This window comes from Aegilops tauschii, chromosome 7, assembly GCF_002575655.3.
Source record: "Aegilops tauschii subsp. strangulata cultivar AL8/78 chromosome 7, Aet v6.0, whole genome shotgun sequence".
Taxonomy (NCBI): Eukaryota; Viridiplantae; Streptophyta; class Magnoliopsida; order Poales; family Poaceae; genus Aegilops; species Aegilops tauschii.
The window spans coordinates 462,139,770-462,211,858 of NC_053041.3; the positions used below are offsets into that span (position 1 = coordinate 462,139,770).

At 45.1% G+C, this 72,089-nt stretch overlaps 2 long non-coding RNA genes across 2 annotated transcripts; both read left to right on the top strand.

The window, feature by feature from the left end:
• Window positions 1–15,857: 15,857 nt before the first annotated feature.
• On the top strand, window positions 15,858–23,555 carry LOC141027628 (uncharacterized). Its single transcript, XR_012189265.1, has 3 exons — window positions 15,858–16,150; window positions 21,825–21,899; window positions 23,286–23,555. It is a non-coding gene; the product is annotated as an uncharacterized lncRNA (long non-coding RNA).
• A 14,355-nt stretch (window positions 23,556–37,910) lies between these two features.
• LOC141027629 (uncharacterized) lies at window positions 37,911–43,718 on the top strand. Its single transcript, XR_012189266.1, has 2 exons — window positions 37,911–40,824; window positions 41,970–43,718. It is a non-coding gene; the product is annotated as an uncharacterized lncRNA (long non-coding RNA).
• Window positions 43,719–72,089: the final 28,371 nt, after the last annotated feature.

A 72,089-nucleotide genomic window follows, 5' to 3' on the forward strand; every position in this document is an offset into this window, starting at 1 on the left:
AACTCGATACTAGAACAAAAATATGACTTTATATGAATGCCTCCGGCGGTGTACCGGGATGTGCAATGATCTAGCGTAGCAATGACATAAAAAAACGGACAAGCCATGAAAACATCATGCTAGCTATCTTACGATCATTCAAAGCAATATGACAATAAATGCTCAAGTCATGTATATGACGATGATGGAAGTTGCATGACAATATATCTCGGAATGGCTATGGAAATGCCATAATAGGTAGGTATGGTGGCTGTTTTGAGGAAGATATAAGGAGGCTTACGTGTGATAGAGCGTATCGTATCACGGGGTTTGGATGCACCGGCGAAGTTTGCACCAACTCTCGAGGTGAGAAAGGGCAATGCACGGTACCGAAGAGGCTAGCAATGATGGAAGGGTGAGAGTGCGTATAATCCATGGACTCAACATTAGTCATAAAGAACTCACATACTTATTGCAAATGTCTAGAAGCTATCGAAACAAAGCATTATACGCATGCTCCTAGGGGGATAGATTGGTAGGAAAAGACCATCGCTCGTCCCCGACCGCCACTCATAAGGAAGACAAATAATAAATAAATCATGCTCCGACTTCATCACATAACGGTTCACCATACATGCATGCTACGGGAATCACAAACTTCAACACAAGTATTTCTTCAATCCACAATTACCCACTAGCATGACTCTAATATCACCATCTTTATATCGCAAAACTATTGCAAGGAATCAAACATATCATATTCAGTGATCTACAAGTTTTATGTAGGATTTTATGACTAACTATGTGAATGACCAATTCCTGTCATCTCTCTAAATAGATATAAGTGAGGCAAGAGAGTTTAATTCTTTCTAAAAAAGATATGCCCACGCTTTAAAAAATATAGGTGAAGCAAAAGAGCATTCTATAAATGACGGTTTTCTATGTGTAGGGAAACATGCAATCCAAACTTCAAATGATATAAGTGAAACACATGAAGCATTCTATAAAGCCATACTCAAAAGATATAAGTGAAGTGCAAAGAGAATTCTATAAAGCCATACTCAAAAGATATAAGTGAAGTGCAAAGAGAATTCTATAAATCAACCATGGAGTATCTCATACCAGCATGGTGCATCAAAGAAAAGTGAAAACTAAATGCAAAATACGCTCCAAGATTTGCACATATCACATGAACGAAACAAAACCAAAAACATACCGATTCTGGTTGAAGAAAGATGGGATGCCTTCCGGGGCATCCCCAAGCTTAGACGCTTGAGTCTCCTTGAATATTTACTTGGGGTGCCTTGGGAATCCCCAAGCTTGAGCTCTTGCCTCTCCTCCTTCTCCTCATATCGAGACCTCCTCGATCTTTGATCACTTCATCCACACAAAACTCAACAGAAAGCTCGGTAAGATCCGTTAGTATAATAAAGCAAATCACTACTCTAAGTACTGTTGCAAACCAATTCATATTTTGTTTTTTCATTGCAGCTACTGTAATATAACTTTTCCATGGCTTAATCCACTGATAGAAATCGATAGTTTCATCAAAACAAGCAAACTATGCATCAAAAACAGAATCTGTCTTAAAAAGGACAGTCTGTAGTAATCTGAACATTCACCATACTTCTGGTACTCCAAAAATTCTGAAAAAATAGGAAAAATAAAGAATTTGTATAGAAAGACAGCGCAAAAATTTTCAGAACCGTTTGACGTTACAGTAAAAAAAATGTAAAATCGCGCACTACAGCCAAAGTTTCTGTTTTGCACCACACAAACCAACAAGCAATGTAAACATCCTAAAGGCAAATCTTGGCACATTATTTTGTTTTTAAACTTTATAAAAGCACACAATCAGAAATAAATGACTCTCTAAAACTTCCGGGTTGTCTCCCTGGCAGCGCTTTCTTTAAAGCCATTAAGCTAGGCATATGGTGCTCAAGTAATGGATCCACCCGGATCCCAAGGTATATCAAAGTCAATTTTAATTAACAATGATTTGTGATTTAGTAGTGAGCACAAAGTAACATATATCATGCAACAACGAAGTCTAACTCTCTTCCTATCTATCGGCATGTCATAAAAGAACAATTCATGCACGCATAGTAAAGGCCAATGCATAGTATAAACAATTTCTTGCAATTTTATCATATTGGAAACATGGAGAGGTGGAGATATAGTTCCTCTCTCATAACAATTGCAAGTAGGAGTAGCAAGCACATGCATATTATATCTATGAAAATCATCATGTGTAGTAGTAAAACGCAACCCATCAATATAATCCTTAATAAGGGCAAACTTCTCTGATATAGTCTAGTCGGGAGAATTCAAAAAGATAATAGGACTATCATGCGTGGGTGCAATAGCAACAATTTCATGTTTAACATAAGGAACTATAGGAAGTTCATCTCCATAAGCATAATTCATATTGGCATCTTGGCCACAAGCATAGCAAGCATCATCAAAAAGGGATATTTCAAAAGAATCAACGGGATCATAACAATCATCATAGCATTCATCCTTCGGTAAATTCGAAGGGAAATTAAACAATGTATGGGATAAAGAGTTACTCTCATTAGATGGTGGGAACGGGTGATCAATCCACTCTTCCTCCTTTTTTTCTTCGCTCTCCTCCTCATCTTTTTGATCCAATGAGCTCACAATGTCATTAATTTCTTCTTCCATAGACTCCTGCAAAATATTAGTCTCTTCTTGGACAGTGGAGACTTTCTTAGTAAATTCATCAATATCATAATTAACTTTATAATTCTCATAGCAATATTTAAGGATAGCTAAATTTTCAGGTCTATAAACCGAATCATCAAAATCTTCAAACTCTTTAAACAAAGATTCAATTTCACATGCACCCTTAAAAGCAACAAATTCTTCTATCCGTTCCACATCATAGTAATCATATATACCATTAGCATAAGAAGCTAAGGTTTTATTGTCATTAAATTTGCATGAAAAGGGAAGGTGTGGAGCCTTCATCCTAGAGCAACAAGTATAATCATGTCTCAAGCATAGATCCCGAGCATACCAACGCAACATATAAATTTGATCCCATAATAGTTTCCCTTTTTGAGTCAAGCGATAATCCCTAAAGTATTCACGTTGATCCAACGTGTCTCCCATTATATAATTGAATGGGGTTTTCTCAGGATTATTAAAGTAGTGCATAATATTTTTCACACATAATGAGCATCGAGGGTTTTAGGAGATTCCCTATCTCCATGAGTAGCAAGTAAACCTAATTTTTTGGTATTTCATGTTCCATATCCATAACTAAAGATAGAGAACAACTTAGAACAACAAATAAAAACTACTTAGTGATAAAGCAAACAAGCACACACGAGAATATTCACCCCACGCTATAACTCCCCGGCAACGGTGCCAGAAAAAGGTCTTGATAACCCACAAGTATAGGGGATCAATTGTAGCCTCTTTCGATAAGTAGTGTCGAACCCAACGAGGAGCTAAAGGTAGAACAAATATTCCCTCAAGTTTTATCGACCACCGATACAACTCTACGCACGCTTGACGTTCGCTTTACCTAGAACAAGTATAAAACTAGAAGTACTTTGTAGGTGTAACATGATAGGTTTGCAAGAATATAAAGAGCACGTAAATAAAAACTAGGGGCTGTTTAGATAAAGAAGCAATAAAGTTAGTATAGCGAGTGTGGAAAAGTGGTGGTAGGAGTTGCGAAATTGTCCCTAAGCAATTGACTACTTTACTAGACCGATAGCAAGTTTTATGTGGGAAAGGCCACTGCTAGCATCTAATCCCTGACTTGGAATTCTATGCACTTATGATTGGAACTATTAGCAAGCATCCGCAACTACTAACGTTCATTAAGGTAAAACCCAACCATAGCATTAAGATATATTGGTCCCCCTTCAATCCCGTATGCATCAATTACTATGCTATGTTGAAGCTTCTGTCACTCTTGCCCTCCAATACATAGTCCTATCAACAAACAACTAACACTATCGTGTGATCCACGCGCGCACTCATATGATGGGCACCAAAGGACAGTAACATAACCACAAGCAAATTAAACCAATCATAGCAATTCACCAATTACCGATAGGACAACGGAAATCTACTCAGACATCATAGGATGGCAACACATCATTGGATAATAATATGAAGCATAAAGCACCATGTTCAAGTAGAGGGTGCAGCGGGTTGTGGGAGAGTGGACCGCTGTAGATAAATGGGGGAAGGTGATGAAGATGTTGGTGAAGATGATGGAGGTGTTGGTGTAGATTGTGGTGACGATGATGGCCCCGGCGGCGTTCCGGCGCCACCGGGAGAGAGGGGGAGAGGGCCCCCTTCTTCTTCTTCATCTTCCTTGACCTTCTCCCTAGATGGGAGAAGGGTTTCCCCTCTGTTCCTTGGCTTCCATGGTGGCGGAGGGGTGAGAGCCCCTCCGAGATTGGATATGTCTCTCTATCTCTCTCTGTTTCTGCGTTCCCTGATTCTGCCCTTTCACCGTTTCTTATATTCCCGGAGATCCGTAACTCCGATTGGGCTGAAATTTGGACATGATTTTTATCTGGATATTGGCTTTCTTGCGGCGAAAGAAGGGCACCAACCGCCTTACGGGGTGGCCACGAGGGTCAGGGGCGCGCCTCCCTGCCTCGTGGCCCCTCGAGCATCGTCTCGCCTTGATTCTTCTTCTAAAAATCACATATATTCCAAAAAAAAACTCCATAAGTTTTTATCCCGTTTGGACTCCGTTTGATATGGATTTTCTGTGAAACAAAAACATGCTACAAACAGGAACTGGCACTGGGCACTGCATCAATATGTTAGTCCCAAAAATAGTATAAAAGTTGCCAAAAGTATATGAAAGTTGTATAATATTGGCATGGAACAATAAAAAATTATAGATACAACAGAGACGTATTAGGAGGCACTGGCGAGAGGCATGACAATAGACCCAGTTAGGACCCCCCATAAGGCAAGTGTGGTTGCACTGGTCAGCTCGATTTGGTGGCACCATGACTCAGCCAACAGTTGTTCAAGTTAAATTAAAGTCTGGTTAAACTTGAATGCGATAAGCCGAGCCATAATAAAATAACATGATGCAACTATAATGCATGAGGACGATATCAACATGAGCATGGGGTGCAACATAATCGTCAAGCATATCAACAACAATAAATCATATCTCCGAATGGGCATGACATACTGACGAGCATGAATATCACAAGTATAAGACTACTCATAGCATAACATGACGACTAGCATCAACAATAAATACCAAGCAAGAACATATCAATAATACTACCAAGTAAGCATGTAACCAACTAGATGCAACAGAACATGCATAGCAATGGTACTGGATAGCAGACGATAAGCATGCATCAGAGCGAACATCACTACCACCAGCATGTACTACTACTACTACTACCAATCAAGGTATACGAAAGTAATACTAGCAAGAATACATGATAACCAGGTGCATCCGAACACGTCATGAAGATGGACATGAAACTATAAGCATTACCAAAACGCCGATAACAGTTGCAGACAAACAATCACTTATTAAATGTTCAAGTAGAAAACCATGGCTACTGCATGTCAATCATGCAAGTGGTTGTCGTAGCTTGCCTGGGGGTGAAGGGTACACTGGGGAGAAGTGCGGAAAGCTCGCGGAAAGAATCGCCGGAAAGGGTTCTCCCTCAGAGGGAGCTGATTAGGGGCAAGGGTATAAAGGACATTTTCAGAATGTGAACACATCATGAAAATGATATGAACAGAATGGGCTCGACGAGACGAAGATGTGGGCGTTGGAATCACCTCAATCGGAGTTATGAACAAAAAGATACGACCGTTCGTTCGTTAGGCAGAAAACAAATAAAAAAGTATTCTTTTCTACGGCTAACGAGTGAACGTTCACAATTTAAAGAGTTTGACCGGCAGCTGAAAAACAGAAAGCGCATTTCTCAGATTATGTCTTCAGAACAGGGAAAACGTATTTCGGCTAATAGAAGAGGCAGAATACGCTTACTTCACTTGAAAACGCACTCTTGGAAGTATGCTTCCGCTTAAGCGCCTGGGCCCGGGGTGAAGGAAATACGCCCTAGAGGCAATAATAAAGTTGTTTTTTATTTCCTTATATCATGATAAATGTTTATTATTCATACTAGAATTGTATTGATCGGAAACTTAGTACATGTGTGAATACCTAGACAAACAGAGTGTCCCCAGTATGCCTCTACTTGACTAGCTCGTTAATCAAAGATGGTTAAGTTTCCTGACCATAGACATGTGTTGTCATTTGATGAATGGGGTCACGGGAATGATGTGATGGACAAGACCCATCCGTTAGCTTAGCATAAATGATCGTTTTATGCCTCTACTTGACTAGCTCGTTAATCAAAGATGGTTAAGTTTCCTGACCATAGACATGTGTTGTCATTTGATGAACGGGGTCACGGGAATGATGTGATGGACAAGACCCATCCGTTAGCTTAGCATAAATGATCGTTTAGTTTTATTTCTATTGCTTTCATCATGACTTATACATGTTCCTCTGACTATGAGATTATGCAACTCCCGAATACCGGAGGAACACCTTGTGTGCCATCAAACATCACAACGTAACTGGGTGATTATAAATATGCTCTACAGGTGTCTCCGATGGTGTTTGTTGAGTTGGCATAGATCGAGATTAGGATTTGTCACTCTGTGTATCGGAGATGTATCTCTGGGCCCTCTCGGTAATGCACATCACTATAAGCCTTGCAAGCAATGTGACGAATGAGTTAGTTATGGGATGATGCATTACGAAACGAGTAAAGAGACTTGCCGGTAACGAGATTGAACTAGGTATGATGGTACCGACGATCGAATCTCGGGCAAGTAACATACCGATGACAAAGGAAACAACGTATGTTGTTATGCGGTCTGACCGATAAAGATCTTCGTAGAATATGTAGGAGCCAATATGAGCATCCAGGTTCCGCTATTGGTTATTGACCGGATATGTGTCTCGGTCATGTCTACATAGTTCTCGAACCCGTAGGGTCCGCACGCTTAACGTTTGATGACGATTTGTATTATGAGTTATGTGATTTGATGACCGAAGTTTATTCGGAGTCTCGGATGAGATCACGGACATGATGAGGAGTCTCGAAATGGTCGAGAGGTAAAGATCGATATATTGGAAGGTTATATTCGGACACCGAAATGGTTCCGAAGTGTTTCGGGTATTTTTCGAAGTATCGGGAGGCTACCGGAACCCCCGAGGAAGTAGTGGGCCTTAATGGGCTTTAGTGGAAAGGAGAGAAGGGCCTCGAAGGGTGGTCGCGCCCCCCATGGCTGGTCTGAATTGGACTAGGAGGGGGTGGCCCCCCTCTTTCCTTCTCCCCTCTTCCTCCTTCCCTCTCTCTCCCTCTTGGAAAAAGGAAGGGGACTTGAACTAGGATTGGGAATCCTAGTTGGACTCCCCTATGGCGCGCCTCCTCCCTGGCCGCTGGCCTCCTCCTCCCTCCTTTATATATGGGGGCAGGGGGGCACCCCAATACACACCAAGTCTTCTCTTAGCTGTGTGCGGTGCCCCCCTCCACAGTCACACACCTCGGTCATATCGTCGTAGTGCTTAGGCGAAGCCCTGCGCCGGTAACTTCATAATCACCATCGACACGCCGTCGTGCTAACGGAACTCTCCTCATCCTCAACTGGATCAAGAGCTCGAGGGACGTCATCGAGATGAACGTGTGCTGAACACGGAGGTGCCGTACGTTCGGTGCTAGGATCGGTTGGATCGCGAAGACGTTCGACTACATCAACTGCGTTACTAAACTCTTCCACTTTCGGTCTACGAGGGTACATGGACACACTCTCCCCTCTCGTTGCTATGCATCACCTAGATAGATCTTGCGTGACCGTAGGAATTTTTTCGAAATACTACATTCCCTAACAGTGGCATCCGAGCCAGGTCTATGCGTAGATGTTATATGCACGAGTAGAACACAAAGAGTTGTGGGCGATAATAGCCATACTGCTTACCAACAACGTCTTACTTTGATTTGGCGGTATTGTTGGATGAAGCAGCCCGGACTGACATTACATGACCGCGTTCATGAGACTGGTTATACCGACGTGCTTTGCACACATGTGGCTAGCGGGTGTCTGTTTCTCCAACTTTAGTTGAATCGAGTTTGACTACGCCCGGTCCTTGTTGAAGGTTAAAACAACACACTTGACGAAAAATCGTTGTGGTTTTGATGCGTAGGTAAGAACGGTTCTTTCTAGAAGCCCGTACCAGCCACGTAAAACTTGCAACAACAAAGTAGAGGACGTCTAACTTGTTTTTGCAGGGCATGTTGTGATGTGATATGGTCAAGACGTGATGTAAATTATTGTATGAGATGATCATGTTTTGTAAAAGTTATCGGCAACTGGCAGGAGCCTTATGGTTGTCACTTTATTGTATGAAATGCAATCGCCATGTAATTTCTTTACTTTATCACTAAGCGATAGCGATAGTCGTGGAAGCAATAGTTGGCGAGACGACAATGATGCTAGAGGGATGTCTATCTAAGTGGGAGTTCTTAAGTAATATGATTAATTAAACTTTAATTTATCATGAACTTAGTACCTGATAGTATTTTGCATGTCTATGTTGTTGTAGATCAATGGCCCGTGCTACCGTTCCCTTGAATTTTAATGCGTTCCTAGAGAAAGCTAAGTTGAAAGATGATGGTAGCAACTACACGGACTGGGTCCGTAACTTGAGGATTATCCTCATTGCTGCATAGAAGAATTACGTCCTGGAAGCACCGCTAGGTGCAAGACCCGCTGCAGGAGCAACTCCGGACATTGTGAACGTCTGGCAGAGGAAAGTTGATGACTACTCGATAGTTCAGTCCCATGCTTTACGGCTTAGAATCGGGACTTCAAAGACGTTTTGAACGTCAAGGAGCATATGAGGTGTTCCAGGAGTTGAAGTTAATATTTCAAGCAAATGCCCGAATTGAGAGATATGAAGTCTCCAATAAGTTCTACAACTGCAAAATGGAGGAGAATAGTTTTCTCAGTGAACACATACTCAGAATGTCTGGGTACCATAACCACTTGACTCAACTGGGAGTTAATCTCCCTTATGATAGTGTCATTGACAGAGTTCTTCAATCACTGCCACCAAGCTACAAAAGCTTCGTGATGAACTATAATATGCGAGGGATGGATAAGACAATTCCCGAGCTCTTCGCGATGCTAAAGACTGCGGAGGTAGAAATCAAGAAGGAGCATCAAGTGTTGATGGTTAACAAGACCACTAGTTTCAAGAAAAAGGGCAAAGGGAAGAAGGGGAACTTCAAGAAGAACGACAAGCAAGTTGCTGCTCAAGTGAAGAAACCCAAGTCTGGACCTAAGCCTGAGACTGAGTGCTTCTACTGCAAAGGGACTGGTCACTGGAAGCGGAACTGCCCCAAGTATTTGGCGGATAAAAAGGATGGCAAAGTGAAAGGTATATTTGATATACATGTTATATATGTGTACCTTACTAATGCTCGTAGTAGCACCTGGGTATTTGATACTGGTTCTATTGCTCATATTTGCAACTCGAAACAGGGGCTACAGATTAAGCGAAGATTAGCTAAGGACGAGGTGATGATGCGTGTGGGAAATGGTTCCAAAGTCGATGTGATCATCGCCGGCACGCTACCTCTACATCTACCGTCGGGATGTGACGCCCGGATAATTACGCTACAGTAATCCTCTACTAATGATGCCACATCACCTCGGTTACTGTTCAAAACCGATTCAAAAATTCAAATTTAAAATCAAGGCAAACAAGGAAGTTTTCAAACAATAAAACTAAAATGTTCGAGGAGTTGCAAAAAATTCACTAAGTAATTATCATATAGAAACAACATCTTTTGAAATATTTAAATTTCCTTGAAATAATAAAACAAGACCAAACAGTACCATTTTGGCCCATTTAAATGTAAACATGACTTGAATAAATTCAAATAGCCCCCAAACTTTTTGTGGTAGCCCAAGGTATTACCTTGTATTTGTGTGTCACTCTTTACCATTTACAAAAATGATTTGGTGACTCTACTTAATGCCAAACCATAGACAAAATAAGAAACAGAAAAATAAAAGTAAAGGAAAAGTAAAGGGCAAAGCCTAGTGTGCTACTGGGGCCATACGAACCTACAGTGCAGCCCAGCCCATCCCGTAGCGATCCCCTACCTCCTGTTCACGGGAGGGGGATCGTGGCTCAGATCCGCGCCTCCAACGTTAGTTTGAAGCTCTTTTCCCCTCACGTTAGGGTTTTGGTTCCTCTCGGCGGCGGCGATAGATCGCGCCACCGTAGAGTCCCTCGCTCCCCTCTCCTTCCCGCCGACGCTAGGGGCTCTACGGGTCGCCTCGACTGGCGGGGGCGAGGGTGTTAGGGACCATACCGCCCGCGGAAACAAAACCCTCGGGCAAGGGAAGATGGAGAAAGCTGCTTCAGGATCGGGCAACGGCATGACGGATCTAGAAGCAATGATGGACGAGCTGGGTCTGAAGGAGGACGAACTCCAGGATGTGGTGATCGAGGACGACGAGCTGCCAGTTGAGGCGACCCGTTGGATGGCCATCGCTAGGGTTCATACTGAGAAGACCTACAACCAATATTGGTTTTACAGGAATATGCGGGTGGCTTGGGACTTGGCAAAAGAGGTGAAGATCAGGCCGCTTGAAGACAACTTGTAAACAATGCAATTTGAGTGCTTAGGTGACTGGGAGTGCGTAATGGAGGATGGACCATGGAGTTTCAAGGGCAAAGCAGTGGTTCTGGAGGCGTACGACGGGTTCACACAACCGTCGACTATTGAGCTAAACAAGATTGACATGTGGATTCAGATTCACGATTTCCCGGATGGTTTTTTCTCTAAAATTAAGGCCCTGGCGTCAACAGTGGGAGAAGTCATCTATGCTGAGCCTCGATCCCAAGATTTCGAGGGCAACTTTGCATGGGTGCGTGTGAAGGTTGATGTTACAAAGCCTCTCAAGAATGCTGTTTCATTGGTGGTGAAGAAGAAAGATGCTATGCATAGGGAGATATACAGGGTGAAGTATGAACGTCTCCCTGACTGGTGCGCCGTCTGCGGATACATGGGTCACCTGTTCAAGGAGTGTGGAGATGGAGTTCACGATCCAAAGACATTGGTTTTTAAAGACCTGAAAGCGTCATGGTTTAAGGGCCCGGGTAGTGGCCCTGGAGAAGGAAGAGGCAATGGTGACGGCAACGGAAATAGGACTGGCCGAGGAGGTGGATGTGGTGCTGGCCGTGCGGGGAGAGCAAGGGGTTGTGCAACCGACCTTAATATGTCAACCACCAGAGATAAGGATGGTATGCAGGAGAGGGACACAGATATGGAGGAGGGAGATAGAAACAGGAAGAGGGGGGCTGTAGCGGCGGATCCATCTGTTCTGCTGCTGCCAGCACCTTTGGACAACTCAAATAACTTTGTTGCGTCGCCATCCACCGAAATCCCACCGAGTCCGTCGTCCAAGCAGGAGGCAAAGAGGAACAAGACCAACACCATAACCAGTGAGAAAAACAGCGGCAAGAACACGGCTATGAGCAAGAACAATGATGCGCGTTTGTCGGGCCTCCCAGTGGGGTCGCGCCTAGCGCAATGAGTCTACTCTGTTGGAACTGCCGTGGGGCTGGCAAACCCGCGGCAGTTCAAGAGCTTCATGAACTAACGAAGCAATATGCCCCCTCTGTATTATGCATTCTTGAGACTCAGATAGAGGGATCCAAAGTTGAGAACATGGCTGGTTCTTTAGGTTTCAATAAAAGTTACGCTGTTAGTAGTTCGGGAAGGAGTGGTGGTCTAGGAATTTTCTGGAATGATGAAATAAAGCTTGAAGTTGTTGGTTATTCTTAGTATCACATTGATGCAATTATTGATGAACTTGTTGACGTTAAAACGAGGGTGACTTTTGTCTATGGGGAAGCACAGGTCAGTGAAAGATACAAAACCTGGGATATGCTTAGGGGAATTGTTGGCACAAATGATATACCCTGGCTAGTCCTAGGCGACTTCAATGAGGTGTTGCACGCTCACGAACATGATGGAGTAGGGAATAGAAGCCAAGCACAGATGGATGCTTTCAGGGATGCCCTGGACACATGTGGTTTGGCTGACATTGGATATATTGGCACGGACTGGACGTTTGAGAAAAAGGTAGCAGGCGGAACGTACACACGGGTCCGTTTGGACAGAGGGGTTGCCAACCCGGCCTGGACAATAGCTTTCCCGTCAGCGCTTTTGGAGCATGGAACTGCGGCCTCGAGCGACCACACCCCGCTCATTGTGAGCTACGTGCATGGATCATGCAGCCGAGCCCCGCGCTCGTTTAAATATGAAGTGGCTTGGGAACGGGACCCGTCGCTGTCTCCTCTGATCCAACATGCATGGCAGAGCAACGCGGGAGATTCGGTGATGGGAATAAGCGACAAGATGCATTCATTAGCGCAGGATTTGAGCCAGTGGGACCGAAGCCACTTCCGGAATGTGCGACGGGAAATCCAGTGGTTAAAGGCAGAGCTACAGGAGTTACGCGTGATCCCAAACAGATTTGGGCCAAATCATTTGGAGATCAAAATAATTGACATATTAACCGAGCTTTATCACAGAGAAGAGATACTTTGGAGACAATGCGCCCGGCTGGAGTGGTTGATGCACGGCGATAAAAATACATATTTCTTTCATCTCAGGGCAAGTAGAAGAAGGAGAAAAAACCAAATTAAGTCCCTCCAGCGTCCGGATGGCCAGAGTACGGAGAATGTTACAGAGATGGAGAACATGACCACAGCCTTCTATCAAAATCTCTATACATCAGAGGGGGTACACGATATGGAGCATGTATTGAATACGGTCCCAGCAAAAGTAACTCAAGCCATGAACGACATGTTAAATGCCCCATACACAAGTAAGGAGGTGAAAATGGCTCTGTTTCAGATGTACCCAATGAAAGCACCTGGTCCTGACGGATACCCAGCGCATTTTTTCCAACACCATTGGGACATTTGTGGGGATGAGGTTACAAAGGCGGTCCTGAGGATAGTGGAGGGCACGGAGTCGGCTGAGTGTATAAATGACACAATTTTGGTACTCATACCAAAGGTAAAAAATCCCACCCTACTATCTCAGTTTCGCCCAATCAGCTTATGTAATGTATTGTACAAGATTTCTTCCAAGGTTATATCTAACAGACTCAAGGTAGTTCTACCTGAAATAATATCTGAGGAGCAATCAGCTTTTGTTCCCGGCAGGCTGATTACAGACAACATCATCACAGCGTATGAATGTTTACATTTTATGAAGAGGAACAAGGCCAAGAAACATCAGTCGTGTGCACTCAAACTTGATATGATGAAAGCTTATGATAGGGTGGAGTGGCCTTACCTGAGGGCCATAATGTTAAAGCTGGGTTTTACAAACGGTTGGGTTGATATTGTGATGGGCTTGGTCACCACAGTCAAGTTCTCTGTGTTGTTTAATGGGAAGAAGTTACAACAATTTACCCCATCAAGAGGTATCACACAAGGGGACCCGATTTCTCCATATTTGTTCTTGCTGGCAGCAGAGGGCCTTTCGTGCCTGTTAGAATCTAAAAGTGAGTCATCCAATTTGGGTGGACTACAGGTAGCTCCTACGGCGCCACCAGTAAGCCATCTTCTATTCGCTGATGACAGCCTGCTGTTCTCCAAAGCTAACAATGTAGGGGCAACTGAGGTGCACCATGTTCTGGACACTTATTGTCAAGCGACTGGGCAGCGTATCAACTACTCCAAATCATCAATCTATTTCAGTAAGGGGGTTCCTGATTCGGTCAGACAGGAGATCAAAGATACACTTCACGTTCCCAACGAAACTCTAAATGAGAAGTACTTGGGAATGCCGTCAGACATAGGAAGCTCAAAGAACGGTGCCTTCAAATATCTCAAGGACCGTCTCTGGAGCAAGGTGCAAGGTTGGATTGAGCGTACTATGTCCTCGGCTGGCAAGGAAGTTCTTGTCAAATCTGTTGCGCAGGCTGTTCCAGTTTTTTCCATGTCTTGTTTCAAGCTACCTAGAGGCCTATGTGAACATTTGAACATGCTCATCCGTAAGTTTTGGTGGGGTGCAAAGGATGGAAAACGTAAACCACATTGGGTCTCCTGGAAAACGATGACACAACCCAAGGGAATGGGAGGTCTCGGCTTCAAAGATTTTGAACTTTTCAACTTGTCAATGCTCGCCAGGCAGGCGTGGCGCTTGCTGCAAGATCCAGAGTCGCTGAGTGCCCGAGTGTTGAAAAGTGTATACTACCCTTCTTCAGATATACTCCAGGCTGAATTGGGAAGCCATCCGAGCCAGGTATGGCGGGCCATTATAGAGGGAAGGGATGTTCTGAAGCAAGGATTGATAAAGAGAATTGGCAACGGAGCAGACACAAACATATGGACCGAGAACTGGTTACCCAGAGAGGAGATGATGCGTCCCTACGGGAGTATCTCACCAAACCCACCAACACATGTGTCAGAGCTCATAACTACTGTGACAACATCGTGGAACAGACAGCTTGTCCAACAAACTTTTATGCCCATGGATGCTACAGTTATTCTCGGTATGCCGATATGCACTCGAAACATCACAGATTTTTGGGCATGGTTTCATGAGAAAAACGGTACTTTCACTATTAAGTCAGCATATAAGATGCTAGTAGCTACCAGAAATCGGAGAGAAGCGTGGTTGGAAGAGGTCCCGGGTCCTTCCAGCTCTAGGGCCGAAGAAGGTGCCTATAAAACACTGTGGAAAACGGAAGTGCCGGGCAAGGTTCGGATGTTTCTTTGGAGATTATCGAAACACTCGCTTCCGACCAATGACGTCCGTGCTCATCGCCATATGACTGACTCGCCGCAATGCGGGTTATGTGGAGTTCGGGATTCCTGGCGTCACTCGCTGATCGAGTGCACCTCCTCTAGGAGCGTGTGGGCTCTTATTGATGAAGAAATCACGCATAAAATAATAGCTACAACGGAGCCAGAAGCAAAGCAATGGTTGTTTACGCTGATGGAGTTGTTATCACGTGATGATTTTGCGTTCGTATCGGTGACATTACGGTCCATATGGCACGCGAGACGCAAAGCAATACACGAAGCTATTTTTCAGTCCCCCCAGGCGACCCATGATTTCATCACACGGTATATGGCTGAGCTCGGCATAGTGAAGGAAAAGATGCAGCAAACTACTGTAAGGAGGGTTACCACTACACAGGTACACACGCGACCTCGTAAGCCACCGCCAGGACACTTTAAAATTCATGTGGACGGCGGAGTCCTAGGAACCAGGGGAGGTTCGGCAGCAGCAATGTGCAGAGATGAACATGGGAACTATATGGGTAGCTCAGCACTTGTCGTGCAAGGAATTACAGATCCACCAACTCTAGAAGCAATGGCGTGTCGAGAGGCTTTGGCGCTAGCAGAAGACCTGGGAATCCAATGTTTTGTGGTGGCCTCCGACTGTCAACAAGTGGTCTCGGACATCAACGCCGGAGCAAGAGGAACTTATGGAGCAATTATCAGAGAGATAAACATTAGATCATTGCCTTTTCTTTGTAATTTTATTTTAGAGAGTCGTGCAGTTAATGTAGAAGCACACCGTCTAGCCAAGTTTTTTTTTCGAGAGGACCGGGGCGTCATGTTTGGCTTGGTGCACCCCATGACCTCATATGTATCCCACACCATGTGGACTTTCATGAATAAACTTGGCTTTCATCAAAAATAAAAAATAAAAAAACCCGCGCCTCCATGGCGGACGATGGCGCCGTGTCGATCATCCGGCCAGCCCCCGAGTTGTATAAGACTGTCCCCGACGCCGCTGTCGAACCCTAGCCTATCCACTCCTTCCCCCGCTCTCCCTCTCCCGTTACAGAAGCCGCCCGACGCCACCATCGCCACCACCTCGTCTATCCGGTGGCCACCGGCCTCCCCTCGTCGCGCCAAGGCGTCGTCTCCTTCGCCTACGTGCTCTGAATCGAGCCGGGACGCCCGTACGCTCGCCATCGAGCTCATCTCCGTCGCGTACATCGCCGATGTTCGTCGTCGTTGCCGCGGCTCCGGTCCACCTCCGGCCTCCCCGACCTCGCCATCGCGCTTGCGGTGAGCCCCTCCTCCGATTCCCGGCCTTTTGCCCTTCGATCGGTGCCTTTTTACGCCGCCGATGTTGCTGCCGTTACTTGCTTGCTGTTGCTAACCTCGTCCGTGCGCCTCGACCCGCGGCCGCCCGTGCGTGTGCCCGCCGCGGCATGGCCGCGTCCGCCTGCGCTGCTGCCGCTCCTTGCACTGCTGCAGCTTGCTCCTGCTGCTGGCTGCTTCTCCTGCCGCTGCGCCGCCGCCGCTGCCTCTTGCTACAGACGCACCCACCGCAGCCGCTCGTACACACATGCGCACCTGCTCGCCGTCCTCGTGCGTGCCATGGCTAGCAATGGCCGCATGGCCGCATGTGCCCTGTGTGTGCGTGTATGCACAGCCATGGGAACGGCTTGTGCCACCGCACATGGGGCCGGCCAGATTAGTTTAGCACTAATCAGGCTAACTACCTCCCTATGACATGTGGAGCCCTCACCACTAATTAATCTAATATACTAGGATACTTTAGTTACTGACTGTGACATGTGGGACCTTCCCATTAATCAACCAGTTTATTTAGCCTTTAAATAAATATTGAGACAATGACACATGGGACCCACTTACACTGTTCTATACTAGTAAATGTGCCCGTGCGTTGAGAAAAATATCTCAGTTTTATAATTAAGTTTAGTGGCTCAACATCCAAGCTCTAGATCAATACTTAGCATTAATTTCTCTAATCCATATACCTAGACAATCGGCAACATGGACTTAAATATATGTCCGTGCGTTGCAACGGTGATATAAATATTCTAATGACGCTATCAAGACGAATAGCACAGAAGAATTTTGATTTGAAATGTTGCCATGACTACTTCTGTGTTGCAAATTTTCCTTGCCTTATACCCCAGGTCACCCTAAATCATTATACATAAATATATGGATGTGCCAAAAAATAGGTTAAGCTAACTACAATACTTACAATACAATAGTTATGAAATTCTTACACAGGGAGGAAGCATGCAAACAATGGCTATCCTACATCGCAAGTATTTCTTGTAGAATATCCAGCATTTTCCAGACAGAGCTCCTATTGATTTCAGACAAGCCAGATAGCCCTTCTTCTCCTGTTTGAAAAGGCAGCTCTCATAAATATAACAAGACGAATACAACTAACCAGGATGTACTTGTTTGCTTGTGCAAGTGACTGAGAGGAAATACACCTTTTTTTAAGGAGCTATGGGTCTCCCCTATTTCCAACAAACGCCCCACCTATTAGAAGTAACAAGGTTATTCGAAGGTTGTAAGTTAGTCACAGGGTAGAAAACTGGCAACACAGGAATGGAAACCAATATTCTTTTGTCGGTTGTCTGAAGCTAACAAATTAGAATTGTCCACACCTGCACTCCCAAGAACGTCAGGATTCAGACTGCCATGCCGCCGCTTGCAATGCCCAAATGCTGCAGGTTTCACAGGGCACATCCAATTGCTGCAGCCTGAGTGTGAGATGGCCAACAATATGTTCCGGCCATCCAAGACAAGCAGTGTGGTATCCTCGCTCAAGCACACCATCAAACCTCCAAAACTGCTCCCTGGTGCCATAATCACATATTGCAGGCTTTCAGTCATATATGGATTGCAAATTTCTTCCAGCTGGTATAACATGCAATCTTACTATATGTATTATCACTAATGCACACCTTCAACCAAATAACTACAGAGATGTAGAGTGGAACCATATAGTACCTGTGAACGCGACAGCGATTTTTTTGCTGGAACTATTCTTTTTTTTTGCTGGGACCGGCCAAACTTTTTGCTGCGACCCAGCTACGGCGAGTCATTATTTTTGCTGGAACCTACGAGTTTTATTGCTGGAAACATACATTTGTTTTGTTAGAAGAAAATATAAATAGAGCATTAACTAACAGCAAGGCTATTGGATCTTGACACCAAAATAGTCAAGATCTTAGTTAATTAAAAAATAGTAAGATCTTTAGTACATGATACCACTGAACATGCGCAAGATTCTTACAAAGTTTAACCAAGAAAGAATAATATAATAAAAGCACTTGATCAAGACAGTTGCAACTCCTGTACCAAATTTCTGTGAAGCTCTTCTAGCTGGTATAATATGAAAACTTACTATTTATATTAACGCAGCCAACCACTAATGTTCACATTCAGACATGTAAAGTGGAACCATATAGCATTGGTCTCAAGCACTAATGCACACCTTCAGCCAGTTAAGTACAGAGACGTAGAGTGGAACTATATAGCACTGATCTCAAGCACTAATGCGCACCTTCAGCCAATTAAGTACAGAGATGTAGAGTGGAACTATATAGCACTGGTCTCAAGCACTAATGCGCACCTTCAGCTAAGTAAGTACAAAGATGTAGAGTGGAACCATATGGCACTGTTCTTACCAAGATTAACAAAAAAGAGTCTTGTTCTCAGTGGTGGAGCTTGAATGGAAAAGCTGGGCGGGCCAGACTAAAAGGAGAGCACAATTTTTTTTTGAAATTCTGAAAGCTTTTTTATTCTTCGCGCTTCTAAAATCTGTGATGACATTATCGTGGTTGTTGTTTTTTTCAATTCGAGCAATGGCAACATGATCTTTCTCAATTTGAGTTATGTCATTTCTTTTCCTGTTAAAAACCATATCAATTCTTCTCTTGAGTCTGATTTTCTTTGCCCATTACTACCTACGTTGCAATTTGTATAAGATGAGGACTGCATTATGTGCCAAAGATCATGTTGCTTTTTTAATAGCATGTTTAACAACCTGCATCTTATTCCGACTATGCACATAACTCAAATTGTACATGTTGCCAAAGAACATGTTAATTTTTTCAGTTCATTGCATGTCATGCAGATTCAAATCAGGACTGCATTTTGCGCCAACAAACATGCATAAGATGTACTCAACTGAAAAAAAGAACAGGCTAATTTGGGGGAAAGATAGTAGTGTACGTTCTGCTGTGTATGTGCAGCTATGCAGTGGGCACTTGCGCCAGCAGTGGGTTGAGCTGGAGAGAGGACGGGGGGATGAGCTGCCTGCCTGAGAGGAGATGTGTCGCCTGAGAGGAGATGTGTCGCCTGGTTAATAGGCTCTGCAGGTGGGTTGGGTGGGAACATGCATAGGTAAAAAAAAACTGTCATATTCCTGGGCGGGCCATGGCCCGGTCTGGCCCCAACAAAGCTCCGCCCCTGCTTGTTCTGTTCATCAAATTTAATAGGTTTTGAAAACTGAAAAAGGCTTTTCCATTAAGCGAAAACCATAGGTAAATAATTGTTCATGCACCTTGCCAATTAGCACAAATAGAGATGTAAATTATCTCAGACAGTTAGAACACCCAAAATTATTTAACCAATGCCCGTGCATACAATACCATGAACAATGCATTACCTCTCTGCCTTCACCATGATATTAGTTTACCTTTTCTTATATTTTTTCTGTTGTATAGTAGCTATTCTTCCTTGATAAAAATTAAGTACATCCAACCACTATGTACACCTTGAGACAACTCCCAGTGTGCCCTTTTCTTATATTTTTCAATACAAGATAAATATATTTTTATTAAGTTTAGTGTAGAGGCCTTCATGACAGGGGTGACAGTCGGCAATCAGACAATTCCAGTGCCATCCCATCAGTCATGAAAATTGCTTACTAAATTATTGCCAAACCTTGCGTATTTTCTGAAACAATTTTTAACGTTGCAAATTGGACACTTCAGATCCAAGATTTGATGTACTTGTTCCAAATGGTGCTAGCTAACCACCTTCATACTCTGGAAAAGTTGTCCATTTTTTGCATGTTTCAGGAAAATGCGGCACGCACACCAACACATTAGTACAATTAGCAAGCTGCAACTTGAAATTATGCACTGGTTCCCACTAACTCCACTCCAATCTATACACCATACAGACTGGCACATACCAATTACAATATCAATGGAAAGGAACCGTGCAATTACAGTTTTGAAAGTTTTTTGCAATCCTGGTTACTAAACACGAATTTCTTTTTTTTTTTTGACAGAAAGACTGTAAGGAAATTCCCTACAGTATAATTGATGCAACAAACCCAAATTGCAAGTACCATGCCTTGAACCTGGGTGGGTGGGAAGGCATCAACCCCTTCCCACCACTAGGCTATGCCTTAGTCTGCCTAAACACGAATTTCTTGGGCACATTATTAAATTTGCAGGAGAGAACTTCAAGACAACACATAACTATATGATGTACAGAGTATGTACTTATGAAGGAAAAACAGAGCATGTGGATTAAAATTTGATGTTCTGTTTCACATGTACCCCAAAGACCAAATGCTCTGCAGTTAATTACTGAATGTCTATTCTGCAATGAACTACTAACCCGTGCTCAATATTCCGCTGTTAACTTCTAACATGTGACCTGTAATCCAATATTACTGCTCCAGATCCGTAGTAAACTCATGTTCAGTATCAACCTCCAGATCCATAGCAACCATCTATAGGCCGCATCCTCCTCATTCCCATGTTCATCGTCTCTGTTACAAAGAAACATCATCTCGATGTAGAATCATAGTGCTTGAAACTAATTCCTATCTCTAGGAGTACATTACATCTGATGTACTAACTGAAAAATTCAATGCACAGAATCACCTAGCTGAACTAATTCCTATCTCTAGCAGTACATTAACATCCGATGTACTAACTGAAAAATTCAATGCACGGAATCACCCAGCTGAACTGCGCAAGATATAAACCAGAACTTCATTGCAACAGAATAATAATTCTTTGAACGAAAAAAACGAAAAAGAACATTACTGAATTGCAAGTGAACAAACAGAGAACCACGGCCACGTTGTTTGGTGCTCCGGCAACCTGCCTTCTCTCCCCCGAGGCGTCTTCGCGTGCCGTCGTCCTCCCTCCGTGTCGACCGTCGCCGCCAGTGATGATTGGCGGGAGAGCCTGCGTGCCGTCGCTGGTGAGTCGCGGCAAAGGGTCATGAGGCAGATGTGGCGGCGCCCGCGAGCTCACGTTTGCGTTCAAGGAAAAAGCGAGCGGGCAGCCGGCACATCCAATCCTGGAAAAAGATAGGATTTGGAGGCAGGGCGTCGCGGGTGTTTTTTTTTCTCTCAACCGTACCGGTTCGGCTGACTTATTGCGAGGACTGTGGGTTGAATGTCAAAAACAACAGGGATTGTTTTGAAAAATTGCCGCGACAGTGAACCCGCCAGACTCAACCCGTGCTTTATTATTAGGGAAAGATTGGTCAACCCTACCCCTCTGGCCCCACCGTCATATACTTTGGCTAGATCAGCACCATGTGACGAAAGCATTTTACTGTTTTAATTTCGAAATATAATTAAATCCAGAAACTAAAAAATCATTTAAACTTCGGAAAATCATATTAAATAATCCCTAACTTGGATAAAAAAGCTTTATATATGAAAAATTTCAAAAAATATGACGAATCTGAATATGCCTTTCGTTCGTCTGTCACATGTCCCTAGCATAGCGAACATGCAACCGTCCCCCTCCGTTTCACCTTTATGAAAATGGCAAACTCCGGGAATACTTTTCCAGATGTTTTTCCCCTTCGCTGGTATTGCCTAGTACTGTGTTAGGTCACACCTAGCACCGCGTATTGCCTTGTTATATTTTGTGTTGCTTTGTTTGCTCCGTATTTACTGTTTCTTCCCCCTCTTCTTCTTCGGTAGACCCCGAGATCGGTGCTGATGCCACTGAGTACGACTACGTCACCGTCGACCCGTCCTTCTCTGCAGAGCTTCTAGGCAAGCCCCCTGTTCATCCTGATATCGCCTACTCTTTCCCTCTACTGCTTGCATTAGAGTAGTGTAGCTGTTACTGCTTTCAGATGAACCTATTCTGCTGCATAGCCTGTTCTTGTTGCTTCTGTTGTTACCTTTACCTGCAATCATAAATGCTTAGTATAGGATGCTAGTTTATCATCAGCGGCCTTACACTCTTGTCCATCAGCCATGCTATACTACTAGGCCGTGATCACTTCGGGAGGTGATCACGAGTACATATACTTTATACTTTTACATACTTATGTTACTGTTCGGAGATGGGGGCTGAAGGGGCAGGCGGCTCCATGCAGGTAGTGATGGGCCAGGGTTCCTGACAGCCCCCTGATGATTACTTTGTGGCGGAGCGACAAGGTAGGTTGCGACCACCTAGGAGACAGGTGGGTCTGGTCCCTGGTCGGCGTCCGCGGATATTTCTAATAACTCGCTTAACGAGATCTGAATATTTGATCTGAGTCAGGCCACTGGCCTATACACATTAACCAACTACGCAGAAACAGTTATGGGCACTCGACGTCATGGTATCAGCCGAAGCCTTCTTGACGTCAGCGACTGAGCGGCGCGCTGGATTGGACTGGAACGCCTGCTCTTGTATTAGGGAGGCTAGGTCTGCTTACCGCCCGCCTACGCGACGTGCATGTGTGCAATGGGCGATGGGCCCAGACCCCTGCGCGCATAGGATTTAGACCGGCGTGCTGACCTCTCTGTTGTGCCTAGGTAGGGTTGCGATGTGTTGATCTTTCGAGGCCGGGCATGACACAGGAAAGTGTGTCCAGCCAGAGTTATCGAGCGTATTGGGTAATGTGGTGCACCCCTGCAGGGAAGTTTTTCTATTCGAATAGCCGTGTCCCTCGGTAAAAGGACGACCCGGAGTTGTATTCTGACCTTATGACAACTAGAACTTGATACTTAATAAAACACACCTCTTACAAGTTCCAGATACAACGCGGTGATCGCTTTCCCACAGGGCGACAAGGGGAGGATCACCGGGTAGGATTATGCTATGAGTTGCTACTTGATTCTACACTAGCTACTCTCTTCTACATGCTTCAAGATGGAGGCGGTCAGAAGCGTAGTCTTCGATAGGACTAGCTATCCCCCTCTTATTCTGGCATTCTGCAGTTCAGTCCTCAGATACTACCCTTTTCATTGATACCGATCAGTCCTCAGATACTACCCTTTTCATTGATACCGATCAGTCCTCAGATACTACCCTTTTCATTGATACCGATGCATATGTAGTGTAGATCCTTGCTTGCGAGTACTTTGGATGCTTTGGATGAGTACTCACGGTTGCTTTGCTACTTTTTCCCCTTTTACCGGTTATTGCGATCATATGATGGAGTCCAGGAGCCAGAGGATCCCGAGGATGATTCTACGTGGAGTTCGACTTCAAGGTGTAGTTAGGAGGTCCCAGGCAGGAGGCCTTGCCTTTTCGATCGTTGCTACTTTTGTGCTAGCCTTCTTAAGGAAAACTTATTTAACTTATGTCTGTACTCAGATATTATTGCTTCCACTAACTCTTGTGTCTTCGAGCATTTGTATTCGAGCCTTCGAGGCCCCTGGCTTGTAATATAAAGCTTGTATTATTTTATTTGTGTCTAGAGTTGTGTTGTGATATCTTCCCGTGAGTCCGTGATTTTGATCGTACACATTTGCTTGTATGATTAGTGTATGATTAAATCGAGGGCGTCACAAGTTGGTATCAGAGCCGACTGTTTGTAGGAATCCCCCTTCCAACTCCTTGGCCGAAGTTGAGTCTAGTCATTGCAGAACTTTTACTAACATGGCTGTGTGGCTTACGGGCCCACGTTGGGTGGTATTAGGATCTTTTATTCCTTGACCTATACTCTGGGACTCCGATTTCTCTTCTACTCGGGTTAAATAATTTTGCTAACTCTAACACTAGGTTCTCGTAACTACTTCCTCCGGAGAGCCCTCACTCCAGATGATTGCTTGGTGCACCGAAGAATCCCGAAGATACTCTGTGATGTTCTCTCGAGACTTTGTGCCATCGCTTTTGCAATTCTCTTCCATCGATAAACCCCCTATGGATAACCACGTACACTTGTCCTTCATACAATCATTTCCCGTTGATCTTGTCATTACAAGATACCCTAAAATTCCCTCTATTGTTCTGAAAATCCTTTGAGATACTGCCTTGCAGTTCTTTGCCACATGATTACCCCTACGGATAATTCCTCGCTCTTACCGAGTATCCGCTCATCCCCAGTTGTTCATGTGTTTCACAAAATTCTTCGAAATACTATCCGATCTTTCGAGAATCCTCTGTAGCCTATGGCTCTTGAAATGCTTGTCTGCATACATTATGGTTAATTCCAAATGACTAGCAATATTCATGGATGTCCTTTGCCTTTATCATCTTGGGTCCCTTGATTCAATATGTCGCGAATGTTGCAATACTTAATCAGATCCTAGAATTCACCCTTTTGCCTCATACGTAATTTTAAACATGAGCTGGATCTCGACCAATCAAATTGCCATTGATTGTACCCCTAAGCCTACTCAACTTATCCATCCTTGATCAGAGCGTTGCTTCTGATCCCTTGATTTGGAAATCATAATTCTTTTGCATTGAGCTTTCAATTAGTCAGTTGTTTCTATAATCAGATCTCCTTGCATTCTTTCTTCCTCTGGTTGAGTACCGATGCTCACATCAGATCCCTTGAGGACCACCGGATCCTTTGTTGAATTATCATCCGACAGTGTCCTTCGTATACAAAACCTTGAGAAGTTCTCTTCCCTGATACATAATACCATTGATAAATCCTATTCTTTGATTTGGCCAACCATGCTCTGTTTTTGAGCTGGTGATATTTACTGGTGAAGCTTGTGGTATATGTTTCCACGATTCCCCGATGGGTTGAACCTATGCCTTCCTTAATATGTGTGAACTCGAAAGTTTTCACGAGTCATACTCTTCTGGTATTTTGCCAGATAAAATTTCAACACTACAACTTCATCAAACGCGAGAAGTGAATGAAAGGTTATGCATTGGAGAAGTAGGAGTCGACCTTGAACTTTGTGTTCATGCCCATGGGCACGATGTAGATCATATCATGGAAGCTTCTCTTATATTAATTATTACCTTGGTATAAGTTCATCTTATATTTGGGATCTGGTCTTTTGCAATCGTGGTTCCGACCATGATTGTTCTTCTTTGATCCCATTTCTCAGACGAGTTAAAGCACTTGCCTTTCGCAAGTCAATACACCAGTCCAACCTCTACTTTGATCTACCGTCAAGTATTACCCTCTGGTATCTCGAGAATATCTAAGAACCGTGTTGCATCTTATGAGTCTTCATCAGCTATTATTTCTCACTGATTCCAATTTTTCATGGGTTCTGAGTTGTTCGTCTCTCAAGAACACCGGTAAGTGAACCGATTCCGCACTCTGGTTTGATAACTCTAAGTAATCTTTGTTGCTTATGAGTTTAATAATCCTTCATGTCATTCCTAGCCTGATCGGCTACATCATTATCGTGCTAATTTTAACTATGCTACCTGGTCCTTCTTCTCGGAGCACAATTTGTGATGATGAGCTAACCTTACGTCGAACTTCCTCGTCTTACCATTTCGCCTTGAACAACAAGCTTGTTTTTGAGTTTGTGTCGTACCCTTAGTTCCAATAACCTTGCGCTTCATCATTCCTATGACTTGATGTCATCTCCGACCGATTACAACTTCATGAAACGTCTCGACAAATGCGTCGTGATCATCATCAACATTCTGAGCGTTTCTAGGATATCAATTGAATTCATGATGAGAGATATCATCCTTGCCCCCTTGATGATTGTGTTAACATCGACAACATGCTTGCATTTCCGCAACACAGAAACGGGTTCATGGTTTGTGTGTGAAAGGATCGATACGGTCGACTAGAGGGGGGGGGGTGAATAGGAGACTACAAATTTTACTCTTTCTTGTCAATTTTAAGGCTTAGCGGATAAAAAGGGTTCACTAGATATGCAACTAGGTGAACACAACCTATATGACAAGCAAGTTCTAAGCTAAGTATGCTAGGCAACAACTAATTAGCAAGCCAACAAGCATACAAGGCTAAGTAAAGTGCGGGAAAGGATTAACCACAAGTGAGACGAGGACGCGGATTTTATCCCGAAGTTCACTCTTCCTTGGGGAAGAGCTACTCTCCGTTTGGAGCGGTGCCGGAGCCAAAGCTTGCGGAACGCCACCGAAGGCTCACCGTAATCTCCTTCGAGTCACCCCCAACGGATGAGCCTCGAATCACTCGGGGTTGGTCTTGAAGGCGACCACCACACCTTTACAAACTTCTCCGGAGCACACCACAAGCAAGGAAGCTTCCGGAGGAACCTCTAACCGCCTAGGAGCCCAAGCTCCAAGAGTAACAAGTCATGGTGGATGAATGTTGCGGGGAATGCGATTTGGTTTGGTCAAAGTGTAGATCGGGTCTTGCTCTCCCAATCCCCAAAGTTTCAACAAGATTGGGTGGAGGGATTGAGAGTAGTGAGCAAAATGGGGTGTAGCAATGGAGGAGCTCAACAAGACATTAGGGTTGTGGGATGGAGGAGGAAGAAGGGGGCTTTTATAGTGTTCTTGGCCGGGAGGGGGTTTCTGCCCGTTGGACCCCGTGCGCACGGGCCAAGTCAGCCCCGTGCGCACGGGGTGTCCAGTGAGTTTCGAGGTACCCCGTGCGCACGGGCCAAGTCAGCCCCGTGCGCACGGGGTGTCCAGAAATATTCTGACTACCCCGTGCGCACGGGGGTCAGAGACCCCGTGCACACGGGGTGTCCAGAAGATTTCTGATGAAAACATCACAGGACACCACGGCAAAGCACACAACAAGTGGAATATCTGAGGAGGTGTAGGAGGGCTGGTGTATCTGTCTTGGAGGCATTCCCACACGACACTAATTCCACGAAGACCCCTCTTGATAGTGCGGTTTTACCTACGACTCAAATCGAACCAAAACGAAAAACCTTTGAGTCGCCGGTAACCACGCCTTTGATCTTTTTGGACTGGGGGGTCGCACACCTCCATCAATGGACACCTTGGAACCAATGTCCTGAGATAAACTTTAGCAACCAACATTAGTTCCACTAACCACATTGTCATCACACCAAAATATAATCTAAGTGATACTTGCACTTTCAATCTCCCCCTTTTTGGTGCATTGATGACAACATGGTTAGGACATGGCATATAGGATACAACTTAAGTAAACAGCCATGCGACAATAGTTGATCAAAGGAGCTCCCCCTATATATGTGCAAGGAAAAAATGCTTGATTATGCATCAAGCACACACATATGAGGCTCCCCCTAGATCCACATTGTCAAGGCATGTGATCAACATAATAAAACCCAACACGGTGCCTAGATCACATGCAAGTGTGGTGAGCAGAAAACGTGAGACTAACATATAGAAGCTTGATCATACTCCACAAGATATATCAACATAAGCATAGATAAAATTCCATAAAGTAGATAGTCTCTCACATAGACTAGGTAGCTCACGACCACACCGCGAAAGCAAGTAAATAAGAGTATCTCAAGCCAAATAAACACAACCAAAACAAACGAGAAACGAGGCCTTGAGATCTCACCCAACTGAAACCAACTGCAAACGCTCCTAATAGAACACTTCTCCCCCTTTGTCATCAAGACAACAAAAAGGGAAAAGGCGATGCTAACGAGACTCTAGACAAGAGGAGGTGCGCTCGAAGCATCATCATCATCATCAAAGTGCCATCCCCCCAAGGGAAAAGAACGAGCTGTGGCCACACTGTCGATGTCCTTGGACCCTGGACCAACCTCCTCACCAGCTGCAGCACGCTCAGCCTTCTCCTGACGCCTCACCAGCTTGCCCTTGTTGATCTCCTTGACCTGACGGCGCTGAATGGACTGACACATTTTGAACATGTTGCTCACGGTCTTCAGAAGAGACTTCTTCTCCTCTCTGGTGAAACTGGCATCAGTAGCAACTTGCTTCCCTTTGCTACGCGGAATCCGCACATAGGATGAACATCCCTCAGTGTAGGTAGCACGATCCTCAGGCCTGGGGTTGCGCCCCTTCTTGGGAGGCACATATGGTGGAGGAGCAGCCGGAAGCCAGTTGGAATCACGCTTCGGAAAGGAGGTGCGGTACTTGGCAATGTACCTGGCGGGACAGACAGACTCAATCAAAGCTTGGATGAACGGAGCATAGATGCATGACTTGTTCTCCTGAACACACTGCCTGATCTCAAAGAACATGAAGTCCAGAACATCCACTTTCTTCTTGTTATGAAGGTAGACAAAGATATCCAACATGGAGCTCCTCAGATTGTGAGAGTCCCCGGTCTTAGGATTAAGCGTGTACCTAAGAATGTGACGCATAGTATCATAGGTTGGCTTCAAATGTTTGATAGAACCGGTGGTGAAGGCCTTGTCTGGCTTGTAAGCAAAAGCAATCTCATCCTTGTCTCTACCTGTCTCACGAACACGGCCATACTCAGGATGCTCCTCAGCAAAGAACCGATACGGAATGATGTCAGAGAACTTGGCCATGGAGGCCTCACACTCATATGTGCCAGACATCCAAGTCATAGTGCGAGCCTCATCACTGTGGAAGTATATGGTGGCAAAGAACTGCATCACAAGATCTTCACTGAACGGATGGTGGAAGGCGACGAACGGGATCAAGCCAAGCCTCCCAAGAGCACTATACACACCGGGATAGGTATGATCATTGTCCCGAAGAGCCTCCACATTGATTTGCTTGTGGGGGGCAAACTTGTTTTTCTTGGTCATGATCAGCTCAGAGAACACCCAGTGTTGAAAATCATTCTTGAATCTTGGGTCAACCCCTGCATCAGTGTTTGGCACATAGGGGAAATCCTGCCTGCAAGCCCAAAGCTTTGGCTTGGTCCACTTAGAGAGAGGTAGATTCTTGACATTCCGACCTCCTGGGAGCACATGTTCCTCTCCTTCCTCCTCATCAACATCATCAGCAGAATCATCCTCATCTTCTATCTCTGCATCTGCGGGGTTCTCATAGTGAGCATCTTCCTGCGAATCATACTCCTCTTCTGAATCCTCGGAGGCTTCAATCACTGGCTGCTTGGAGGCGGTACGGCGAACACGGCCCATCTCAGAGCCCTGACCACTTCCTTCGGACGGCTGACAAGGAGCCAAAGAGAATTCCCTGGAACCTGCCTTGGTGCGCTTGCGACGGAGCTCGGACCTCTTGTCAGCAGAGTCTGAAACACAACAGCAACAAAGCACAACAAACACGAGAGACACAAATAAGTACAAGTGCTCGAGAAGCTGGCGAGGAATGGAAGACAGAGAAGAAGGAGGACTGGCACCACTGTGTACCTCGTGCACACGGGGATGTGACCACCGTGGACACGGGGTCCCATGCGCACGGTACAAGGCCCGTGGACACGGGGGCCCCGTGCGCACGGTACAAGGCCCGTGGACACGGGGGCCCCGTGCGCACGGTACAAGGCCCGTGGACACGGGGTTCGCCCAGCAGCAACCACTTCCAGATCGAGATCCGGGAGTGAGTGCGGCAGGGAGAACTGCCACAGTAATGCCCATCCGCCCCTAGTCTATCACAAGGGAATGACTGGCCTAGACTAGTAGAGGAGGAAACCCTAGACTAAAACGGATCCAAAGGAGGAAAAAGAAGAACAAGGGGAGGGAGATACCAGAGGAGGACCCCATCCCGGAAGATCTCCACGGAGCAGCGAAGTCCCACGGCGCACGGAGGAGCACCGGCGACAAGGAGGCGACGGCGGCGGCCTGGAGGCGATCTGGGGCGTGGAGGGGGCGACTGGGTGGGAAAGAACCCAAACCCCCCACGTCCCACCTCTTCAGGGCCAGAAACCGCAGACCCCGTGTGCACGGGCTAAAGGCCTCGTGTGCACGGGGGCCCGTGCGCACGGTACAAGGGCCGTGGGCACGGGGTCCCCGTGCGCACGGTACAAGGGCCCTGGCACGGGGTATCCAGAGGATTTTGACAGGAAGAAGCTTGTTGGGTTATGGCTGAATGTCAAATTCTTACCAAGACCCCAAAGAGCATTCTCGCCTCACTTCTGAACATGTCGCAGAAGAAATCCAACACTACTAGAAAGGAGTATGTGTAGCACTTGCACTGGAAGAGACTCGAGAAAACACACACTCACGGAAACACGAACACAAGGACAAGAAGAACCACACAAACAAAAGACAAAAACGATCCAACCTCCAACGGAGGGCGGTGGCCGAAGCCACCATGTTTGAGTTTGTTTGGTATGGCACCGCGAAGATATGAACCTTGGGTCCAAGACCAATACTCATCTTTGAAGCACAAATGCCATCTTCAAATGGCTAATGTTAAAGATTTTGATCAATTTATGCACTAGTAGGATAAGATAGCTCATTAGTTGAGCTAGCTCCCCCTACTTAGGTGCCTACATCTAAAACAAGATACTAGTAGAGTATGTGTGTGTATGCAAGAACCTCAATCCAAGTTACTTATATCCACGATATTCAGCTCATGCCTTAACTCGCGGAATCTTGCTTCATCAAGTGGCTTGGTAAAAATGTCGGCAAGTTGCTTCTCGGTGTTGACATGGAATAAATCAATGTCTCCCTTGGCCACATGATCTCGAATGAAGTGATGACGAATCTCGATATGTTTGGTTCGGCTATGTTGCACTGGATTGTCGGCGATCTTGATTGCACTTTCATTGTCACAAAATAGAGGCACTTTGTCACATTTGACACCATAATCCATCAAAGTTTGCCTCATCCATAATAATTGTGCACAACAACTTCCTGCAGCAATGTACTCGGCCTCGGCGGTTGAAAGGGACACACAATTCTGCTTCTTTGAAGACCAACTTACCAATGACCTCCCTAGGAATTGACAAGACCCGGAAGTGGACTTGCGGTCTACCTTGTCTCCGGCCCAATCCGAATCCGAATATCCTAATAGCTTGAAAGTTGCTCCTTTGGGGTACCAAAGGCCCAAGTTTGGGGTATGAACCAAATATCGAAGGATTCTTTTCACTGCCGAAAAATGGCTCTCCTTGGGAGCGGATTGAAATCTTGCACACATACACACACTCAACATAATATCCGGCCTAGATGCACAAAGGTAAAGCAAAGAACCGATCATAGAGCGATATACCTTTTGATCTACATATTTACCATTGGGATCAAGATTAAGTTGGCCTTTTGTGGGCATGGGCGTCTTCATGGGCTTGACATCTTGCATTTTGAACCTCTTGAGCATGTCTTGAATATAAAGTGCTTGGTTGATGAAGGTTCCTCCTCTCAATTGCTTCACTTGAAATCCGAGGAAAAACTTCAACTCTCCCATCATGCTCATGGCAAATTCCTTGGTCATAAGATTCTCAAACTCAACGTTAATAGCATGGTTAGTGGAACCAAAAATAATATCATCAACATATATTTGGCACACAAACAATTCTCCTTTTACCCTCTTCGTGAAGAGAGTGGAATCTATTAACCCGATCTGGAACCCCTTCTCGCTTAAGAACGCCGTAAGGTGATCATACCAAGCACGAGGTGCTTGTTTAAGTCCATAGAGCGCCTTATGGAGTTCATAAACGTGAGAGGGGTGATCGGGGTCTTCGAAACCGGGAGGTTGTTTGACATACACCAACTCCTTAAGAGGACCATTAAGAAATGCACTCTTCACATCCATTTGATACAATTTGAAATCATGATGTGAAGCATATGCAAGCAAGATACGAATGGACTCAAGACGGGCAACGGGGGCAAAGGTTTCACCGAAGTCCAAACCTTCAACTTGGGTGAACCCTTGTGCCACTAACCTTGCCTTGTTTCTAGTGACTTGTCCATGCTCATCTTGTTTGTTCTTAAAGATCCACTTTGTTCCAATGACATTATGATGTTCTTTGGGTCTCTTCACAAGAGTCCATACTTTGTTGCGGGTGAAGTTGTTGAGTTCTTCATGCATGGCATTTACCCAATCCGGGTCGTCAAGTGCATCTTCAACCTTAAGGGGCTCAACACAAGAGACAAACGAGTGATGTTCACAAAAGTTTGCCAAACGTCTACGAGTAGTTACCCCTTTGTTGATGCTTCCATAAATGTTGTCGGTGAGATGTTGAAGATGCTTTAACTTGGCGGCCGCTTTTTGCACTTTGAGGGTAAGCTCTTCTTCACTTGGTTTTGAACTTGTGGAAGAAGCTTGGCCTTGAGAATGCTTTAGCCTTGGAGACACCCTTCTCTTCACAACCTCTAGTTCTTGATCACTTGGATGTGATGATGTGGAAGACACTTGAGGTTGGGATTGATCTTGATCTTGATCTTGATCAAGAGCTTGACCTTGGGCCTCACGGATTGGTTCTTCGCCATTTGGTTGGGCTTGCCCTTGATCTTGCTCGGGAACATGAGGGACTTGATCTTGTTCTTGGATAGGTTCATGATTTTCCATAGCATCTTGACCTTGTGGTGGCGGTGATGACTTCCCTTGTGGAGAATCCACAAGAGGGGCTCTTACTCCTTCTTCTTCTACTTGGACTTGGGGTGTTTCTTGTGGACGAATGTGGCCTATCCCCATAGTCCTTATAGCTTGTGAAGGAGCCTCATCACCTACAACACTAGGAACAATTTGCTCCGCACGGGAACCATTATCTTCATCAAACTCCACATTTACCGTTTCCTCAATACATCCGGTGGATTTGTTGAGAACACGGTAAGCATGCGAGTTTGATGCATATCCAACAAATATGCCCTCATAAGTTTTAGGCGCAAACTTAGCTAAACGGGATTTCTTATTTAGAATGAAACACTTACAACCGAATACTCGAAAGTATTTGACGTTAGGCTTTCTCCCGATTAGGAGTTCGTAGGGAGTCTTGTTCTTGAGCTTACGAAGATAAAGCCGGTTTGTAGCATGGCACGCGGTGTTGATGGCTTCGGCCCAAAGCTTGTATGGAGACTTGTACTCGTCAAGCATGGTCCTTGCCATCTCAATGAGAGTCCGGTTCTTTCTTTCCGCAACACCATTTTGTTCGGGAGTGTATGGCGCGGCATATTGATGCTTGATCCCCTCATCGCTCAAGAACTCGTTCATAGTGTAATTTTTGAACTCGGTGCCATTGTCACTTCGAATTGCCTTGATCTCACAATTATGTTGACGTTGAGCTTCTTTGGCAAAGTTGATGAAGGTGTCTTGAGTTTCATCTTTAGTCTTGAGGAAGAACACCCATGTATATCTTGTATAGTCATCGACAATGACAAGGCAATACCTCCTCCCTCCCAAACTATCATAAGATGGAGGCCCAAAGAGATCCAAGTGAATGAGCTCGAGAGGCCTCAAAGTGGTAATGATAGTTGACACCTTATGAGCTTTTTCATGAAGTTTTCCGGCAATGCACGCACTACAAGGACGATCTTTGGCAAAAGACACATTGGTTAGTCCAAGGATGTGCTCCCCCTTTAAGAGAGCTTGTAAATTTCTCATGCCAACGTGCGCTAGCCGGCGATGCCAAAGCCACCCCACGTCGGCCTTGGCCATTAGACATGTTGCAAGATAAGTTTTCTCATTTGAGAAATCAACCACGTAAAGGTTGTCTTCAACATGCCCAACAAAGACCACTTTGAGATTGCTTCTCTTAAAGACGGTCACATGAAATTCACCGAAATGAGAATCATAACCGGCACGAGCCAATTGAATCGTAGAAAGTAAATTGTAGTGAAGAGATTGAACAAGCATGACATTCTTAAGTGATGCATCACTAGAGATTACCACCTTGCCCAAACCCAATACCTTGCCCTTGCTATTGTCACCAAAAGAGATGTTTGAAGTGGCCTTGACCGAATCAATGAACTCCACAAGCATCTCCCTCTCTCCGGTCATATGATTGGTGCAACCACTATCGATCACCCATTGTGTTCCACCGGAGGTATAGTCCTACAAGAATCAAGCTTTGATTTTAGGTCCCCATTTTGCAATGGGTCCTAGAGAGTTAGCAATAAGGGTCTTAGGAACCCAAATAGTCCAAGCATAATCATCATAGTTAGTGCCAACAAATTTAGCAAAGGTATGACCATCATTTCCTCTCATGAGGACATAAGATGGGTTGTTCTTGCCGGCAAACTCTTTGGGAATGGCCTTGTCCCTAGTGACCTTGCCATCCCCGACATTCCCTTTTTCCTTCTCCTTCTACTTGTGTCCTTCATGAACAAATGCTATCTTTTGTTGGGGAGGAGAAGTAGGACCGATCTTCTTCTTGATGCTCTTCTTCTTGGTCTTCTTCTTCTTAGAAGAGGGGTCAAACCCAATTCCCTCCTTGGCAACACACTCCTTTTGGTTGCTCAAGAGGTCATTGAGGTTTTTCTCTCCTTGAATGCACGACACAAGCCCTTTCTCAATTTGGGCTTTTAACTTCTTATTCTCCTCTTGGAGAGAGGTGCAATCATGAGCAAAGTTAGCCGTACAAGATTCATCATTTAAATCAATATGAGGGACGGAAGTAAGAGCCTTAATGGTTGTAGCTTTAAGTTGAGCATACGACTCGGTGAGGGCAATGAGGTCACCTTTGACAACCTTGGAACTAGTCACAAGGAGCTCATGTTCCTCAACAAGTCTCGTGTGATCAACTAGAAGCTTTTCAACCCTTACTTTACGGGCATCGTTGTTCTCAAGAGCAAGTTGCAACGCATCATCGGTTTTAACGAAGTCAATTTTATGAGAAGACAAGGCTTCCTCAAGTGATGCTCTCATGACACTCTCTTCATATAGCTCGTGCTCGAGGAGTTCGACTCTCTCTTTTTCCTCTATGAGGAGGTTTTCAACGTTCTCAATAAAATCATCGCGTTCGGCGAGTGATTTAAGGAGATCACTAAAACGAGCACGAGCTTCACCATGAAGAGTGTTCATGAAAGCCATCAAGGATTCCTCATCATTATCCACACCATCATCACACTCATCCTCCACTATCTCACATGAAACATTGGGAGTGTGGATGAAGGGTTTTTGAGAGTTGGACTTTGTTTTTACCTCTTTGGCCATGAGGCAATGATGAGTGAACGGCTTGTCCTCGTTGGGAGAGTCGAAGAGGCCGGTGGTGGAGGAGGAGGTAGTGGCATGCATGGCAATGGCGGCCGTGCCCACATAATCATCATCACTGTCATCTTCATCTCCGGACATGTACTCCTCATGAACAAGAGCCTTGTCATCTTTCCTCTTGGAAAACTTGGTGAACTTCTTCTTCTTGAGAACAAGCTTCTTGGACTTGTCTTCACGTCTCTCATAAGGACAATCGTGCACAAAATGTCTTGGGCTATCACAATTGTAGCATTTTCTTCGTCCAAACGATCTTCCTTGCAGATTCTTCCCTTTGTTTGCCATGGTCCCGGAATATTTCTTGACCAAGAGAGCCAAGTCTTCCGCAAAGTCATTTGCCGGGCATGAGGTGTCAACATCTTCCTCACAAGTCTCTTCAACAACTTCTTCATCCCTTGAGGGTTGGGCAACTACTTTCTTGGCCTTCAATGCAAGATTTGAGTTCTTGGTGGCTTGAGTTATGGCAAAGGTCTTCTTGGACTTGGTCTCCAAAAGAACATGAGTTGAGAAGGTGGATACAACTTGTGCCGCGGTCAACTTTTGATAGTCCGGGCGTTGATGTATCATCATCACCATGGTATGTTCCGTGAGAACCATAGCATCAATGAACTTGTCCTTAATGAAATCATCATTCGCCCAAGTGCACCCAAAGGTTCTCAAATTGAGCACAAGAGACTTCAACCTTCGATATACCTCTTCCGCGGACTCACCCTCATTTCTCACAAATAGGTTGACTTCTTGCTTGAGCAAAGCCAACCGAGATCTTCGAATTGCTTCATCACCTTCGAGGGCCTCCTCAAGGCAATCCCAAATTTCCTTGGCGGTCTTGAGGAGAGCAATGGAGTCACTATAGTCATCGGTCACCGCGGTGCGCAACATGTGGTGGGCGGTAGCATTGAGTTGATCATCAACTGCTTCTCTTGGAGTGAGATTCATGGGATCCTTGGGGTTGAAACCATTGACCACAATCCACCATAGTTGTGTAGATGCACTGCGAATATGAGACTCCATATCTAGCTTCCACTTAGCAAACGCGTTAGCTTTCAAAGGGGGCGGAGGCCCCACAGGATTAATGCGAGGGTGTTGCAAGGGTTGTGGTGAGTAAAATGGTTCCACGGCATTGTACTTGGGAACTTGAGTGCGAGCCGGGGATGCAAGAGGTTCTCTCGAATCATCCGCATCATGAACCGCATTTGGATCAAATGAGTTTGAGGCGGATGTCGAGGGCTTTAAGCGAGCATCAATTTCCTCCTTGACCGAGGAGCGAACTTCTTTCAACATAGAAGCTTTGAGGTCCGCAAACATTGAAAGAATATCGGCCGCGGTCAACGGGGCACCCGGGTTAATGGGGGCGACGGGAGCAACGGCCGGAGCAACAAGTGCGTCGGCCGCGGCGGGGGGTAGGTTTTGACCATCCTCCGCAAGTGGTGCGACACCTCCCTCATTCCCTAGATCGGCCATATCCTCTAAGGTTGTAAAACCTTATATTAGAGCACGAGGCTCTGATACCAATTGAAAGGATCGATACGGTCGACTAGAGGGGGGGGGGTGAATAGGAGACTACAAATTTTACTCTTTCTTGTCAATTTTAAGGCTTAGCGGATAAAAAGGGTTCACTAGATATGCAACTAGGTGAACACAACCTATATGACAAGCAAGTTCTAAGCTAAGTATGCTAGGCAACAACTAATTAGCAAGCCAACAAGCATACAAGGCTAAGTAAAGTGCGGGAAAGGATTAACCACAAGTGAGACGAGGACGCGGATTTTATCCCGAAGTTCACTCTTCCTTGGGGAAGAGCTACTCTCCGTTTGGAGCGGTGCCGGAGCCAAAGCTTGCGGAACGCCACCGAAGGCTCACCGTAATCTCCTTCGAGTCACCCCCAACGGATGAGCCTCGAATCACTCGGGGTTGGTCTTGAAGGCGACCACCACACCTTTACAAACTTCTCCGGAGCACACCACAAGCAAGGAAGCTTCCGGAGGAACCTCTAACCGCCTAGGAGCCCAAGCTCCAAGAGTAACAAGTCATGGTGGATGAATGTTGCGGGGAATGCGATTTGGTTTGGTCAAAGTGTAGATCGGGTCTTGCTCTCCCAATCCCCAAAGTTTCAACAAGATTGGGTGGAGGGATTGAGAGTAGTGAGCAAAATGGGGTGTAGCAATGGAGGAGCTCAACAAGACATTAGGGTTGTGGGATGGAGGAGGAAGAAGGGGGCTTTTATAGTGTTCTTGGCCGGGAGGGGGTTTCTGCCCGTTGGACCCCGTGCGCACGGGCCAAGTCAGCCCCGTGCGCACGGGGTGTCCAGTGAGATGCGAGGTACCCCGTGCGCACGGGCCAAGTCAGCCCCGTGCGCACGGGGTGTCCAGTGAGTTTCGAGGTACCCCGTGCGCACGGGCCAAGTCAGCCCCGTGCGCACGGGGTGTCCAGAAATATTCTGACTACCCCGTGCGCACGGGGGTCAGAGACCCCGTGCACACGGGGTGTCCAGAAGATTTCTGATGAAAACATCACAGGACACCACGGCAAAGCACACAACAAGTGGAATATCTGAGGAGGTGTAGGAGGGCTGGTGTATCTGTCTTGGAGGCATTCCCACACGACACTAATTCCACGAAGACCCCTCTTGATAGTGCGGTTTTACCTACGACTCAAATCGAACCAAAACGAAAAACCTTCGAGTCGCCGGTAACCACGCCTTTGATCTTTTTGGACTGGGGGGTCGCACACCTCCATCAATGGACACCTTGGAACCAACGTCCCGAGATAAACTTTAGCAACCAACATTAGTTCCACTAACCACATTGTCATCACACCAAAATATAATCTAAGTGATACTTGCACTTTCAGTGTGGTACCTTGAGTTCCTTGTAATCCAGCTTGTATTAGGCTCTACCTTGGAGTATTGCCATCTTTTATGTCAAAAATGTTGTGAGAATTGCTCCACCTCTTAGGAATTCTTGGTATAGTAATACTTCTCGCCATCTCCGTTCATTTCTTGGTCCTCGTGTTGTCTTTTACCGAAATACCGACAATTGGACTATGATGTGTGACTTCAAAACTTCTAGCAACCCTATTGTTCTAAAGTCAATGGCCGATAGTTTCATTCTTTGTGTTTTGGTTATCGAATCACCATTCTAACATTGATCATGCTACCTAAGCCCATATTTTGGGTGCACCTTTCAACCAATGTTTACTCGTGGATGTTCTCCTCGAGCAAACATCATTATATCATTTGATCTAACCAATGTTATCTCCTTATTCACATAATTGTGGAAATCCGTCTTTTTGGAAATCTTGATGAATTTTCGCCGAGTCCATCAGCCACCTTTTCATCCTCTCCTTGGTTTGATGATGAACTCTTGTTTCGGAACTTGCTTCCATAGTTCAATTCCCAAGAATCTTGCAATGTCATCTCGCCAATTTGTGTTGCACCTTTCTTCTCAGGCATCCTGAATCTGAGTTATCCTAACACCAATCAGATCTGACTCGGTCAGATATGATGGTTGGAACATATTTGCAAGAGTTATAACATTGGTCTTTATGTGACCCGGTAAGGTGATGTCAGCACACCTGGCCGGAGGCCCTATTGTTATAGATACCTTTTCAGCAACGTTATCCATTCTTCCATGAGGAAATTGTAAGACTTATTCTACAAGTTATTCCTGATGGATCCTTTGTGTTTCCAAAGTCTGATCTTCACCTGTTGACGATGTCAATGCTATCTCGAAGCATGTCTATGGTACTCCGATTTTCAACAAGAACATTTGAAGCCCAATGCTAAAATGTTTCCCGCTCAATTATCCAAACACCGTTGTATGGGTAATGTCATGAAAATTCTCCCCCCTACCTAAAGAGTTTTCTACATTATACTGTCATGGATATCATGTTCTGCTTGTCCTTGGGAAGGATATACCCTTGAAATATGTGTTTAAACACATTTTCCTTTTCATTGTTCTGTTTAATCTGATAATCATATTTTTCCTTTCCATTGGTTGGTTTAACGTTTCTTGTGATCTATATGATCTAAGCAGTAATATTCTCCTGCTTATGTAAACACCTCGGTGTACAATTCTGTCAGCAAGACCCTGTTACTATTGTTGATGACATTTCGGTAGCCATCGATGGACGAGAACTTTGCCTATTGGTCCGCCTCGTTCAATGAGCAGGAAAATGGTTCTCTTCATCCCTCGCCCTTGGTACCAACGTGTTGCCAACATAACTGACGGGCTATCCTCTGACATGCCTTGTTATAATGACTGTGCAAAATATCACCGCCCTTTCTACTTTTAACCCACATGGTGGGCCCATAACCCACAGTTCCACAGGATCGAAACCTGACTCTCCTGTACACCACCTGTTTCCATAGTTATTCCTCGCGCGTGGCCTCGTGGGTAATTCACGAGCCACCTTCCTAGTGATCTGTTCTGGTATCAGACCCAATACTTATTCCCATTGCTCCGAACCCCTTTCACACTATGTTTTAGGCAATGAACGATTGCCTGCCTGTTCGACACTTCCCATGGTACCTCCTTACTTTGCTCTCGATATTTTTGTATGTTTCAATTCGAGATATACTTTCCCCCACCTTCCCCGATGTTATCGACCAGATAGTCAACCTTGCAGAGGTCCGTTCTTCCGGAATACCCCCTTTATTCTCTCGTAAGTACGATGGAGTTCCCAAAGAAAGGATGCTGACTTCATCATGAGGACCTGAAGCAGAGAAATGAAGACATCAACGTAATGGATCTACCTCTTCGAGAAGAGCAACCAAGACCGAGAACACTCGCTAGAAATTCGTAACCAGAACCTTCCCCCTTTACTCCACCTCTTAAATCTCGGGACGAGATTTCTTGTAGTGGAGGAGAATTGTGACGCCCGGATAATTACGCTACGGTAATCCTCTACTAATGATGCCACATCACCTCGGTTATTGTTCAAAACCGATTCGAAAATTCAAATTTAAAATCAAGGCAAACAACAAAGTTTTCAAACAATAAAACTAACATGTCCGAGGAGTTGCAAAAATTCACTAAGTAATTATCATATAGAAACAACATCTTTTGAAATATTTAAATTTCCTTGAAATAATAAAACAGGACCAAACAGTACCATTTTGGCCCATTTAAATGTAAACATAACTTGAATAAATTCAAATAGGCCCCAAACTTTTTGTGGTAGCCTAAGGTATTACCTTGTATTTGTGTGTCACTCTTCACCATTTACAAAAATGATTTGGTGACCCTACTTAATGCCAAACCATAGACAAAATAAGAAACAGAAAAATGAAAGTAAAGGAAAAGTAAAGGGCAAAGCATAGTGTGCTACTGGGCCATAGGAAACTACAGTGCAGCCCAGCCCATCCCGTAGCGATCCCCTACCTCCTGTTCATGGGAGGGGGATCCTGGCTCACATCCACGCCTCCATGGCGGATGATGGCACCGTGTCGATCATCCGGCCAGCCCCCGAGTTGTATAAGACTGTCCCCGACGCCGCTGTCGGACCCTAGCCTATCCACTCCTTCCCCCCCTCTCCCTCTCCCGTTACAGTAGCCGCTCGACGCCACCATCGCCACCACCTCGTCGATCCCGTGGCCACCGGCCTCCCCTCGTCACGCCAAGGCGTCCAGGAGCTTCTCCATCGTCATCTCCTTCGCCTACGTGCTCTGAATCGAGCCGGGACAGCCCGTACGCTCGCCATCGAGCTCATCTCCGTCGCGTACATCGCCGACGTTCGTCGTCGTTGCCACGGCTCTGGTCCACCTCCGGCCTCCCCGACCTCGCCATCGCTCTTGCGGTGAGCCCCTCCTCTGATTTCCGGCCTTTTCCCCTTCGATCGGTGCCTTTTTACGCCGCCCCTCACCATGGCCGGAGCTCGCCCGAGCTTCCGCTTACGCGCGTGCCCACCAGCTGCTGATGTTGCTGCCGTTACTTGCTTGCTGTTGCTAACCTCGTCCGTGCGCCTCGACCCGCGGCCGCCCGTGCGTGTGCCCGCCGCGGCATGGCCGCGCCCGCCTGCGCTGCTGCCGCTCCTTGCACTGCTGCAGCTTGCTCCTGCTGCCGGCTGCTTCTCCTGCCGCTGCGCCGCCGCTGCTGCCTCTTGCTACAGACGCACCCACCGCAGCCGCTCGTACACACATGCGCACCTGCTCGCATAGCCGCAACCGCGCTGCTCCTGGCCGTCCCCGTGCGTGCCATGGCTAGCAATGGCCACATGGCCGCATGTGCCCTGTGTGTGCGTGTATGCACAGCCATGGGAACGGCTTGTGCCACCGCACATGGGGCCGGCCAGATTAGTTTAGCACTAATCAGGCTAACTCCCTCCCTATGACATGTGGAGCCCCCACCACTAATTAATCTAACACACTAGGATACTTTAGTTACTGACTGTGACATGTGGGACCTTCCCATTAATCAACTAGTTTATTTAGCCTTTAAATAAATATTGAGACAATGACACACGGGACCCACTTACACTGTTCTATATTGACCAACCCTACCCCTCTGGGCCCACCGTCATACACTTTGGCTAGATCAGCACCATGTGACGAAAGCATTTTACTGTTTTAATTCCGAAATATAATTAAATCCAGAAATTTTAGAAAATCATTTAAACTTTGGAAAATCATATTAAATAATCCGTAACTCGGATGAAAAAGCTTTATATATGTAAAATGATCAGAAAAATATGACGAATCCGAATATGCCTTCCGTACGTCTGTCACATGTCCCTAGCATAGCGAACATGCAACTGTCCCCCTCCGTTTCACCTGTCCGAAAATGTCAAACTCCGGGAATACTTTCCCGGATGTTTTCCCCCTTCGCCGGTATCGCCTAGTACTGCGTTAGGTCACACCTAGCATCGCGCATTGCCTTGTTATATTTTGTGCTGCTTTGTTTGCTCCGCATTTACTGTTTCTTCCCCCTCTTCTTCTCGGGTAGACCCCGAGACCGGCACTGATGCCACTGAGTACGACTACGTCACCGTCGACCCGTCCTTCTCTGCCGAGCTTCCAGGCAAGCCCCCCTGTTCATCCTGATATCGCCTACTCTTTTCCTCTACTGCTTGCATTAGAGTAGTGTATCTGTTACTGCTTTCGGATGAACCTATTCTGCTGCATAGCCTATTCTTGTTGCTTCTGTTGTTACCTTTACCTGCAATCATAAATGCTTAGTATAGGATGCTAGTTTATCATCAGTGGCCTTACGCTCTTGTCCGTCTGCCATGCTATACTACTGGGCCGTGATCACTTCGGGAGGTGATCACGGGTACATATACTTTATACTTTTACATACTTATGTTACTGTTCGGAGATGGGGGCTGAAGGGGCAGGTGGCTCCATGCAGGTAGTGATGGGCCTGGGTTCCTGACAGCCCCCTGATGATTACTTTGTGGCGGAGCGACAGGGCAGGTTGCGACCACCTAGGAGACAGGTGGGTCTGGTCCCTGGCCGGCGTCCGCGGATATTTCTAATAACTTGCTTAACGAGATCTGAATATTTGATCCGAGTCAGGCCACTGGCCTATACACACTAACCAACTACGCAGAAACTGTTATGGGCACTCGACGTCATGGTATCAGCCGAAGCCTTCTTGACGTCAGCGACTGAGCGGCGCGCCGGATTGGACTGGAACGTCTGCTCTTGTATTAGGGAGGCTAGGTCTGCTTACCGCCCGCCTACGCGACGTGCATGTGTGTAATGGGTGATGGGCCCAGACCCCTGCGCGCATAGGATTTAGACCGGCGTGCTGACCTCTCTGTTGTGCCTAGGTAGGGTTGCGATGTGTTGATCTTCCGAGGCCGGGCATGACCCAGGAAAGTGTGTCCGGCCAGAGTTATCAAGCGTATTGGGTAATGTGGTGCACCCCTGCAGGGAAGTTTTTCTATTCGAATAGCCGTGTCCCTCGGTAAAAGGACGACCCGGAGTTGTATTCTGACCTTATGACAACTAGAACCTGATACTTAATAAAACACACCTCTTACAAGTTCCAGATACAACCCGGTGATCGCTTTCCCACAGGGCGACAAGGGGAGGATCACCGGGTAGGATTATGCTATGAGTTGCTACTTGATTCTACACTAGCTATTCTCTTCTACATGCTTCAAGATGGAGGCGGTCAGAAGCGTAGTCTTCGATAGGACTAGCTATCCCCTTCTTATTCTGGTATTCTGCAGTTCAGTCCTCAGATACTACCCTTTTCATTGATACCGATGCATATGTAGTGTAGATCCTTCCTTGCGAGTACTTTGGATGAGTACTCATGGTTGCTTTGCGAATTCTTTTTCCCCTTTTCCTAGTTATTGTCATATGATGGAGTCCAGGAGCCAGAGGATCCCGAGGATGATTCTACATGGAGTTTGACTTCGAGGAGTAGTTAGGAGGTCCCAGGCAGGAGGCCTTGCCTTTTCGATCGTTGCTACTTTTGTGCTAGCCTTCTTAAGTCAAACTTGTTTAACTTATGTCTGTACTCAAATATTATTGCTTCCGCTGACTCTTGTGTCTTCGAGCATTTGTATTCGAGCCTTCGAGGCCTCTGGCTTGTAATATAAAGCTTGTATTATTTTATTTGTGTCTAGAGTTGTGTTGTGATATCTTCCCGTGAGTCCGTGATCTTGATCGTACACATTTGCGTGTATGATTAGTGTACGATTAAATCGAGGGCGTCACAAGGGATTAGTTTTAGACCTGAGTAATTGTTATTTGGTGCCAGCGTTAAGCATGAACATTATATCTGGATCTTGTTTGATGCGAGACGGTTATTCATTTAAATCAGAGAATAGTAGTTGTTCTATTTATATGAGTAATATCTTTTATGGCCGTGCACCCTTGATGAGTGGTCTATTTTTGTTGAATCTCGATTCTAGTGATACACATATTCATAATATTGAAGCCAAAAGATGCAAGGTTAATAATGATAGTGCAACTTATTTGTGGCACTGCCGTTTAGGTCATATTGGTGTAAAGCGCATGATGAAACTCCAGATGGGCTTTTGGAATCACTTGATTATGAATCACTTGATGCTTGCGAACCATGCCTCATGGGCAAGATGACTAAGACTCCGTTCTCCGGAACAATGGAGCGAGCAACTGACTTATTGAAAATAATACATACTGATGTATGCGGACCGATGAGTGTTGAGGCTTGTGGAGGGTATCGTTATTCTCTGACCTTGACAGATGATTTGAGCAGATATGAGTATATCTCACTATTGCAAGATACTGCTAACACGACACTACGATCAGAGACCCTTTGCCAAAACTGTGTGTGATGCAATAATCGCAAACGGTGGTGTAAAAAACCCGTCAAAAAAGGTGCAAAACATTTGCAATGGCGGAGCCATCAAACACGGTTCAGATTTTAGTTGCGTGTGCGATGCAGGACACACGGTTAATCCATTCAAACTGTCTGCGATGTGGCAGAACAACATAAACAGGCAGCTATAACAATGTGTGTGCGATGCAGGACACACAGTTAATCCATTCGAACTGTTTGCGATGAGGTAGAACAACAGAAACGGGCAACCATATCAATGTGTGTGCGATATACGGCACATGGTCAACTTGGACGAATTATTTCGATTAGGGAACACAACAGAAACGGTTCAACTTAACAAGATGTGTGTGATATGCGGCATATAGTTCACATGGATGAACTGTTTGCGATGAGCCAAAAGAACACAAACGAGTCGTGTAAACATGATGTGTGTGATACGTGGCAAACAGCCGACTCGGATGAACTGTTTGCGATGAGAAATTACAACACAGACGGTCAATGCAGTTACTTCATGTGCGATTCTATGTGTACAAAAAACATTGAAAAATGCAAACTAGTTGCTTGCGGTGGCGGAGTATCGCACACGATGCGTCTGCGAGTACTCGTGTGCGATGGTTAGTATGTTACACATACATTTCCTTATGTTAACATGTGTGTGAATTTGCAATATAGACAGTTAATATGCAAATGCCTTCGGGTCATCGGGCACACGCTTAAACTCAATGAACCGTGTACGATACTAATACTTTCCATGAAAATTTATGAACTTGGGTAACAACATTTGAGTAACATATATATATATATATATATATATATATATATATATATATATATATATATATATATATATATAGTGGTTACACTATTCGACAAAAGGAGGATCTTCGTAACACGTTTTTGACAACCATATGGTCCATATCTACATACTTAACATAGTAACAACTATCATATTTTAAGAGGCTAAGGGCCAACAACCATATGGTCTATATCTACATACTTAACATATATAGTAACATCTACCATATTTTAAGAGGCTGAGGGCCAACAACCACAACTATCCACTGGAAGCAGCTTGATCACGGCGACTCGACATCTCGTCAATGAAAAGGAAGAGCCCTCCTGTGCCTTGGTAGATCATGAGTAGAACAGTGTCTCCAATTTTCCAATATGGATGCATTGCCACGAGAAGCGAGAACTTGTTAATTTGAATGGTTCCATTTCTGCGGGAAATGCAGTACCTTGCAATCACTTTGGCGTTATTAGCAGGCACAAGTGTAATTCAACCACACCGGGAAATCGATCCAGGAACTGCTACAGGGGGCAATTTCTGTTGACATGTAGAATAAAAAACAACTGTAACATATCATTGAAGATATATATAGTTTATGAGCATCAACATTAAACTAATACTTTTTACCAGCGTTTTGTGCACACAATTGGTCTTGTTCACTGTGTGCACCATAGGTCTAATTAATCCCATCCAAAATCCAGCGTTCATACGCTGTGCTATCTCTGTTAGATTATCAACAAAGTTTATGACATGCTTCAAGTCCTTTCAGTGAAATTTGGTACGCTTAGTAACATACAGATCATTCACTATGCATCCAACATATCCTGCTTAAAAGGTGGAAAGGTATTATTTATTCAGAACATGGCAGAAGAATATATAGTGCGCATAAATTGGTAAATAGAATTTGTTACTGCCTAGGAACGGAGTCAGAATATGATATCACAATTGGTTGCTTAAATAGTGATCAATTGGTTGTTTAAATAGTAATATGACAGCAAGTGGAAAGTTGAAAGGACACTAACCTCGATCAGACTTTGATCGGCTGATGACGTTGGGGAAGTAAACATCCATGTTAATTAGACCAGGCTGTGGTGCATGCACTAGAATTTTATTGCCAGCTTTCCGTTCATAAAACTTAGACATTTTTCTCCAAAGGTCCGCATTAAAATAGGAGTGACCATCTTTGTCAAGTTTTACGCTAACCGTCATTGTAAATCCATGCTGCTTTGTCAATATGACATCCTGGGAGTCATCAGCAAAGTAAAGCCCAAGATTTCCTTCTACTCCTGTTCTTGCAAAGCAAGGGATGTACTGCTTGAAATGAAAATTAAGATCGTAAATTAGATATATTGAAATAACAGAGCAAGATGCAAATATGGGAGTAACTGATAGAACAGATCCATATATATATATATATAGATGAAAGCAAAGTACAAAAATATAGAATTAAAAATAGATAATGTAACAAAGATTTGATGCAAATATATAGATAATGTAGCAACAGACGGTATATGTTCACAAATTTAGGCCATGCCGACAGTGGTAGGTTGAGATTGAACATACCGAGCGCTCCCTGAAGTCATCCGGAATGGTGAGATAGAACTTCATTTCCGACTAGCCATGACCACAGTTGCCCGATTTGTGCTCGCACTGTGGACACATGAATGAACACCCACGAATCAGCTAGAACAAAAATGAATCCACGACGATTTCCGCCGGTTGATTAACAGCGACGGACGGACTGCGATAAGAGATGAGTGAATATTTTGCTAATTAAGTTGATTACCTTCTCCATGAGAAAAATCCCCGGCCCAATCCCGTAGAAAACCCTAGTCGACCAGAGTCTAGAATGTCGGTGGAGATAGGCGGCAGAAAGCGATGGAGGCGAAATTCGGTGTCGTTTGGAGCGCGACCTACGCCCGCCGCCAATAGCCGTCGAGCTTAGGGTGCAGAGTTGCGGAGGAGTCCGCGGCGAGTGAGTGGGGATGAAGTGGGCGAGGGTTTTCTTTTCCTTTTGCATGTGTGAGTGAACACACACGGTTCGCAGAGGCGACGGAGATGAATCGTGTGCGATAGTAAATCACCGAGATTGAACGGGAATCCAATTTCCTTTGTCCTTCATCCATGAGTTTTTTTCTACGATGAACATAAATCCTGCTAATCACCGTGTTCAAATTTGACACTTTTCCGGGTTCATTTACAATATTTAGCGGATTATGTGCATTTTGTAGGCATTAATGCACGTAATTCAAATTCAAACAATCGGTGCATGAAAGGGTGCGCAATAACGGTCTGGAAAAACCATACTCGTGGTATTTAGTAATTTCTCAAGCCTTTTACAAGGAATGGGCAGAGATTTCAATGGAATGCGTGGCAATAGTCAACCACAAACGCGTCATTTACTGGGTTATCAACTATAGAACAATGAAATATGTGCTTGAAAAACATGACGGCTGGCATGGTGCCATGGTATGGCCTCACCGTGCCCTGGTTAAAAGGTGAGAAGGTTTGATTTATGTCGTCATGCACGCCCTTCATAAATCGAGCCATCACCGAGGAAGTTCAATGCTTTCGAGAGGGAAATCACCAAGATTGAAGGGGAATCCAAATTTCCGTCCTAGTTTGTCATTCAGTTTTTTTTCCAACGATCAACATACCGCCTCAAATGCAACGTGTTCAAATTTGACATTTTCCTAAACTCATTTACCATATTTAGGGGATTATGTGCATTTTCTAGGCATTAATTATACACATAATTCAAATTCAAACAATCGGTGCATGAAAAGGTCCACAAGAACGGTCTGGAAAAACCATGCTCGTGCTATTTAGTACATTCTCATGCCTTTTACAAGGAATGGGCAGATATTTCAAGGAAATGTGTGGCAATAGTCAACCAAAACGCGTCGTTTACTGGGTTAACAACTATACAAAAATGAAATACATGCTTGGAAAAACATGACGCCTGGTGTGGTGCCATGGTATGACCTCCCCGTGCCCTGGTAAAAATGTCGTCATGCACGCCTTTCATAAAACGAACCATCACCGAGGAAGTTTCATGGTTTCGAGGGGGAAATTACCAAGATTGAAGGGGGATACAAATTTCCTTTGTCCTTTGTCCACGAGTTTTTTCTATGATGACCTACAACCTGCAAATCACCATGTTCAAATTTGGCACTTTTCCGGGTTCATTTGCCATATTTAGGGGATTATGTGCATTTCCTAGGCATTAATGCACATAATTCAAGTTCAAACAATCGGTGCATGAAAGGGTCCACAAGAACGGCCTGGAAAACCATGCTCGTGCCATTTAGTAAATTCTCATGCCTTTTACAAGGAATAATGGTTAGATATTTCGATGAAATGTGTGGCAATAGTGAACCACAAATGTTTGTTTGTTGGGTTTTCAACAATATAAAAAAATGCTTAAAAAACATGACGCCTGGCATGGTGCCATGGTATGACCTCACCATGCCCTCGTAAAAATTTGAGAAGGTTTGGCTTATGTCGTCATGCACGCCCTTCATAAATCGAACCATCACCGAGGAAGTTCCATGCTTTCGAGAGGGAAAATCCCCAAGATTGAACGGGAATCCAAATTTCCGCCCTAGTTTGTCATTCCGTTTTTTTCCAACGATCAACACCGCCTCAAATGCAACGTGTTCAAATTTGACATTTTTCGGGGCTCATTTACCATATTTAGGGGATTATGTGCATTTTCTAGGCATCAATAGGCATAATTCAAATTTGAACAATCGATGCATGAAAAGGTGCACAAGAACAGTCTGGAAAACCATGCTCGTGTTATTTAGTAAATTCTCATGCCTTTTACAAGGAATGGGCAGATATTTCAAGGAAATGTGTGGCAATAGTCAACCATAAACACGTCGTTTACTCGGTTACCAACTATACAAAAAATGAAACACATGGTTGGAAAACATGACACCTGGCGTGGTGCCATGGTATGGCCTCACCATGCCCTGGTAAAAATTGGAGAATGTTTTCCTTATGTCGTGATGAGGGCCTTTCATAAATCGAACCATCACCGAGGAAGTTTCATGGTTTCGAGGGGGAAATCACCAAGATTGAAAGGGGGGTCCAAATTTCCTTTGTCCTTTGTCCACGAGTTTTTTTCTATGATGAACATGCAACTTGCAAATCACAGTGTTCAAATTTGGCACTTTTCCGGGTTCATTTGCCATATTTAGGGGATTATGTGCATTTCCTAGGCATTAATGCGCATAATTCAAGTTCAAACAATCGATGCATGAAAGGGTCCACAAGAATGGCCTAGAAAACCATGCTCGTGCCATTTAGTAAATTCTCATGCCTTTTACAAGGAATGGACAGATATTTCGATGAAATGTGTGGCAATAGTCAACCACAAATGTTTGTTTGTTGGGTTTTCAACTATAGAAAAAAATGAAATAAATGCTTAAAAAACATGACGCCTCGCATGGTGCCATGGTATGACCTCACCATGCCCTGGTAAAAATTTGAGAAGGTTTGGCTTATGTCATCATGCACGCCCTTCATAAATCGAACCATCACCAAGGAAGTTCCATGCTTTCGAGAAGGAAATCCCCAAGATTGAAGTGGAATTCAAATTTTCTTCGTTCTTTGCCCTGGAGTTTTTTTCTACGACGAACATATACCCTGCAAATCACCGTGTTCAAATTTGGCATTTTTCCGGGCTCATTTACCATATTTAGGGGCTTATGTGCATTTTCTAGGCATTTAGCGCATATAAATCCAATCCAGCTACAGTGCACGGGTGTGATGTGAGGGACATGGATTGCCGTTCGATCGCGGCGCATCCAACGGTGCACACGCGCGATCCGCGTGGCTGGGGTTCCGGCCAATCATAACGCAACACACTACGCACACTGTTTCCGGAAGCGAAGGAGATGAACCGTGTGCGATAATGAACGAGCAAAATTGTAAGGGAAGCCAAATTTCTGTTGTCGTTTGTCGTTGAGCTCTCGAATACCACCGCACTGTACGGCTGCCCGGCCCCTCCGTCCCAGAGCTCTCTCCAGGCATCGTCCATGGCACCGCGGCGCACAGTAACTGGTAAGGAGGCGATGGCATCCCGCCGCGCCGCGTTCCTCGCCGCCCGCAACAACACACATGGTAAGGAAGCGATGGCATCTTGCCGCACCGAGTTCATCGCTGCCGGCAGCTAGACAGTTACATGGGCGGACTTTGAGGCTGCCATGGCCGAATGGGTGGTGGATCTAGAGGCAGCCAAATCCGCACAGAAGGAGCGTTAAAGGCAGAAAGCAGTCAAGAAAAGAGAGTCCCACCGCCGCAAGAAAAAAGAGGCCGCACGCCATGGTGAGGAGAGCTTGGCAGAGATCGAAGCACGGTGGGATGCCACCTACAAGGTCGGGAAGGAGAACGCCGATGTCTGGCCAGCATGCCCTGATGGCAGCATGTGAGAAGTAGTTTAAGTTTGTAGTATTAGAGAAAATTACCAGTAGTACTTTAAGTTTGTAATATTAACGTACAATGTCGGTAAGAGCATCCTTTGAGGGCTTTGAGCGTTGATTAGCATGTGTGCCCGTGTGCATTTTTTTGCGTTAATCATTAGAAGATCACAAAACACACGGTTTCTATGCCGTACCCGTCTGCATTTTTTTGCGTTAATGACCCATAAGTCAGTTACCTGTGCGATATTTCCTAATAAACCAGGCGTACCATTGACCGAAAAAAAATCAAGTACACGTGTACATTTTTTGAAGACGGGATCTACCAACTTTCTTTTTTCTCGCACACGAGTATTTTACGCGCTTCGTCTGCGTTGTGTGTTTCCCCCGCCCAAGTTTCAAGTTTCGCACCAAAATTTTCATTAGGCGCGCGATTTCAGAATTTATTCCTCCAACCACATCCCCTTCCCCTCAGTATCCTCCCTCCCTCGCGCCTCCCCTACCGGCATCTCAAACTGCCGCCGCCGCAACCACAGCTTCAACCACATCTACGTTCTTCTCGGATCCAGTCAGGTAACCCACCAATCTCTGTCACGTCCCCGACCTGATTGCTTAAATGGCGCATGCGAATCATCCTCATGCCTCCAAATCCCCCTCGGCAGGAGCTGATGGCGGTCCATGGCGCGATGGTCGCTGTGCGTGTTGACCCGGAGGAACACCTCGCCTCCGCCTCCGCCGCCGACATGGTGCATGCTCTGGCCCAGATGAAGTCCCCCAGCGACTACCCCCCAGAACTTAACAGGTAAAATCAGACCAGCTAAATCTTACCGATACCACTTGCAACGGCTATGATTTGTACGGTTGATGTATTAAGCATGTTCGTGCCTTGTTTATTTCAGTACTGCACACTGTGTGATGTTCAAATATTATCGTGTCCAGCTCAATTTCACTAATACCAGTAACAAACTTACAATACATACTCAGGATATCACTAGAGATGCTGCCCATTTGCTATTTTTATTGGATGCTAATCCTATTGTACTTAACATGCCTGTCCATGTACTTACGCAGGGTCATAACGGCCAATGCATTTGTTTGCCGTCGAGATGAGCTGCATCCCATGTCTTACAATATTTCACATAATTTGTGCAATTGCAGTTTAACTTCTACCATTTACTGGTTGCCTGTAGGTACACATGTCAGTGGCACTGATCCACGCTTCGACCCAGAGGAACAGCTCGCCTCCGCCGTCGCTAACTTTGGGCGAGCTCTGTCCAAGATGAAGTGCCCCAGCAACTACCTCTCAGGACTTACCAAGTATGTACTCACCAGTTCAATCTTACCAATACTAGTTGCAATTAATGGCTATGTTCTGTACGGTCGATGTATTAAGCATGTTCTAGTAAACATGCCTAACACGTTTTTGCTACTTTCCCTACCTTTTTATAGACATCTCGGCCATTCTCTGCTCTGGCAGCACCTGCCTTGTGATGTTTAACTATACCAATTTCATTTTTATTAGTACCGGTTTCAATGTCTATTAAACATGTTGCAGTTAACAGTTGAATCCATTTTTAAACAGCTGTATTTCAATGGCTACAAACTTAAAAAACATGACTTAGGATGCAGTTAAGCCTGTTGCAATTAATAGTTGTATCCATTTTTTAATCTGTCCATTTGCTACCATGCTACTCTCCGCAATGAAGATATACTAGAGATGCTGCCCCATTTGCTATTTTTGGTGGATGCTAACCCTGTTGTACTTAACATGCTTGTCCATGTACTTACGCAGGGTCATAACAGCCGATTCTGTTGTTTGCCGTCGAGGTTAGCTGCATCCCATGTCTTACAGTATTTCACATCATTTGTGCAATTGCAGTTTAACTTCTACCATTTACTGGTTGCCTGTAGGTACACATGTCAGTGGCACTGATCCACGCTTCGACGCAGAGGAATAGCTCGCCTCCGCCGCCGCTGACTTTGGGCGGGCTCTGGCCAAGATGAAGTGCCCTAGCAACTACCTCTCAGGACTTACCAAGTATGTACCCACCAATTCAATCTTACCAATACCAGTTGCAATTAATGGCTATGTTTTGTACTGTCGATGTATTAAGCATGTTGTAGTAAACATGCCTAACACGTTTGATCTATTTTCCCTACCTTTTTATAGACAACTGGGCCATTATCTGCTCTGGTAGCACCTGCCCTGTGATGTTTAACTCTGCCAATTGCATTTTTATCAGTACCGGTTTCAATGGCCATTAAGCCTGTTGCAATTAACAGTTGTATCCATTTTTGAAGAGTTGTATTTCAATGGCTACAAACTTACAAAACATGAATTGGGATGTTGTTAAGCCCGTTGCAATTAATAGTTGTATCCATTTTTTAATCCGTCCCTTTGCTACCGTGCTACTCTTTCGAAATGAAGATATCACTACAGATGCTGCCGTTTTATTACCATTTGCTATTTTTGGTGGATGTTAACCCTGTTGTAGTTAACATTGGCTTTCCATGTACTTACACAGGGCTACAATGGGCGATGCTGTTGTTTGCCGTCGAGGTTAGCTACATCCCATGTCTTATACACCATCTATTCCTAAATATAAGTATTTTTAGAGATTCCAATATAGACTACATAAGGAGCAAAATGAGTGAATCTAGATTCTAATCTAAACTATATCTATAATTCTATATACATCCGTATGTAGTTCATATTGAAATCTAAAAAAAATACTTGTACTTAGGAACATAGGTAGTTGTATTTTACATCATTTGTGCAATCTCAGTTTAGCTTCTAACATTTACTGGTTTCTTGTAGGTACATATATGAAGGGTACTGATCCACGCTTCGATCCCTTTTGCGTATGGGGCAATGAGATGTTCATGAACAAGCGTCAAGTGAGGAAACTAAGAAAGATTGTTAGGCGAAAGAAATGGGTGATTGGAATTAAGCTCTTTATTTACACTTTGTCGAAGATAACAGTGAACTTTAGGATGTAAGTAATGTGTTGCCTTTTCCCCCTGCCCACAACAAGTTACTCTTTTAGACCTCAATATCTGATATTTTTCTCTTTTCAGTGGTTTCCGAAGCTATTTACCGATGATTACCTTGCAAACTACATGATCGGAATGGAGGCAACTAAGGTTAAAGTATATAATTCATGATACCATGATAATGCTCTAGAAGTCTTCCTGAAGGCGGTGAAGGATGGGCGGGCGATCGTCACAAGGGGTTGGACAAAAGTGGTTTGTGCATGGAGGAAGGCACATTATGGGCATTCTGCTTCTTCAACACAGTCGGCAGTCAAAATGATTTACACTTGTCTCTTCACCTTTACCGCCTTTAAATACTGTGGTTCATCATAGTTAATTGCTGCCTAATCCTGTAATTACTGAACATATTGTACTGGCAATTTTATTTATGGATTCGTTGTTGAACCATTGTGCTGAGAATTTGAATTGCACGTTTCATATTTCAAAATTTCCAATTAGAATAATAAATTATAGGCAAAAATAAAAAGAGAACAGACAGTCATGGAACTTTGCAAACGGTTCTGGCAGTAAAAGCGCTTGTGATGGATAGCCCAATGCCACACAGTTTTCTATATCAAATCGTGTGTGATGTAGTTAATGAAAGCAAACAGTTAACCAAGGCAGAGCGTGTGTGATAGTTACACCTTTCACACACGAGCGTATACATAAAACTGTGTGGGATGTACATCCGAACGGAAACGTTTTCCCTGGATTGACTATGTGGGATGTACATCCGAACGGAAACGTATTCCTTGGATTGACTGCGTGTGATATACACATGAACGGAAATGTTTTTCTGGGATTCACCATGTGAGATGTACATACCTATGGAAATGATTTTCTCGGATTACGATGTGGGATGTACATACCTACAGAAATGATTGGGTTTCGATGCCTCGCCGGATCGCACACGGCCCCAGCCTGGGTCCCAGGAGGGCCTATCCCTGACAATTTCTGGGTCGTGTGGGAAGGACACCCTATCGCACACACTCACTTGGCGACGGTTCCAAATGCCGTCGCAGAAAGGGGTTAAAAACCGTTTGTTTAGGACCAACGCGTACCAGTGTCTACTTAATGTAACATAAGTCTGAAACATTCGAAAAGTTCAAGGAATTTCAGAGTGAAGTGGAAAATCATCATAACAAGAAAATAAAGTTTATACGATTTGATCGTCGAGGTGAATATTTTAGTTATGAGTTTGGTCTTCATTTGAAACAATGTGGAATAGTTTTGCAACTCACGCCACCTGGAACACCACATCGTAATGGTGTGTCCGAACGTCGTAACCGTACTTTACCGCTATCGTTTTGGGGTTATACTTTAGAGACAACTGCATTCACGTTAAATAGGGCACCATCTAAATCCATTAAGACGACACCATATGAATTGTGGTTTGGCAAGAAACCTAAGCTGTCGTTTCTTAAAGTTTGGGGCTGCGATGCGTATGTGAAAAAGCTTCAACCTACTAAGCTCGAACCCAACACTACAAAAAAAGACACTTTCGTGATGATACGTGTTTGTCATAGTAGGTCACATTTTCTGTCATGCATGTACATCCATGAAAATTTTATGACAGAAGCAAGATAGTCATACCTGTGCTGTCGTAGAAGTGTTCCATGACATGAACAAAATTATCATCACGGAAGTGTCCACTTCCATGACGATAAATCGTGCGTCATAGAAGTGCTTTCGTCAAGGGTGACCGACACGTGGCATCCACCGTAACGGGACATCGTTAAGCTATCGGGTCCGATTTTGGATCTGATAACCCGCTAACAGCCATGACTAATGATGATTTTCCATGTGTAAAATTCTCATTGGCTGACGGAACCACGTGTCAGCTCCGCGTTGGCACATCCAATGGGCAAGATGCGCCTATGATACATTGACACGTGGACCGGCCCAAAAGTGGCCCATAAAGATTAAATGGGCCGCCCCAACTAAAGGCCCACAAGATTTAGCGGGCCATAATGGGCCGGCCCAGCTAAAGGCCCACAAGATTTTGCAGACCATAATGGGCCGGCCCAGCTAAAGGCCCAACATTCTTAGTTAAGGCCCGTATGGCTAGGGTCAAATCGGCCCGTCAACGGCCCGTCCTAAACTTGTCATCATCGCGGCCCATGGTCACTTCTGGCCCGTTAACAGTCCGCTAAAAATTTGGGCCGAATTACGGCCCGGTGTGTTTTCGTCCTGTTAAAGGTCCTGCTTCATTTGGGCCCATTTATAGGCCATTGAAACTTTCGGCCCATCAACGACCGTGAAGGATATGGGTCATATTCGGCCATGTCTGACATTCGGCCTGTTAGAGGCCCACTACAGATTTGGGCCACTTTCAGCCTGTTGTGACTTTCGGCCTGTTAACGTCGGACGAAATCCATGGGCCATATGTGGCCGACGCCACATCGGGCCTACTAACGGCCCATATAAAAATACTACATGCACATGCTGCAGTGCATATTAATTGGTTGAAAAATCAAATCTGTGTCCTTGGGTGCATGCTTAGGTCCCATGCAAGAAATGGGAATGAATTTCAAACACCAGGGCACCGTTGATTGCCGTTAAAACATTGAGATGCCTGGTTTTTAAATTCTAGTAAATCCAAAACTCGTCAGAAATGCATGAAACTTGGCATGCTATCATGGAGCGGTATCAACATGCCGTAGTAAATTTTTTGTCCCATTTGAGGCAGGTTTGGGTATATGCTTCTCACAAACCAGAGCTTCTCACAACAAGCATGATGGTTTCGGTAGGGAACGCCCCACCTTTGGGGACGAAACGATAACCATTGCCTCTTATTGCTTTCAAAAATTTTCTCGTGTCAACATAGAACAACAGGAGTGTTGTGTTATTTTTTGTGATTTTTCGGGGTTCGTTTGGACATTTTTATGCATTAAGTGAGTTTTCAATGCATTTATGTGCATAATTCAAATTTGAACTACATGCACATTCTCCCGTGCATATAAATTGGTTGAAAAATCAAATATGTGTCCTTGGGTGCATGCTTAGGTCCCATGCAAGAAATGGGAATGAATTTCAAACACCAGGGCACCGTTGATTGCCGGCAAAACATTGAGATGCCTAATTTTAAATTCTTGTAAATCCAAAACTCATCTGAAATTCATGAAACTTGGCATGCTATCATGGAGCGGCATCAACATGTCGTGGTAAATTTTTGTCCCATTTGGGGCAGGTTTGGGTATATGCTTCTCACAAACCATAGCTTCTCACAACAAGCATGATGGTTTCAGTAGGGAACGCCCCAACTTTGGGGGCGAAATGATATCCATTGCCTCTTATTGCTTTCAATTTTTTTTCTCGTGTCAACATAGAACAACAGGAGTTTTGCGTTATTTTTTGTGATTTTTTGGGGTTCGTTTGGACATTTTTATGTATTAAGTGGGTTTTCAATGCATTTATGTGCATAATTCAAATTTGAACTACATGCACATTCTCCGGTGCATATAAATTGGTTGAAAAATCAAATTTGTTTCCTTGGGTGCATGCTTAGGTCCCATGCAAGAAATGGGAATGAATTTCAAACACCAGGGCACCGTTGATTGCCGGCAAAACATTGAGATGCCTGGTTTTTAAATTCTAGTAAATCCAAAACTCGTCTGAAATTGATGAAACTTGGCATGCTATCATGGAGCAGCATCAACATGCCATGGTAAAATTTTTGTCCCATTTGGGGCAGGTTTGGGTATATGCTTCTCACAAACCAGAGCTTCTCACAACAAGCATGATGGTTTCGGTAGGGAACGCTCCAACTTTGGGGACGAAACGATATCCATTGCCTCTTATTGCTTTCAATTTTTTTTCTCGTGTCAACATAGAACAGCAGGAGTGTTGTGTTATTTTTTGTGATTTTTCGGGGTTCGTTTGGACATTTTTATGCATTAAGTGAATTTTCAATGCATTTATGTGCATAATTCAAATTTGAACTACATGCACATGCTCCGGTGCATATAAATTGGTTGAAAATCAAATCTTTGTCCTTGGGTGCATGCTTAGGTCCCATGCAAGAAATGGGAATAAATGTCAAACACCCTGCCACCGTCACTCGGCCGCAAACATTGAGATATTAGGTTTTTAAATTCTAGTAAATCCAAAACTCGTCTGAAATTCATGAAACTTGGCATGCTATCATGGAGCGGCATCAACATGTCGTGGTAATTTTTTGTCCCATTTGGGCAGGTTTGGGTCTATGCTTCTCACAATCCAGAGCTTCTCAGAACAAGCATGATGGTTTCAGATAGAACACCCGTATGCAAAGTGGGAGCAAGATTTGTGCATCTCTTGAACACAAACGGGTCTTTTGGATGACCCGTGTGAACCACTTACAAACAATTTGGTGCGATTTGCATCTGTCATATTGGGTATGTTGCCATTTGTCAAACTAGAAAGATTGACATTTGTTGATCTAGTAACATTGCCATTTGCCAATCTTGTAACACTGCGATTTGTCAAAATATGAAGCTAAAAATCACTAGCAGTATCTAATTTTTGCAACTAAAATTCAGTAATTAAGCATAGATGGAGGCGAGGAGGCGTGTTCAGCCAGGCGTGCAGCGGGCGGCGCAGTACTCCCTCCGTTACTTTTTAGTCTGCATATAAGATTTGGTCAAAGTCAAACTTTGTAAAGTTTGACCAACTTTGTAGAAAAAAAATTAACATCTACAATACTGAAGCTATATGGTATGAAAATTTATTTCATGATGCATCTAACAATATTGATTTTATATTGTGAATCTTGATATATTTTTCTATAAACATAGTCAAAGTTAACAAAGTTTGACTTTGACCAAATCTTATATGCAAACTAAAAAGAAACGGAGGGAGTACTATTCGATTTGACAGCGGGCGGCGCAGTTCCCGATACGTCTTTAATGCTGACGAGGGAGAGGGTAGTTGTTCCTGAAATGTTGAACGACCAATGATGCATCCTCCTTCAATTAGCATCGTGTGAATGCATGAGGGAAGTAATGGGAGGACCGGGAAAAGAGGTAGCACGATGTGAATGCAACGCAGTTTGCACTCATATAAAGGCGCCCCTCCATTCCAATGCATCTACCACATTGTACGCACCTAAGCATTTGCCTAAGCACCTACACTAATAAGCGCAAAAGTAGCCACTCCAGACCCATGGCGGCGATGCGCGCGAGCAGCCAGCGGCTGTGCCAGATGGTCCACGGCGCCGGCCTACGGCATGGCACCGTGGATCGTCTCCATACGGTGTTGGCGACCGGCTGGTGGATGGCCGCCATCGACGCCAGCTACGACTCTCAGTTGGACCAGATGATTGTTCGCACCACCAACAGGTTCACCGTCGTCAAGAAGCTCGCGGACGACATCGCCATAATCCTCCAGGTCGCGCGCCCGGGCTCCTCATTGCCTGCCACCCTAATCGACCTCCATGGTCGGAACCTCTTCAAGCACTGGTGGCCCTGCGACTGCCCGCCGACGCCACAAAGAATGTCCACCTGGAGGTCGCGCTCACTGCGAGGCGCCTCGCCCTACAAGAAACCGTCGACCTACACATCCATGTGTACGAGCAAATCGTGTACATAGGTATTTACAAGGCCAGTGAGGACGCAACGACGTTGGCCTTCTTCAGCCGGCTGGAAGCCTTGGATGCCTTTGTTGAGAAGCACCTTGACCTCGCCACAAAAGTCGCCGCTCCTTAGCCGCCGGCCGATGGCCCGGCCGGCGCACTGAGTTGAGGAGGAAGAGGTCGTGTGTTGATGGATGCATCTTTCTTCTTGCCTTCTGTAACCATCACTGCGATTGCATCATCGTGGCCTTAATTCTTATTTTGCTATTGCATTCTCGTTCCAGTCAATACAGACATGTGCGATCCCTTTGCTCAAAACAGACATGTCCGTTCTAGTCTTATTTTGATTGGCTTGAATGAAGGTCTATCCCGCCGTTAGGCGCCGTGGCATGCTCTGCTCGCATCCGTTGGCGCGCTCGGCTTGTGGACAGCTTTTCCTTGCGTGTTCAACTGCTATATGCATATATATATATATATATATATATATGGTTGCTCGCCGTTGAGGCAACCGCGGAGCGCTCTGCTCACGTCCCTCCGCGCGCGCTCTGCCAACGGTTGGGCGTGCGCACGATCACGCCGGGGGCATCGTATGCATGCGGTTGCGCCGCGCGCTTTGCCACGCGATGCAGTTATGTGCGACACGATGGAGTTACGCGCTGCAAATTAGAACTGCCATCAGGGCCTGCCGATATTCCTGGCTGTCTGGCTTCCCCTTTAATTCCCGTGGCCATTATAACCTTAGTCTCTTCAACCTTTCGATCGCACCCCACAACACAACATGCACACCCACGACGACACATAGAGAGGGGATGTCCAGCGGCGCTCCAGTGGAGTTCGGCGAGCATAGAGTGGAGACCCACGCGAAGGAGACGGATCTCTCGGTGGTGTAGACCATCGACCCGGCCGTGGTGGACGACTACATCAACATCGTTGAGCAGTTGCTTGCTGGAGACAAGTACAAGGTGGTCGGCATCGACCTCCAGTACACGACCGGTCGTCCCGACATAGATCAGAAGGTTGCCGTCGCCCAGTTGTGCGTGCGCCATCATGTCCTCATCTACCACTACTGCATGGCCACAGAGCCTTGCGACCGTTTCAACAGGTTTTTCAACAGCATCGACTACAAGTTCGCCACGGTGGAAACCAAAGACGATGTAAATACGCTCAGTGTTACGGGCTTGGCCTGCAAGAACCTTGTCGAAATCCGTGACCACTACAGGGTTTGGGGCAGCACGAAGAAGGACTCCCTGGTCGAACTCGCCTCGGCCATCATCGACCCCTACTACGAAAAGATGAAGCAGGATGCCCAGAAAACAAGCCCCCTATCCTGGCTGTAACATCCCAAATTTTCAATTTGGAATGTTATACATAGGTCATCCATGCATATCATATTTTGTTGCATTTCGTTTTGCTATCCTCGAAATTCTAAGCAACTCAAGGACCCATGGAGAGAGTTGGGGATTTCACGTTTTTCATATTTGATTTTTTTTTCAAATATCGAAACAAGGATCATTTGGTTTTAATTATTTTTCCTCTCCAAAAATATTTCATATTAAAATATATGAGAGGAGATAATATGTCTCCAAAATAAATGAAATATTGGAAGAAAAATACTAAAATCAAATAAATAATTCTATTTGAATTTTATTGCAATTTTATTTGAATTAGAATTTTTTTGCATAATTTAAAATTGCATTTTTGGCCAAGAAAATGTTCACTTTGTTCTAAATATTCTATTTAGACGGTGAAAATTTGTTTTGTTATTTTTTAGATTTTTATTTTATTTTCTAGGATTTTTCCAACGAATTTGTTTAAAAAAAAAGAAAAAAACTTTCGCCGGACCGAACTGGGCCGAGGCCCAGCCGGCCCAGCCACCGCGCCGCGCCTTCGTCCCCGACACGGACTCCCGAAGGAGTCCGGTCACCCGCCGCCGCCGACCGCCCCATCCCGCAAGTCGCGCCCCCCTCCTATATAGCCGTTGCCGCCCCCCTGCCCCACACTGCCGCCGCTAGCCCCGCCTCCCGCCGCCCGCAGCGGCAGCAGCAGCCGCACGCCGCCGCGCCGCCGCTCGCCGCAGCCTGCGCCGCGCTGCACGCCGCCTGCGCCACGCCGCACGCCGCCTGCGCCGCCGTCGCCCCTCGCCGCATCTCCGCCGCCCAGCCTCGCCGGATTCGCCGGAAGCCGTCGCCGTCGACCGCTGGTTTTTTCGGTTTAGGTATAAAAACCGTTTGGCTTTTTTAAAACCCTAGATTTGTTTTTTATTAGATCGGTTCGTTTTTTTCGGTTTAGTTAAATAGCGGACGTTCGTCCGTATGTTCGCTTCAACGAACACTGTTCGTCAGTTAGCCGCAGACAGCGAACGTTCGTTCGTTAGCTTGTTCGTCTCGTTTTATTTGTCCAGGGTTTTTCCACGATTATTTTCGATCGTGATTTCTGCCCTGATCTTTGTTTTAGTTTATCTTTTCGCTCGTTTATCCAAATTAGGTGAAACAAGCGCCTAGATCTTCGTCTCGAAGCCTTCTTTCCGTTTGACCAACTTGAACAAGATTTTGGTACTGTAAAATTTGACTTTTGTCCAGATTAGTAAACGGATCTTGTTTCTTTCGTAGTTTGAGTTTCGTTGCTCCGTTTGATTTGATTCTTTTTGCAAACCAGAGTTCTTCAGTTGAACTTTGTGGTTAGATCTTCTTATTTGAGTTTTACCCGTGCATCCTTGCTTGATTGCTTATGTATGTTATTGTTTGTTTGCGATAGAATTCCCGGAGTGCGAAGCATGCTACTACGAGTCACTAGGTTTTGCGGATCGTCAGCAAGGCAAGTAACACTTTGATCATACCCCTTTATTACCCAGTTTTTATGCATTAGTTTAAACCCTCACACGTTGCATGAGTAGGATTCTCTTAACATGTGGGTCTGGGAAGTAGATGACGAGGTAGAACCTATTACCTGTTCCTATTATCAAACCCTTGGGAGTTACTTCTATATTATGCTTATTGTCGGATGTGGGGTTTCGGCAAACCCTTAAGGTTCGAACACTGGGGTGCGCGCGAAGTCTTTCCCTCCTACCGATCTATGCCCTAGCTCGCTAAGATCTCGCGGACGAACTCGACGAACTCGCAACACAGAAAGACACGAGGTTTATACTGGTTCGAGCCACCGTTGTGGTGTAATACCCTACTCCAGTGTGCTGGTGGAGGATTGCCTCTAGGGCTGATGATGAACAGTATAAGGGAAGAACAACCTCCTGAGGTTGAGGTGTTCTTGGGTAGGCTCTCGATCGGATTGGATCATGCTCAGATGAGATGCCTCTACTTTGGTGGCTAGCTCTACTTATATAGGCCCTGGTCCTCTTCCCAAATATCGAGCGGGAAGGGAGCCAACAACGGCGGGCAAATTTGAAGGGGGACAGCTAGTACAAGCTATCCTGACAAAAGCGGTCTTCGCCTGCGAAAAGCTCTGGTGGTGACGCCGTCTTGGGCTCCACAATGACCTCCGTCTTGCCGTCCTCCTGGTCTTGGTCTCGTTGCACCAATATAGAAGCCTTTGCCTGATGCCTCGGTACTCTTCGCCTGTGCTGGCCTCCTTAGCACCAAAGTGGAAATAAGGACGCTGCGCGCGCTGGCGCCCTCCTGGCGTCGTTCGTCATGGCTCACGTCACGAGGGCCTCGTGAGGTTTTGCCCCGCCTTGATATCTCCGCTCCTCGTGAGCCTGCTTGGCTAGGCCACTCCAGAGGAGGTCTTGCGTCGTCCGCCTCGCGAGGCTTGGACCCTCACGAGGGTCTTGGATGCCTTGTCAGTGAAGATGGGCCGTACGGCCTGCTGGCTTAGCCACGCTGTGGGCCGCAGGCAGGCAAGTTTGGGGACCCCCGTTCCCAGAACGCCGACAGTAGCCCCCGGGCCCAAGGTGCGCTCGGGCTTGGCTTCACGGCGAAGCCAAGGGTCAAGTTCGGAGCACCGCGGGCCCCAAAAGCCTGCGGCCTCGGTTGACGCGTGGCAATTGATTGGACGTGGGCGTCTCCGCTTCCCCATGTTGCCTCGACAACTGCACGATTTGACAAGTCCCTGCGACATGCAAGGAAAACCATCATTACCTGCGACCGTGGGAGACACCGGTTGGCCTTTTCTTGCTATAAATGGGGAGGGGGGCGGAGCCCCCGTTGCCCATCTCTTCCTCGCTTGCTTGCTTCTTCCTCCTTGCTCCACTACTGACAACAATGGCGCCTATCAGAAGGTTTTCTACCGAAGAGAAAGGAAAGGCTCCACGTGATGATCCGGGGCCACTTCCGCCGAAGAAGAGGTCGATCCATCGCCGTGATGAAGCGGCGATGCAGGTGGTGTCGAGGCCTTGGTGCGAGCGGCATCCTCCGGGGTACCCACTGCCCTTGTACGCCCGAGCCGAGGGCTCGGGAGGTCGGAGCGACGAGCAGCACCACCCACGCCGTGTCCGGGGTCGCCGCGCCACGGCAACGCGTGCCATCGCCCCTGGGATCCACGCCGCGGACTCCTCGCGCGAGTTGGTGATGTGGGCGCCGATGCCTCCAAGCTCCTGGATCCGCTTCCCGGTTCTTCTCCGACGTGATGCCGCCGAGGGGGCCTCTCGAGCTCTGGTTGCAGCACACCGACTGCAGCGCTCCGGCGACCGGAGCGGAGACCGAAGCGGTTCCCACCGGCAAGATCTTCATGACCCGCGGCTGGTGGGAGATCGCACGGGTCTGCCGTGCGAGGGGCGCCCTCGAGATCTACTTCGAGTACGATGGCGCTTCCACGCTCTTCTTCAAGGTCTTTGACGTCGAGGGCCGCTGCCTGGAGTGCTGCTCCAGAGAGGAGTGCCAAACCGACGCGCGGTCCGCTCGCGGCTACTCCAGCAGCAGTAGCCCTTGGGAGTCCAGCAGCTCTCCTGAGCCTTACGAGACTCCGGAGACGAGTGATGACAGCTACGTGCCCCCGAGCTCTCGCCGCGCTCGGAGCAGAGCTGCGGCGCCCGGCCATCGCCGCCGCTGATCTGGATGTGGTTGGCGCCGGCCCCCATGGCCCACTGTTGATGATGGCGTCCGCCACGGAAGGATGTAGATAGGATTCCCCTTAGTATCATCTTTTGTTTCCTGCGAAGAATCATGAATCACCCCATGGGGGCATGTAAAGGTCTGTAATGTCTTTTGTGCCTATCTTCCCTGTTATGAAAATTTGGTGAACGCATGTCCCGTTAAGGCTCGGTCCCCCCTTTCTTTCCTCGCGATAGCTTGTTGCTCTACGCTGACAGGTCCCGGTCCCCAGGCAGGCTACAGCCATCACTGGTATGCCAGGTTGCGTGCCGTGGTCAAGGCCAGGAGGTGTGCGGCCCGAGGTCTAGTAAGAGCCCCTGAGGCGCGATGCTCAGGAGGTCCCCCTTAGCACTCAAGCAGCCATGGTAAGGCGAGAAAGGGAGTCGACGTGGCCACAACGGGGTTGCGGCAAGGCGTGAGTGACCATTAGGCCCAAACATTTAGCCGATCCGAGTGCGGGACTTATCTTGTTGATCAAATGGCGACTCCTGATGTTGCGCCAGGGCTGCGCGCCTACTTGTGCGGCATAGCTAGGCCGGCCCATACGAGTTTCCCTCCCCTCATGCTTTCCTTAGTGCTCTACGTCCTCAGGTCCCGGCCCTCGAGCGAGCTCAGCCACCGCTGGTATGCCAGGTCGCGATGCCGTGGTCAAGGCCAGGGGGTGAGGGCTGGAGAGCCAGTAAGAGCTCCTGAGTCGCGATGCTCAGGAGCCCCCCTTTTAATGCGCAAGCGAATTGCATGAGAGAAAAGGAGACTCGCGGTGCCGCCTGCTATCCTTCCCACGGGATCCTTGTGGATAGGCACAAGAAGAAACACGGTTTGCCGTTACAGCTGTCAGCCTGCCGCTGGTTGCTCTAGATGAGATGAAGGCACTGAGGGCCTGGTGAGGTGACGTGCGCGGGGCGTGCCGCGAGCCAGAGCTCGACCGCTCAGGTTTGTCGATGTGACAGGGACGGACCCATGCACCAGCGCCGTGCCTGTGTGGAGGCCCCGGGGGAGGCGATGGTCGGGCAGGTGGTAGCAGTCGGCAGGTTAAGCATGGAGAGCAGATCAGCTTAGGTAAATGTAGGAAGATACATACCACTGGGTCCGGCCCGAGCGGCTTGGGGATGATGCAGCCCGAGGGGCGCCCCCAGCAAGGTAAGCTAAAGACATAAGCAAAAGGGATACATGCCACAGGGACGGACCCGATGTGAGTTTGTTAATTAATGGTTAACATAAGGTGGCTACTTAAATACACATCGAGTGGACTGCTTGCGGGCACCTGGAGAATCCAGTGTTGTCCTAGGATATCCCGGAGTACCCGTGTGATCATCCTACGGTCCGCCACCCAGGCTCAAAGGGATCACAAGATTATTCATGCTGGAAACTTCCATGTGCAGCCACAAGCTATTATGGGCTCTAGCATAGTTGAGTAGGTTGCATGACCTCTTTCAGTGGTAGACTAGCAGATGTATAGGGAAAGTAGGTGTAACTTTCTACCCAGGGTAAAGAGTTAGTGCTTCTGAAAGACTGTGTCTCGGTCATCCGTTTCTCAAACACCATGTAGTGTGAGAAATCCAACAGAGGAGATCGAGTCTTGTGGGGAAAAGTGCGCAAACCTCTGCAGAGTGTACAAACTAATCATGGTTAGCCGTGTCCCCGGTTATGGACATCTTGAGTATCTGGTACTTGAATTATTGATTTGATCTCATCACTCTAAATTAATTTGTTGGGATGATAATGACTACTTTAATTGGGATTGAGTTGGAGGAACCTTCTCAATGATGTTTCAGCCACCATGATAGTTAAATAAAATCTATTCCTTTGTTGTAGGAAAAAATTGGTTTTTTGCAAAACATTATAACCATAGAAGCCTCCACCAGCCATATATGCATGTAGTGATAGCATTTATCTGTTCATTGCTCTACTGTGTTATATTGCCAGCATATTCCATGTGCTGACCCATTTTCGGGCTACAACATATCATGTTGCAGAATTTTCAGACGAAGAGTAAGGTGCGCTAGGTCGTTTTTCATGCACTCAGCTATGCCGTTGGAGTTGATGGACTCACTTTATCTTCCAAGCCTCCCGCTGTTATTTTATTTAGATGGCCTTAAGCCATATTTATTGTAATAAGTTCTCTTTTGAGACATTCGATGTAATAAGTGTGTGATTGCCACTCTGTTGTAAATCCTTCGAGTACTGTGTGTGTCAGCATGACCGATCCAGGGATGACACTGAACACAGAGACTTGACCGTCTGAGGTCGGGTCGCTACACTGGCATAGGGCCTGGATGCGGCAACTAGATGAACCTCACCTCAGGTTCGCGGCCAAGAGCGTGTACACATGCTACGAGATGCACAGGCGGATCGTTGACATGAGAAAGTGCCTCCTTACCCAAATCGACGAGCCCGGATCGAGCCACAAGTAGAGCAAGCGTCACAAGAAGTAGATGATGATCAGATGATCGTTTATGCTAGTTAATCATGCATGTAATATATAGTTTACTTTATTGGTGTGTGGAAATGTCATGTGTGTAGTAGCCACCTATGTAATTATGCATGTAATAGTTTAGTTTGGTGTGTGCAAATGCCATGGTTGGATTAGCCACCTATGTAAGTGGACGTTTAATTTGGTTATGCAAGCATGTCCTTATAAGTGTGTGTGTCTATATATATATATACTAGCACATATGCCCTTGCGTTGCAACGGGAGAGATTTTTGCCGACAAGCATCGGGAGAGATAATTGATGCGTCCATCAAAACGGTATCCACCACAGTGGAGCGACAAAGCGGAGAGCTATAGTGTTCTTGCGGGTCATGTTTGGCCCGCGAGATCTTTATAGTGGTTGGGTTGGTCGGAGTGGTGGCAACTACCCAGCTCGTTCCTTTTTTCCTTCAGGTCTGCCTCCTTGTCGAGGTTGTGGTGACCTCCTGAGTTTTTATTAAAAAATGCGAGCATTTTTCCAGATCATTAATTTCTGGAAAAATGCAAACAAAATTTGAAATAGGAAGATTTTTTCAAAATTCACAAACATTTTCTGAAAACAGGAACCATTTTTAAGGCGGGGAAACGAACATTGTTTGAATTTATGATTTTTGAAAATGGAAACTTGCTTTGAACATTTGAAAACATTTTCAAAAATGTTTTTTTAATTAATGAACATTGTATCAAATTTATGAACATTTCTATAAAAGGAATATTTTTCGAATTTCTATTATTTTCTAAAAGACAATTTATTCGAAAATTCACGAACAGTTTTGTATCTTTTTAAAGAATTACGAACAAACTTGGAACGAGAATTAAAATTAAAGTTCTAAATATTTCTGAAAATGGGAACTAATTTTGAAACTATGAAGATTTAACAAAAATTTGTACAAAAAACGAAATTCCGAAAAAATTTGGGAAAAGGAAAAAATAAAAAAGAAAAGTTGAAAAAGAACAGAGTAAAAATGAAAATGGTGGGCTCATCTTTGGACGACCATTGTGAAGCTCCAACTATATGCCGCCCGTGCCGATAAATTTGGTTTCCCAGCTGCGTGGGCAGGATAAAAATGGGTGGCTTCTCCAAGCCTTAGCGCGTGCGGCCCACGTACGAAATTTTGGACAACACTTTTTTTTTCTAGCAGATGGACCACAAAAATTTAGTACCACCTCGGATATCTATATCTATGTCTATACCCCTACTAATAAAGAAAAGTGAGTTTCTCCAATTTTTTCATCCGTTCACCACCGAAAATACTTTTATTTATAGATAGATGCACTTAATGGGGTGAGAATTATATGTGCAAGAAAAACCATGTCTGCACGTCAAGAAAGAACATCTTGGTTCTGGGTTTCTTCGCGTGTGAAGTAATCAATCCGCTATTTTTTCATTCATTGATCGAGTGCATTTAAGTGTTTTATTAGGTCATCGCATGCCAGAGAAGGTCCGTGAATTATTCAATCTATTATTTCATTCATTCGAGAGGATTTTAAAGCATGAAGTTCAATAATATGGAAATGAAGCGGGTCCTCACTTTTCCATGTACAAGCCACCAGTATGTACAACCGGGGTTAATTGTACTCCACTATTTTTGCGTTTCTTAGTCGAGGGGATTTAAGGTTGAAGTTGCATAATGTGGGAGGTCGTCGGGATCTTTTCTTTTTCATGCATCTAGCTCACGTACTCGGGTCTTCTCTTCTCTTTGCCTCGAGTAGGAATCCTTGAGAAATTTAGGGCCCTTTTGTAGATAGTTCAGCTAGCAATCCATCCATCTAGCTCACGTATTGGGTTTAATTCCCTTTTTAGAAAGCTCGGGTACTAATCCATCCATCCTTCATTCGAGTTAATTCATCCATCCTTCATCCAAGTTAATTCATCCATCCTTCATTCAGTTTACTACATATAGTTTCGCACACGTATACAAGTCGTTACAACTGTACATAAATGAGCTATATGGGACTATTGAACATATTTTATTTTCGTTATTTCCTAGGTAGTTAGATTGGCTAAATTTTGTGGGGTGTGAAATTCTTAGACACCGAATTGACATGTGTTTGCAAGGCGTGAGTAGAAATCCAGAAAGAAAGATGAGTTGAAGGATCGTACTCCCGATCTCAAACACCCGACACAGTGTTGCCGTTCACTCGAATAACACATGTCTTGCTAACCAATGGCCAACGTAAAGATTTAAGAACATACCGCAGCGTCAGATACGAAAAATTCTATGATTATTTTTGTTTTATTCAAATTTTCAAAAAAAAATATTATTATGAATTGCCAAATATTCTTGAAGACAAGAACCATTTTTGAAATCCCAAACAATTTTCAAAACTGCGATTTGATTTTTGGAAGTTTCATACATTTTCAGGAATACAGAAAGAAAATTTGAAATGGGAACATCTTCAAAAATTTACAAACATTTTTCAAAAACATGAACCTTTTATAAGAACACGAGCATTTTTTGAATTTGTGAACAATTTTCAAAAAAACGGGAACATGTTTACCATTCAAAACAATTTTACAAAATGTGCACATTTTAAACGTGAACATTATTTAAAATTTGTGAACATTCCTCTAAACAAGAATATTTTTGAAATTTGGAGCATTTTTTCAAATGCAATTTTTGAAGAACCTTGAACAATTTTGGAAAATACATTATTTCAAAAAAAATGGGAACATTACTTTTGAACTGAAAATTACAGTGTCCTTTTCCATCTAGCTCACGTGTCAATTCATCCATCCTTCGTCAGGCATAATAGGTCCACACTTCATAGATCTTATTACCACATGTAGTTTCACACACGTTTATAAATTGGTACGACCGTATGTAAAGAGCAATATGGGGCTATTTAAAATACTTTTATGTTTAATTTGTGAACACTTCTCTACAATAAGAACATTTTTCAAATTTGGAACACTTCTGAAAAATATTTTTTTAAATCACAAACAAATTTGTAGAAAAGAAACATTTTTTCAGCTTTCAGCAAATTTCGGAACCATTTTTTTCAATATCTGAACATTTTTAAAACGGGAATGAAATTTAGGGATTTTGAACATTCATAATAAAATAGAATACGAATTTAAATTATAAAGATTCTATATAAAATGAATGATAAAAAATAAAAAGAAACAAAACTAATATTAGGAATGAAAATGGAAAAAAGTAAAGTGTAACAAAAAGAGAAAGGAATAATATGTTAAATTCAAACTGAACAAAGAAATAATGGAAACGGGTCAGCCCAGTCCAGGGCTAACTGTATGAATCTCGCACTATCTATCGCCTGGTGCGGGAAATAGGGTTTCCTTAAGTTGCGCAGGCAGGGAAATAAGTGGGCTGTCTTTACTGGGCTATAGTGGGCGGCTCATGTACGAAATTCGGGACAAACCGTATTTCTTTTTCTAGCACATGGACACACAAATAATTAGTACCACCTTGGATAGTAAAAAAATATTTTCGCTGGTGAACGGATGAAAAAATTGGCGAAACGCACCTTGCTTTATTAGTATATATATATATATGTTGTTGTTCTGTATGCAATCCCATCGCACAACACAAACGTCTTGTTAAACTGAACCGTGTCTGTTCTCTTGTCTCAACGCAAACAGTTCATCCGAGTGAACTGCATGCCGTATATCGCACACACATTCATCCGGCTGACCGTTTCTTTTGTGTTGCCTAATCACAAACAGTTCATCCGAGTGAACCGTATGCTGTACATCGCACACGCCTTCATCTGGCTGCCCGTTTCTTTTGTTCCTCCTCATCGAAAATGGTTAATTGAACTGAACCGTATGCCCTGAATCACACACGCAACTAAAATCCGAACCGTGTTTGATGCATCCTCCATCGCAAATGTTTTGCACCTTTTTTGATGGTTTTTTACACCATCGTTTGCGATTATGGCATCGCACACAGTTTCGTCGAAGGGTCTTTGATCGTAGTGTCGCGTTAGCAGCATCCTGCAGTAGTGCGTGTTTCCTCCGGCCAATGAGAATTTTACACGTCCAAAACGGCGACCCGTTACGGTCAATGCCATGTGTCGGTCACCCTTGACAAAAGCACTTCTATGACGCGTGATTTATCGTCATGGAAGTGGACACTTCCGTGATGATAATTTTGGTAATGTCATGGAACACTTCTATGACAGCACATGTATGACTATCTTGATTCTGTCATAAAATCGTCATGGATGTACATGCATGATAGAAAACGTGACCTACTGTGACAAACACGTATCATCACGGAAGTGTATGTTTTTTGTAGTGTATTGTTCTTTCGATTACTCTCATATCTCCATGACATCATGTTTACCCTATCTGTTTCATTATAGATTTTTGTTCTTCGATTTTGACTGCTATACAGTTCTTTAAATTTGGGCCCATATTTGCATTTTACATATTTTCTTTAACAATCCTACCATTTTCTGCAGCGCGTCCCTTGCTATGCAACATAATCTGTAGTGCACAATCTTTCCCTTTACATAAATCAAGACTGCAGGGATGTCATACTGCACACAAACCATGGATTTACAGTCATTGCTACTGGAAGACTTGATGAACGTGGTGACTCCTATTTCGGCACTGGCTTTTGGAAAGAAATTTCTACGTTTTATGAACTGAAAGCTGGCACTAGAATTGCACTGCACATAAAAGGGCCTGGTCATGAGATATATGCTAACTTCCCCGACGATATCATCCGTCAAGACTTTGTTTGAAGTAAGTTTTCTTTTCAACTATCTGCATGTTGACTTACCCAGCAATATCAAATGAACTGTGTAGTATTTAAGCAACCAATTGTTATTCCCTTTTCTTACTATATTCCTACCTAATAACTTCTAGTTACCAACACACTTTTCTATTGCCCTGTTTTAACTAAATATTCCCTGTACTCCCATTTCTATCAGAAAGCGCCGCTGACAAGGAGACTGCGGAGGTGGAGAACGGGGCTGCCAACAAGCGGAGGCGGGGCGAGCTAGAACCGCAAGCGACTCCAACAGGCCTAGACTTCATCAGCAGCCTCCCCGATGATATGTTGATAGTCATCATCTCCCTCCTCCCAATCAAATATGGGGCGCGAACAACCGTCCTTTCCCGGTGGTGGTGCCCGCATCGACACCCACGAGCTCTGCCATGGCTACCGCAAAATCTTGGATGCGTTCTCCAAGATCCTCGACAGTCACCTTGGCCCAATGATAACCCACAAGTATAGGGGATCGCAACAGTTTTCGAGGGTAGAGTATTCAACCCAAATTTGTAGATTCGACACAAGGGGAGCCAAAGAATATTTGAGGGTATTAGCAGCTGATTGTCAATTCAACCACACCTGGAGATTAATTATCTGCAGCAAACTGATCAGTAGCAATGTAGTATGATAGTTTTGATAATAGTAGCACTAGCAATGGTAACGATAACAGTGATAGCAGTAGTTTTGTAACAAGTGCAACAATAACGATAGCAGTAGTAACTTAGGAAGAA